This window comes from Nicotiana tomentosiformis, chromosome 4 (assembly GCF_000390325.3).
Source record: "Nicotiana tomentosiformis chromosome 4, ASM39032v3, whole genome shotgun sequence".
Lineage (NCBI taxonomy): Eukaryota > Viridiplantae > Streptophyta > Magnoliopsida > Solanales > Solanaceae > Nicotiana > Nicotiana tomentosiformis.
In genome coordinates this window covers 29,540,930-29,613,018 of record NC_090815.1, presented here as the reverse complement: position 1 = coordinate 29,613,018, position 72,089 = coordinate 29,540,930, and the positions used below count along the sequence as shown (strand labels likewise).

Here is a 72,089-nt window from a genome sequence, read left to right as displayed (position 1 = left end):
TAAGTTTATTAAGCTCTTTCCAGTTCACTTCAGTGGTACATCTTCTGAGGACCCACAGGATTATCTTGAACTCTGCCACGAGGTGCTACGGAACGTGGGTATAGTTGAGACCAATGGAGTTGATTTTTCTGTATTTCAGATGGTGGAGAGATTATACATTGACCCGACCAGTCAGATCTCCTGCACTTACCTGGGAGCAGTTCTCTCAACTATTTCTGGAGAAGTTCCTTCCCATCACACTGAGAGAGGAATTCCGCAAGCAATTAGAGTGTCTACAACAGGGTAGTATGACTGTTACTCAGTATGAGTCCCGTTTTGTGGATTTGGCCCATCATGCTCTCCTTTTACTACCTATGGAGGGATAGAGAGTGAAGAGGTTTATTGAGGGACTCACTCACCCTATCAGACTTCAGATGGCTAAGGAGACCGGAAGTGAGATTTCTTTTCAGGCAGCTGCTAATGTCGCAAGGAGGATCGAGATGGTTCTTACACAGGAGAGAGGGCAGAGGTCTGATAAGTGGCCTCGTTAGTTTGGTGGTTACAGTGGTGCCTCGTTTGGAGGCAGAGGTAATTTTGGTAGGGGTCATCCTCCCAGACCGTTTCATTCAGCACTCCATGCATCTCCCGGTGCTTCAGGGAGTCACAGTCCTATTATGCCTTACTCTGGGCCAACATTCAGTGTACATTTAGCTCCTATCAGTGCACCACCACTCCAGAGTTACTACATCGGTTATTCGGCCCATTTGGGTCAGCTTCAGCTCCAGTAGGCACGACATCAGGATGGGTGTTATGAGTGTGGGAACATTGGTCACATCAGGAGGTATTGCCCTAGACTGGCGAGTAACAGATCTCAGCAAGATTCTCGTGCCATCGTACTGGCACCGGTTGCTTTACCACCTGCTCAGCCAGCTAGAGGTAGGGGTCAGACAGCTAGAGGTGGAGGTCAGGCTATTAGAGGTGGAGGTCAGGCCATTCGAGGTGGAGGTCAGACCGTTAGAGGTAGAGGCCAGCCAGTCAGAGGCTGTCCCAGAGACGCAGTTCATAGTGGTGGGGCCCAGCCCCGATTTTATGCTTTTCCAGCTAGGCCCGAGGCCGAGTCATCTGATGATGTGATCACATATATTATTCCAATTTTTCATAGAGATGCTTCAGTTCTATTTGATCCAGGATCTACTTATTCCTATATGTCCTCCTGTTTTGCTTCATATTTGGTTGTGCCTTGTGATTCTCTAAGTGCTTCTGTATGTGTATCTACACCGGTGGGAGACTCTATTGTAGTAGATCATGTCTATTGTTCGTGTGTTATTACTATTGGTAATCTTGAGACTAGTGTGGATCTTCTACTTCTTGATATGGTAGATTTTGATGTCATCTTGTGTATGGATTGGCTGTCCCCTTATCATGCTATATTGGATTGTCATGCCAAGACAGTGACCCTAGCTATGTTGGGGTTACCTCGGTTAGAGTGGAAAGGAACTCCTGGTTATTCTGCCAGCAGGGTTATTTCTTATATAAAAGCTCGGCGTATGGTAGAGAAAGGGTGTCTAGCCTATTTGGCTTATATTCGTGATCCCAGTGCGGATGCTCCTTCTATGGACTCAGTACCAGTTGTTAGTGAATTTCCAGAAGTATTTTTGCAGATTTGCCGGGGATGCCACCCGACAGAGATATTGACTTATGTATTGATTTGGCTCCGGGCACTCAGCCCATTTCTATTCCACCATATCATATGGCCCCGCCGGAGTTGAAAGAATTGAAAGAGCAGTTACAAGACTTGCTTGATCAGGGATTCATTAGACTCAGTGTCTCACCCTGGGGTGCACCAGTATTATTTGTAAAGAAGAAACATGTCTCTATGCGGATGTGTATAGATTATCGGCAGTTGAATAAAGCCACTATCAAAAACAAATATTCGCTGCCAAGAATTGATGACTTATTTGATCAGCTTCAGGGTGCCAAGGTATTTTCGAAGATCGATTTGAGGTCTGGTTACCATCAGTTGAAGATTAGGGCATCTGATGTCTCTAAAACAGTTTTTTGAACTCGGTATGGGCATTACGAATTCCTAGTGATGTTATTTGGGTTAACAAATGCCCCAGCAACATTTATGGATTTGATGAATTGGGTGTTCAAGCCTTATTTGGATTCTTTTGTGATTGTATTCATTGATGATATCTTGATTTACTTCAGCATTCGAGAGGAACATGAGCAGCATCTTCGAAGTGTGCTTCACACCTTGAAGAATAATCAGTTATATGCCAAGTTTTCAAAATGTGAGTTTTGGTTAGACTCAGTTGCCTTTTTGGGACATGTTGTATCTGCAGAAGGCATAAAGGTGGATCCTAAGAAGATTGAGGCTGTTCAGAATTGGCCTAGACCTACTTCAGTTACAGAGATCCAGAGTTTCCTGGGTTTGGCAGGTCATTATCGTCGGTTCGTGGAATGGTTTTCATCTATAGCAAGCCCATTGACCAGACTAACCCAGAAAGGTATCCAATTTAGATGGTCAGACGAGTGTGAGTTGAGCTTCCAAAAGCTCTAGACTGCTTTGACTATGGCGCCAGTGTTGGTACTACCCACAGGTTCAGGATCTTATATGGTGTATTATGACGCATCTCACATTGGGCTTGGTGCAGTATTAATGCAAGATGGCAAGGTAATTGCATATGTGTCACGGCAGTTGAAAGTTCACGAGAAGAATTATCTTGTTCATGACTTAGAATTGGCAGCCATTGTTCATGCGCTGAAGATTTGGAGGTATTACCTCTACGGTGTCTCGTGTGAGGTATTTACTGATCATCATAGCCTTCAGTATCTGTTCATACAAAAGGATCTTAATTTGAGGCAGAAAAGATGGTTGGAGTTGTTGAAAGACTATGATATCACCATTTTGTATCACCCCGGAAAGGCCAATGTGGTGGCCGATGCTTTGACTAGAAAGGCTGTGAGTATGGGCAGTCTTGCGTATATTCCGGTTGGAGAGAGGCGATTAGCTACAAATGTTCAGACTTTGGCTAATCAGTTCGTGAGGTTAGATGTTTCAGAACCCAGTCGGGTTCTAGCTTGCATAGTCGCTCGGTCTTCTTTATATGAGCACATCAGAGAGAGGCAGTATGATGATCTTCATTTACTTGTCCTTAAGGACACGGTAATGCTAAATAGGTTGTTGTAGGGAGAGATGGAGTTCTGCGAATGTAGGTGGGCTTCGTGAATTAATTCTTGAAGATGCACACAGTTCAACGTACTCTATTCATCCAGGTACCGCCAAAATGTATCAAGATTTGAGGCAACATTATTGGTGGAGGAGAATGAAAAAGGATATAGTTGTTTATGTATCTCAGTGTCTGAATTGTCAGCAAGTTAAGTACGAGCATCAGAGACCTGGTGGTTTGCTTTAGAAGTTAGAAATTCCTGAGTGGAAGTGGGAGCGTATCACTATGGATTTTGTTGTTGGTCTCTCATGGACTCAGAGAAAATTTGATGCAGTTTGGGTCATTGTGGACAGGTTGACCAAGTCAACACATTTCATTCCAGTGGTAGTTACCTATTCTTCAGAGAGGTTGGCTGAAATTTACATTCGTGAGATTGTCTGCCTTCACGGTGTGCCCGTGTCTATTATTTCAGATCGAGGTACGCAGTTTACCTCTCATTTATGGAGGCCTGTGTAAGTTAGGCACGCGGGTGGAGTTGAGTACAACATTTCATCCACAGACAGACGGACAGTCAGAGCGCACTATTCAGATATTGGAAGATATGCTCCGCGCTTGTGTTATAGACTTTGGAGGTTCTTGGGATCATAGCTACTAGTCGAGTATTCAGATGGCTCCATATAAGGTATTATACGGAAGGCGATGCCGATCGCCAGTTGGTTGGTTTGAACCGGGAGAGGCTCGGTTGTTGGGTACCGATTTGGTACAGGATGCCTTGGATAAGGTCAAGATTATACAGGTTTGACTTCGCACAACTCAGTCTAGGCAAAAGAGTTATGCCGACCGTAAAGTTCGTGATATTACATTCATGGTTGGAGAAAGAATATTGCTCTGGGTTTCACCTATGAAAGGTGTAATGAGGTTAGGGAAGAAGGGCAAGTTGAGCCCTAGGTATATCGGACCCTTTGAAATTCTTGAAAGGGTGGGTGAAGTAGCCTACAGGCTTGCATTACCACCTAGTTTATCAGTGGTTCATCCGGTGTTCCATGTGTCTATGCTCCGAAAATATCATAGTGATCTGTCCCATGTGTTAGATTTCAGCTCAGTCCAATTGGACAAAGATTTGACTTACGAGGAGGAGCCGGTGGCTATTCTAGCCCGGCAGGTTCGACAATTGAGGTCTAAGAGTTATCCTTCAGTTCGGGTGCAATGGAGAGGTCAGCCGGTAGAGGCATCTACCTGGGAGTCTGAGTCAGACATGCGGAGTAAATATTCACACTTATTCACCAGCTCAGATACTTTTTCTAACTCCGTTCGAGGACGAACGTTTGTTTTAGAGGTGGAGAATGTGCTGACCCAAAATGTCATCTTTAAATTTAACAAGTAATTTTGTGTTCTAAGACCTCGAAAAGCACCATTTATCATTTCCCGACTTGCGTGCGCAGTACGTACAATTTTCTAAAAAGTTTTTATGTGAAAAATGGATTAAATATGAAATAGAGCTTTTAAAACTCAACTGAGTTGACTGTAGTCAACATTTTGAGCAAACGGACCCGGATCAGTATTTTGACAATTTCGGTAGGTCTTTATTGTGATTTGGGACATGGGCGTATGCCCGGAATCGAATTCCGAGGTCCCTAGCTCAAGATATGGAATTTTGATGAAAAATTAAAATCTTGAAAGCTTAATGATTTTTACGAAATTACTGATATTGAATTTATTGACCTCGGGTCCGTATTTTGGTTCCGGATCCCGGTGTAGGTCCACTATAATATTTATGACTTGTTTGCCGAATTTGGTGAGAATCGGAGTTGATTTGACGTGATTCGGACATCTGGTTGTAAAAATATAAGTTTTAAAGTTTTCTTGTAAATTTCCTTTGATTTGGTGTCTGATTCATAGTTCTTGGTGTTATTTTGGCGATTTGATCATGCGAGCAAGTTCGTATGATGTTTTAAGACTTGGGTGCATGTTTGGTTTGGAGCCCCGAGGGCTCGGGTTAGTTTCGGGTGGTTAACGGATCATTTTCGGACTTAGGAAATCTGGTTTTCTGCAGACTTCAGGCTTCTTGTGTGTTCTTCTTCATGTTTGCGAAGGTACTCTCGCGAGCGCGAAGACCAAATTGGGGATGGCACGTTTTGTGCTTCGCGTTCGTGACAGAGTGACCGCGTTCGCGACTGAAGCCTCGCGTTTGCAAAGGGAAAGAGGCTGGCTAGGATTATTGCCTTCGCGTTCGCGAAGGGCATCTCGCGTTCGCGAAGGCCAAGCTAGGCAAGCTTCGCGTTCGCGAAGTGTAAAATGGGACATCGCAAATTTGTGCTTCGCGAACGCGACGCACTGGCCGCGTTCGCTAAGGGTAAAAGTCCCAAAAATAGAACTTAAGTTCTGGAATATGGGATTCATCCCATTTTCAACCCTTTTCCATTTTTGAGCTCGGGTAAGACGATTTTCACGGGAAAACATTGGGGTAAGTGTTCCTTATCCTATATTGATTATATTTCAGGATTTCATACTCATTTATATCATGAATCCGTAAATTTATGGAAGAAAAATCAGATTTTTATAAAATCTTTCAAAAACGAAAATTTAAGATTTGAAGGTCCATTTGACATCGGAATTGGATAATTTTTATATGGTTGGACTCGTCTCGGAATGGGTGTTCGGATTTCGTAAGTTTTTTCGAGATTTGAGACGTGGATCCCACTGTCGAATATTTAAATGAATTTCGTATTTTTATCCGGAAAAATCAGTAAATTCATATGGAATTAATTTCTATGATTCGTATTGAATATATCGAATTGTTTGTGAATAGATTTGAAGCTTTTGGAGACAAATTTAAAAGGAAAAGCTGTGGTCGAGTAATTGATTGGAATTTGCAAAGCGAGGTAAGTGTCACGGTTAACCTTGACTTGAGGGAATAGAACCCTTAAATTATTTGTTATGTGAAATGCATGTGAACGACGTATAGGCGAGGTAACTAGTGTCTATACGTTGTCAAATTAATTGTTTACCTGCATACTTGAAAAATCATAAATTATTTAAATCATGAATTAATTATTATAATAATTGTTTCTCTCCTATTCTTTATCAAATATTAATTCTTGAATTCCTGCATTAATTGTTACATGCTATTTGAATTATGTGCCTTAATTGTTATTTGATATTTAGCATATTAAATATTAAACTGCATATTTTCTCTCTGATTTCCATAATAATTTGCTATTTGCCTTTGTTTGTTTCATAATTATCTTATAATTTTATATTAATTGTTGTATTTATTGGGAAAATTTCTTCTATAAGAATTGGTAAATGAAAATGTTGGAGGAACGGGTAGCACGCCGCAACATAATTAATTATAATGAATATATTGAAGGATCGGGTTGCACGCCGCAACAGACTTATTAAAAAGTCCATATTGGAGGATCGGGTTGCACGCCGCAACAGACTTATTAAAAAGTCCATATTGGAGGATCGGGTTGTACGCCGTAGCAAACTTATTAAAAGTCCATATTGGAGGATCGGGTTGCACGCCGCAACAGACTTATTTAAAAGTCGACATACATATTTATATATTGGGGGATCGGGTTTCACGCCGCAACAGACTTGATTAAAATGAATATATTGGAGGAGCAGGTTGCACGCCACAACAGAACTGAATGTCAATATATTGTGAGAGCGGGTTGCACACTGCAACAGAACTGAATGTGAATATATTGTGAGAGCGGGTTGCACGCTGCAACAGAATTGAATGCGAATATATTGTGAGAGAGGGTTGCACGCTGCAACAGAATTGATGGAAATGATAATTGGTTATGACTGCTGAGTTGGCTTCAATTATTATAAATGAGTTACCTGATTTGTTTCTATTATTGTTGTTGTTACTAATATTGCGTACAGGTAATGTAAGTGACCCGCCTTAGCCTCGTCACTACTTCGTCAAGGTTAGGCTCAGCACTTACCAGTACATGGGATCGGTTGTACTGATACTACACTTTATACTTCTTGTGCAGATTTCAGAGTTGGTCCCAGCGGCGTGCCATAGACTTGCTCAGATTTCAGCTACTCGGAGGAGACTTGAGGTATAACTATATAGCGTCCGTAATTCTGAAGTCCCCGTCTATTTTACTTTAGCTGTGTGTTTATTTCCAGACAGCTTTATTTTATTCAGACCTTTATTTGTATTATTCTAGAAGCTCGTGCACTTGTGACACCAATTCTGGGATGGTATTTAGAAACCGTTATTTTTATGGATTATTTTACTATATTTCAGACTTTACTTCCGTATTTGTTCTTTCATTTTTAATAAATTTAAAAATTATTTTAAAAATAGATAATATTATTCTAACGTTGGATTGCCTAGCAAGTGAAATGTTAGGCGTCATCACAGTCCGAAGGTGAGAATTTCGGGTTGTGACAACAACAATCCGTCTACGTCTTCCTCCGTAAAAGTGATATCGTCTTCCCGGAGTCTTTTACTATGAGTTATTGATACTTTCGTCTTCTTTGCTACCGAAAAGGTGACCCCATTAATCTCATTCCCCCCGAAAATCAAATTGATAGTTTGGCGTGGGGATTCTTATCCTTCTTTCGAAGGTTCCGCGTTGTATCTGTTATGACCATAATTGTTCTTAGCTCGGTCACTCACGAATTCTCTGAGGTGACCATTCTTCAATAGTGTAGCCACTTCTTTCCGGAGGTGCCGACAGTCCCCTGTTCGGTGACCGTTTATTACATGGTACTTGCACAATAAGTTGAGATCTCTCTGGCTGGAATCCGATCTCATAAGCCTCGGGAATCGTGCATCTTTAATATTTCTTATGGCTGACACCAAATCCACTATACTGACGTTGAAGTTATATTCAAATAACTTGAGGTAAGAAGGATCCTTAGACCCCGACGTCTCCTTATCCTGGAGTGATCTATTGTTTCGGCCATGATCGGTTCCTCTGTCAACGATGAACTTGTTTGCTGCCCGGAAGTTTATGCCATGGCCTTCGGTCCGCTCGTAGGGCAAAAACTAGTCCCTCGAAGTCCGTCTGTTCGTGTCGTAGTCATCCTTTGATTTTTCTCTGCTCTTCTCCCGTCCTTTGGTTGTAGATGTGGAACCGACCTGGTCATCTTTGATCTTTATCTTTGACTCGTACCGGTTGTGGACATCTGTCCAAGTTGTCATTTAGAACTCAAGCAGGCTCTCCTTCAGCTTCTGGGAAGCGTCTGAGCTTCTTGGATTCAATCCTTTGGTGAATGCTTCAGGTGCCCATTCATCCGGGACAATAGGGAGCAACATTCTCTCTTTGTGGAATCGGGTAACGAACTCTCATAGTAATTCGGATTCTCCTTGTATGATCTTGAATTTGTCAGCCTTCCAGGATTGTACTTTTCTGGCACCGGCATGAGCCTTGATGAAAGAATCCATGAGCATCTCAAAGGAATATATAGAATGCTCGGGTAACAATGAATACCACGTTAGGGCTCCCCTCGTGAGAGTTTCTCCAAATTTCTTTGGCAATAAAGATTCAATTTTGTGAGGAGCTAAATCATTTCCTTTTACCGCCGTTTTGTAGGTGGTAATATGCTCCTGTGGGTCTGAAGTCCTGTCATACTTCAGCAGTTCAGGCATTTTGAGCCGCTTCAGAATTAGTTCTGGTGCCACGCTCAACTTGTACGATAATTGAGTATACTTCTTCGAGTCCGGGCCTTTCAATATTGGTGGCGCGCCCGGGAATTTGTCCATGCGGGCATTTACTTCCGTCATAAACTGTAAAAGTTCATTTTTGAATCGGTCGTTCTCGTTGTTGAGACCCAATCAACTCCCCCCAGCCCTGTCGGAGCCAACTTCGCCCCTAAGAGTGTTGTTGTCGACTCTCTGCATGGTTTGGTTTGCGGGAATATCCGGAGAAATTGGATCTAGTCTGTTTGAATGATTTGAAGACCCCGATAGTGCATGCTTCAGTTCTATCAGAACCTGATCCTGTCGTGTGAGATAGCCTAGAATGATTGCATGTTGTTCTCGCAGGATCCTCACCGCATGCACGACATGCTCCTCGTCAGCATCATGGGTAGTTGTCTTTCGAACCTGTCGAGGGTTCTGCCTGCCATGCACCGGCGTGGTGTCATTTCCCTCATTGCAAATGTCACTGATTGAATCCTCAAAATGAGGCTGATCCCCTCGAATTCCAGGGTTGTGCGTGTTGTTAACAGTGTTATCTGCCATTTATTTTAATGATTTTTCTAAGACAAAATAATCAAATTGCGTTAGTAAAAAAATGCAAGCATCAATTTAATTGCACGGCTGTCTAGGACCCACGGTGGGCGCCGAACTATTTATCCGTAAAACAGTACAGTTGTGTACGTATTTTATAAACAAGTGAACTAATTTGATCCTGAAATAATGCAATAATTGAAAAAATATATAATACTTAGCCTTAAAATGTAGATGAAATAGCAAAGATGATAGTTACGGTAACAAAGTTTCCAGGCACAACAATGATGAGATCAAAGAGTAAGAAAATAAGATTGAATTATGCGTTGTGTAGAATACAGTATAAGTTTTGCCAGAGAATTCGTATCCCTTACAATGATAATTGAGCTCACTATTTATAGTTATGTCTAGGGAAGGAGGTCCTAGGATCATATCCTCCTTTAATGTCAATTATGAGGGTCATTGATGAAGATGTAACAGTGAACATAAATACCAAATTCTCGTATCATATTTCACCCTATACAATTGTTTTGACAAAAAAACTGTTAAAGTCGATTTATAACAGATGGGTTGAGTTTCAAAATTGTTCAGGTTTTAAATTAGTGTTTAATGATATTTTCTTAAAATTAATTTTTGCCATGTCACTGAATTTTATCGGAAAGTACAAAATCAGAAATAAATGTTGAGTAATTTTTTAAATACAAAAAAATATTATATGACTTCGATGATAAATTACTCAAAGTTGAGTGATCATTTGAGTCATTAACTTAAAAAAATCCAGACGTTAGCTTCTCAATAGTACATCTTCTTTTCTTTTCTTAGGGTGATATGCTTCATATTCGGATAGTAAGATCTTTGTCAAAGAGTTTGAATTTTTTATCTCATTAAGGTATGGAAGACCAAGCTAACATGATTAAATAGAAGGTAGAATACAACTATCACAAAATGATATTTGATTGTAGAACACCAATAAAGAGAGTCATTTAATTTGCTCATTTATAAAATTGAAGAGGGCAGCAAGGTGAAGGGGATAAAACTTTTAGGTAATTTTCGTATGTTAAGACTTAAGTCTGCAAATGAATTAGAAATACCCAAAGTAAATCCCAAAAAAGAAAAAGAGAAAAAGAAAAAATAGAATACATAGTTTATTCACTAACTTTGAGACCAAATCTCTGTAATACATCTTTCCTCCACGGGCAACCCTTTAGACACATAACATTTGTGTCTAAAACACACTTTAGACATTTGACCACTTTTTTTCAAAAAGGGTGCAACACACTTGCCAGTCAACACGTGACATGTGTCATAAATCAAGAAAAATAATTATTTGAAATTGTAACTACACCCAAATTGACAGTTTCTTTTTAATATTTCATCTTCATCTTCCTCCCCGTGGCTGCCCCCAAAACCACCTCCATGGTTGCTACCATAGTCATAACCAAAATGAAAAAAAGCCAAAAAACCTCTTTCAATCCATCAACGACATTGACCATCGCAAGAAAACGGTCTCATCAGCGGAAAAACAATGGCTAGTAATGACCCCTTGACAAAAACTTTTATTCTTACTCCCCTCTTAGCATATGAGGTTTAAGATTATTTCCTTTCAAAATAGAATGTATTAACATCACCGGTATAGCGGTACTTCGAATACAGTGAACTCGAAATGACAGGTTGAGTTAAAATGAAGAGTCGCAACTATTAATAAATATCTATATTAACAAAATAAACTAACATTTGTAGATCCAAAAATATCAATCAATCAGATCATTTGACATTCGAAGTCGAAGCCAAGCTGAGCGACGACGGTGTGAGGCTTTCCTTCTTCTCAACTCTTTACGAGCTTGTATACGTCCTAAACCGGGCTCATCTATTGCATGACGGATCGAAACTGAAACGTGATGGATTAAGGATCGACCCCAGGTTTCATCAAACCAAAGAACGAAGTCAGAACATATATCTCCAAGATATTCGAGCCCGTGACTCCGGAATCGATCCCAATTCCGAACAAGCTCGAGGAAACATTATCAGACCCAATAACGAAAGGCAAAAGTATCCGCAACCGATCGGATATTCGCCTCGGCACGTATCAACAAGAGACCGACTAATTAGCAAATCATGAGATTTCTTACCTTTTATAAAATTGTACCTAAAACAGGACTCCCCTACTATATAAAGTGGGTCTGATTCTTCGTAATAGACAGGGTAACATGCATCCCAAAAACATTATAATATTATTTTCTTTCTGCAAGCTATTGTTCTTCTATATTTGATATTATTTGGATCATATTCAGTTTGCAGTGAGGTCTATTTCTCAAGGCTACAATTGTTCAAGTCACACGGTTTGAATTTACTTTATTATTGTTCGCTTTACTTATAGTTCGATCTATCACTTTGTGTCAAGTTAGATCACGTATCCTTAAAACTGCGTATAAATTTGATTATTATTTGTTTTTTAGGTTAAATAGTTTGGCGCCCACCGTGGGGCTAAGAATAATAGTAGTTATTTGATACAAATCTCCATAACATATACTGCTTTACGCTTGCTCTTTGAAGTGTCTTTTATTCCACGCTAAAATACAAAAATGTCAAACTCTCAATCAGCACCTCTGCATGTTGACAACTAGTCTGATCACCAAGGTTAAAATAACAAGATAGTGCCCGGTAATGAGATATCTCATGCTGTTCCCGCTAGAATTACGATCGCAGATCCGTTTGAATCTAATTCGCATGCGGCTATCGATGCAAATTTGCCTGCCAATTCCGAGAATAACATCCATGGTGGAGCTCGGTCGACTGCATCGAATACTCAAAATAATGGAGGGGACGGGGTCATTCTACGGATGATCTTCGAAATATTGCAGGCTCAACAGGCGGCAATAGCTCAGTTACAAAACCAAAGCCGCACACCGAGCAGGATCGAGCTCGGCCCATCTCGAGAAATCACTCATATGGAAGAACTGGTCATGGAAAGGTCGAGTGGGAACGAGTCGGGTAATAACCCCGAGATCATAAAAATGCTCGAGGAGCTGACAAAACGAATATAATCAAGGGAAAAGAAAATGGAAGCAAATGACAAAAAGGTGGAGACCTACAATTCTAGGGTCGACCAAATCCCGAGAGCGCCACCGATACTGAAAGGCTTGGATTCCAAGAAGTTTGTACAGAAACCTTTCCCTCCGTGTGCGGCTCCGAAGTCGATCCCCAAAAACATCTGCATGCCTGAGATTCCTAAGTACAATGGAACGACTGACCCAAACGAGCAAGTCACCTCATACACATGCGCCATCAAAGGAAATGACTTAGAGGATGATGAGATCGAGTCCGTCTTACTAGAGAAATTCAGAGAAACCTTGTCAAAGGGAGCTATGATATGGTATCACAACTTACCCCTTAATTCTATTGACTTATTTGCTATGCTTGCAGACTCTTTTATGAAAGCACACGCTGGGGCTATCAAGGTCGAAACCAGTAAATCAGACCTCTTCGAAGTGAGGCAAAAGGATAATGAAATTCTTAGAGAATTTGTATCTCAATTTCAAATAGAACGAATGGACCTGCCACCGGTCGCTGATGATTGGGTTGTTCAAGCTTTTACTCAGGGACTTAATATTCAAAGTTCAGTGGCTTCACAGTAGCTGAAGTAGAACTTAATAGAATATACGGCTATTACATGGGCTGACGTGCATAACCGGTATTAGTTAAAAATTAGAGTCAAAGATGATCCACTCGGGGCCCCTTCGGGGTCTGTTTATCCAGTCAGAACCTTCGACAGAGTCAAGAGAGAAATCAATCGTGAACTGAGGCTAAATAAGGATACGTATCAACCATATAACTAAGATCGTAGAAGCAGCGAGTCTGGGCAAAACCCCATGTGAAATGAAATGAGGAACGACCGAGGTTAAAGCAGCCGGGGACTTATGACCAAAAATGGCCTCGATAAGTCTAAATACGCACTAAGGCTATCAGAATACAACTTTAATGTCGATGTTTCCGCCATTGTATCGGCTATCGGGCACATCAAAGATACCAAATGGCCTTGACCCCTACAGTCCGATCCAACCAAAAAGGATCATAACCAGATATGCAAATATCACGGCACTCATGGTCACAAAACGGAGGATTGTCGACAGCAGAGATAGGAAGTAGCTTGTTTATTCAATAATAGGCACCTTCGGGAGTTCTTGAGCGACTGAGCCAAGAATCATTTCAGGAACATGGATTCTTGACGAGCTAAAAGCACAACACAAAATTATGCTCGCTAGTCGAATATAGTATAGAAAATATCGTATACACAAGGATTGGAGTTAAATAATATTATTTTAGTTTGTAGTTAGATTGCTATCCAAGATGATCAACAGTTGAGAATTATGTGAATTAAAACTAAAATTAACTAAGAATCTAGAGTTAATTGACTAATGACAATCAAATAAAAGTAACAAGAAAGATATCAATGAGAGAAAATAGGGGTTGATTGGATAGGTGCAAGATTATTGTCTGGGATTTAACTCTAGTTAATTCACTCCTAATGTTCAAGTGAGTCTCTCGAATTCACTCAATTATTAGTTCAAACGTTTGGTAGAAACTCCTCTCTCGATTAAGTCTCAACCTCACAATATGAACTAATTTCCGCTCGGTGAAGATATGCATGAATTCATAGTGGATTGGTCTTTAGGAGAACCTATTTCGATTATCCTCCTAACTAAGTCTAAACAATAATTCAACTAGCCTCTTTCGATTACTAAGGAAAATCAATGAATTCAACCAATAAGATAATGCAAGACATTACAAATTATGCCTCTTTCGATTACATAAACATTTGAATATGTATGTAATAATAAAAATACCCAAAACGATTCAATACATAAAACTAGTGTTAATATCCACACAAATTCTCAAAACACCAAATCCATCAATCCCAAAGGAAGAATTACTCCATAGATATGGAGAAATTCATCACAATTAAGTTTAAGTCAAAGGAAAAAACAAAATATCCAAACCCTTGTCTTGAGTGAGGATGAATAGTGAAATCCTTGTGCTCTTGCTTCTCCCTCTTCTCCTTAGATTCCTTAGGTCTATATTATGTTAGAAATCCTCAAAAGACCGTTTTTCTATGTATATATACCAAGTAGGGTCGGCCCCCAACAAATACACCTTCTCTTACGTGCAAAAGGACACTTTTTCGGAGTTTGACGTGCGCGGTCGCGCACCAGGAAGTGTGCCCGTGCACTTTTCACACTGTTTTGCCCCATATGCGCAGTTAGTGCGTAGCCGTGCACTATTCACCCTATTCTGTTGGGTATTTGAAAACACATATAACATGAAAGTGTTAGACCTTTGAATTAGCTTTCCAACAATATATTGTGGAGCCAAAACGGAGTTCCGAGCGAAATGTTATGTGTAGTTTACTAGACACTACGCAATACGCCTGCTCGATTCTTCGTTTCATTCCACTATCATCCGTTGATCCCCGAACACGATCCCAACTTAATTTCTTGGGCTTTTACTCAGATTTCAATGCTTCAAATCACTTGAATTCATTCCATAATATCTACATAGCTCGGAATCACTCCTACAAGGCATAAAAGACACAATTAGTGCAAAATACTAGCGATTAAAGCTCAAACTCAACTAAAGTGCAATAAATTAGAATGTAATAATCGACTAAAATATGAGATTATAGCCTACCATCAACACCCCACACTTAAACCATTGCTCGCCCTCGAGTCATCAAACCACACTTTATATAGACACAACCTTACTAAGCAACTCTCCTAACTCATCACACTAAGAATATTTAAAATAAACTAAGCACAATAGTGTAACATCTTCACCTCAAGATTTGACTCACAAGTACCATGCATTATTCACAACCCGCTCACTTACTCTAGCATAGAGGTCAACAATATTACCTTTCCTTCATGAATCAAGTGCCCTCACCATAGAATTTAATAATTATTAAGAACTCAAGAGAGAAAGAATTCACTCTCTCTCAGAAATAACATTCATATGCCACAAAAGATGAACCATAGGCTTGCCCGTAATGTACTACTCCACTAATTGAGCTCATTCAGTCAAGTATCTAGTAGGACTTTTAACTGGTTGTAATGTAGGTTGTGAGATGGGTAGGATACATTTAGATATAAGAGTGACTACACCTCCCTAAGCACTTTAATATATACACTTTAACATTCAAAACCCCACACTTATGTCAAACCATACTCCACCTTCACATCAACATACATTAACTCCCAAATTATTTAAGCACATTAACATCAAGATTCACCACTATCAAAGAATATTTTTCACAATAATACAACATATTTTTCTTTCTTTTTAAATTCAAGTGGCGCTTACTTTTTCAAAACACTGCACCTTCCTCCTTATTTCAATAGTTCCACTCAAAAGCCAAACCAACCACCCCACACTTCATCTTTTACAAAGTTCATAACAATTTCAAGTGCTCACAAGAGGTACAAGGTTCAAATAGATTATCAATTCAAATAATTGGTTAAGGCTTGTAATGTGGTTGCCAAAGAAAATAGGATTACAGGCTCAAAGGGGTTAACTACGATACATAACAATTAGGTGGGTAATAGAATATAACTGGCTCAACAAAGAAACGGCTAAATCACTTCCAAGGCTGAACAAAACTACTATTTCGCTTTGCAAACACACGGGGCAAGTTCTAGACATCAAATGCAATACACAAAATATACAAACCTCACACACATGACACATAACTCATTCAAGATTGGATTCATCAAGACACTCTAGTCAAAGCAGTTAAGCAAAGTTAAGATCATACAATTTAAGGTACTTATACAAGAGTCAAAAACTGAGTCTAAGCGTCACAACTAAAGAACTCACTATTCTCAAGGTATAACAAAGTCAAGAGGCATTGCTTTTAATTCAAATCATAGAACAAGATTTTCCTACTTCTAAAAACAAAAATCTAACTACACTCGGTTTAAACAAAACCCTTGAAAAAGAACTGCGGTACAAAGAAAAATCAAGGGGGGATTATTACGATAACTACAAAAGAAAATCTTTTTGCATTTTTCTTTCGACTTAATTCCCTCAAGAAAACCGTCGAATGATATCCATCATCGAGAAAATTCAAAAAAATTTCAATTTTTATGGATTTGTTTTCAATATTTTTCTATCAAACTACTATTAACCAAAAGAAACTAACCAAACTAATATACATATAACATACATACAAACATATCCCCTATCTCACACTTTAAGTAATGGCATGTCCTATGACACACAATTAAAAAGCATAAGGTAAAGAAACCTTCCCTGAATTTTCTTCTTTTTCGAGAACTTATGAACTCCACCCCTAATTCTTAATTCATTCCTCGCTTTCACTCCTTGGGATTCCTTATGGAGCTCATTAAGCCCAATTCTTCTAAGGATACATGCAAGACCCTCTCTTTTCTTTCTTTCTTGTCCGCATCTTGAGCGGTGAATTGCTCGTTCATGATGATCCTTAACTTGTTTCTGCATTCTTTCACAGGATTTATCCATACATATTCATGTAAATCCCAAAAAATAAAATCCACATGATCAAGGTTAGAATATGAAAACAAAGAAGAAAGGTCAAGTGAATATTCCTCTGGTATGTCCAAGACTATTTGTTTCTCATCAAGTGAATATTCCTCTGGTATGTCCAAGACTATTTGTTTCTCATTCTCTTCTACCAAATGTTGCAAATGTGGAAAGGTGGATGAGGGTTTGAACTCTTCTTCCATTGCTTCACACTCAACCACAACCTTATTTTCAATCACCTCAATTGAATCAGAGTCATCTTGAACAGTGAAAAGCTCTCTTTGTGGATATTCATCCTCTTGGGTAGGCTCATTCTCACAGGGTATCTCCTCCATATATTCACCATCACAACGCAATGAGCGTCCTGAAAGTCCACTTATTATTTGACTTTCTGGCATTGTTAGTTGTTTATGGATTCATCATCTTGTGTAAATCTCTCTATCGGCTTATTTATGAACTTATACACAAGCTCTTCCAAGCTACCATTCTCCTCTTGAGATGGTTGTCTCACTTCACTTCTATTCCAGTTATAATAAGGGTATTCACCCCAACCAAAGTCAAGATTGTGCCCATATGAATCCTCATACCTGTACGGACTAGAAACAGAGTGAGACTGTTCAAAAGACGAATCATTGAAGGAATACATACCTACTTGACAGTCAACCCATAGATGATTTCCACCACATTTAAAACACATAACAGACCGCTGATAATATTCAGCTGCTAACTCTTTAACCATTTTCTAAGGCTGGTAGCACTCCATCTTCACAACATTTAGAGTTCAATATCTACAGTATCTTCTCCAACTTATTAGGAACTACAAAATAATTCTTGAAAATAAGTTAACTAATAAAGAAAATAAAATAGAAAAGGAAAAAAAACTAAAACATAATTCCTGAATTAGCACTACAAACTATTTCAAACACAATTGATTGCCAATCCACGGCAACGACGCCAAAATTTGACGAGCTAAAAATACAACACAAAATTATGCTCGCTAGTCGAATATAATATAGAAAATATTGTATCCACAAGGATTGGAGTTAAACAATATTATTGTAGTTTGTAGTTAGATTGCTATCCAATATGATCAATATGATCTAAGGAAGAATTATTCTATGGATATGGAGAAATTCATCACAATTAAGTTTAAGTCAAAGGAAAACATAAAACATCCAAACCCTTATCTTGAGTGAGGATGAATGGTGAAATCTGTGTGCTCTTGCTTCTCCCTCTTTTCCTTAGCTTCCTTAGGTTTATATTATGTCAAAAGTCCTCTAAATACCTTTTTCTAGGTATATATACCAAGTAGGGTCGGACCCAAACAAATAAACCTTCTCCTACACGAGAAAGGACACTTTTTCGGAGTTAGACATGCTCGGCCGCGCACTTGGAAGTGTGCCCGCGCACTTGGCCGCGCACTTTTCACACTGTTTTGCCCCATATGCGCGGTCAGTGCACGACCGCGCACTTGCCATCCACGTTTCACCCTATTATGTTGGGAATTTGAAACCACTTAAAACACGAAAGTTGTAACCCTTTGAATTAGATTTCCAACAATATATTGTGGAGCTCAAACGGAGTTGCGAGCGAAATGTTATGTACATTTTACTAGACACTGCACAATATATTCTTTGTTTCGTTCCACTATCATCCGTTTATCCCCGAACACGATCCCGACTTAATTCCTTGGGCTTTTAATCATACTTCAAAGCTCCAAATCACTTGAATTCATTCCATAACATCTACATAGCTCGAAATCACTCCTACAAGGCATAAAACACACAATTAGTACAAAATACTAGCGATTAAAGCTCAAACTCAACTAAAGTGCAGTAAATTAGAATGTAATAATCGACTAAAACATGAGATTATAGCTACCATCAATTCTAACAAACAGGCAGAAGAAGAAGAACCTCAACACATCATTAACATGATCATTGAAGGAGTTGATATCCCACAGGGGCCGATGTTGAAACGCAATGAAATCGGGACTACATACCGGAAGGAACTTTATCTTTCAACAATGAAGGTGCGGAAGGGATCGTGCAACCCCACAATGATGCACTGGTAATATATGTACTCGTAAATAAAATTCGGGTTAAACGTGTGTTAATTGATCCATAGTTCAGCCAACATCATTTGATCAAGGGTCGTGGAACAGCTCAGTTTGCAAGACCAAGTCGTGCCTGCAGTTCGAGTTCTATGTGAGACCACTAAAGGCGAAATAACATTACCAGTAAAACACCGCCGGGACAATCTAGAAAACCAAATTTTATGTGATCAAAGGGGACATGAGATATAACGCTCTATTGGGAAGGCCATGGATCCACAACATGAGGGTGGTGCCTTCAACGCTGCACCAAGCATTGAAATTCCCAACACTCGACCGAGTTAAAATAGTCTACAGGGAACAGCCGGCTGCAAAAGAAATGTTTGCAGTTGAATAGGTGACACCAGCATCTACAGTTTCAACATCGAAGGGCCCAAACCAGGTGGTCAAAATGGGGCAAAATAGCAATCACTGATACCATCTTCGGAAGATTCGGACAAATAAGGGGAAGTCGAGGGTGATGATTATGGGATTCCTAGATCTTTTATAGCCCCCGATGATTTCGATGCCACTAAATTGACGGTCGAGAAACTGGAACAAGTCATATTGCAAGAAAACTTGCCCGATCGAAAGGTATACCTGGGCACGGGGCTAAACTCTGAGCTCAGGGTAAAGCTCATTCAATTTCTTATAACTAACGAAGATTGTTTCGCTTGGTACCACATTGATATGATAGGTATCCCACCGGAGATAACCACTCACAAGATGAGCTTGGACACGAAGTTTCATCCGGTTAAACAAAAGAGGAGACCCCAGTCCGAAATCAATCATGCTTTCATAAGAGATGAGGTATCTAAACTTCTTAAAATAGGGTATATTCGGGAGGTCAAATACTCGGATTGGTTAGCAAACGTAGTGGTAGTCCCTAAAAAGGGAATAAATTAAGAATATGTATAGACTATAAAGATTTGAATAAAGCATGCCCCAAAGACTCTTTTCCTTTGCCCAACATCACCGTATGATCGATGCCACGGCCGGCCATGAGACCCTCAATTTTCTCGACGCCTATTCTGGGTACAACCAAATACGGATGGACCCGGGTGATCAGGAAAAAAACTTCCTTCATCACTAAGTATGGAACATACTGTTATAATGTAATTCTGTTTGGATTAAAAAATGCTGGTGCTACATACCAACGCTTAGTAAATCGGATGTTCAAGAAACAAATAGAAAAATCAATGGAAGTTTACATTGACAACATGTTAGTTAAGTCCCTGTGAGTAGAGGACAATTTAAGACATTTGCAGGAAACATTCAGTATACTAAAGAAACACAACATAAAGCTGAACCTAGAAAAATGTGCATTTGGAGTAGGGTCGGGTAAGTTCCTCGGATTTATGGTATCCAATCGGGGAATCGAGATCAATCTTTACAAGATCAAAGCCATCGAAGATATCATGGTCGTGGACAACGTAAAGGTTGTACAAAGGTTAATTGGGCGAATAGCCACCCTGGGGCGATTTATTTCGAGGTCATTTGACAAAAGCCATCAATTCTGTGCACTGTTGAAGAAGAAGAACTACTTTTCGTGGACCTCGGAATGCCAGCAAGCTTTGTAGGAACTCAAAAGGTATTTATCGAGCCCGCCCCTGCTTCACACACCGAAGGCGGATAAACCACTGTACTTGTACTTGGCGGTCGCGGAGATAGCGATAAGTGGAGTCCTAGTTCGAGAAGAGCAAGGTACGTAATTTCCAATTTACTATATTAGTTTAGGCGAGTCCGAAACTAGGTACCCTCACCTGGAAAATTTGCGCTCGCTTTGTTAATTGCCTCTAGGAAGATAAAACCGTACTTCCAATGCCATCCCATATGTGTCGTAACTACTTACCCATTGAGTAACGTTATGCAAAAGCCTGAACTCTCGGGCCGACTCGCCAAATGGGCCATATAAATAAGTGGATATGATATTGAGTATCGACCTCAGACCGAGATTAAGTCTCAAATTTTGGTAGACTTTGTGGCCGACTTTACATTGGCCCTAATACTCGAGGTCGAAAGAGAGTTGTTGATTAACTCAGGAACTTCATTGGGAATATGGACCCTCTTCTCGGACGGCGCCTCAAACGCAAAAGGATTCGAACTTGGCATCGTATTAAAGCCACCAACATGTAATATAATTAGACAATTTATTAAGACTGTGAAATTGACTAACAACGAGGCCGAATATGAGGCCATGATTGCAGGCCTTGAACTAGCCAAGAGCATGGGGGTAGAAGTGATCAAAGCCAAGTGCGACTCCCTCCTTGTGGTAAACCAAGTCAATGGAACATTCGAGGTCAGAGAGGAACAAATGCAAAGATACTTGGACAAATTACAGGTGACATTACATCAGATCAAAGAATGGACTTTACAACATGTACCTCAGGATCAAAACAGCGAGGCCGATGCCCTCGCTAACTTGGGGTCATCGATCGAAGATGACCAGTTCAACTCGGGAGAAGTCGTATAACTTATGAGATCAGTTGTGGAAGAAGGCCACACCGAGATCAACTCGACGAGCCTAACTTGGGACTGGAGGAATAAGTACGTAGAACATCTCAGATCTGGTAAACTGCCCTCGGATCCAAAAGAGTCGAGGGCCCTGCGTATAAAGGCGGCCCGATTTAGCATGTCCGAAGACGGAACCTTTTTAAGAAGAACATTTGATGGAACACTTGCAATATGTCTAGGGCCGGGCGATACAGAGTATGTTTTGAGGGAAATCAACGAAGGTACCTGTGGAAATCATTCGGGTGCCAAATCGCTGGTTCGAAAAATAGGTTATTATTGGATCGACATGGAAAAAGACGCAAAGTAGTTCGTTCAAAAATGTGATGAATGCCAAAGCCACACTCCGATGATCCATCAACCTGGGGAGCTTCTCCACTCGATTTTATCACCATGGCCGTTCATGAAGTGGGGAATGGACATTGTTGGGCCTCTTCCATGGGCACCCGGTAAGGCTCAATTTATATTATTTATAACTATATACTTTTCTATGTGGGTTGAAGAACAAGCGTACGAGAAGGTAAGGGAGAAGGAAGTCATTGACTTCATTTGGGACCACATCATATGTCGGTTCGGAATGTCATCCGAAATCGTATGTGACAATGGGAAACAATTTATCGGCAACAAAGTGAAAAAGTTTCTCGATGATCATAAGATCAAATGGATCTTGTCGACACCTTATCACTCTAGTGGGAACATACAAGCCGAATCGACCAACAAAACCATACTCCAAAACCTCAAAAAGAGGTTAACCGACGCCAAAGGAAAGTGGAGGGAAATCCTACCCGAAATCCTATGGGCATACCGTACGACCTCAAATTCTAGTACCGGGGCCACCCCCATTCTCTTTGGTTTACGACGCCGAAGCTCTAATACCGGTCGAAGTCGGAGAGCCAAGTATCAGATTCCGATATACAACAAAGGAATCAAATGGCGAGGTAATGAATACGAGCTTAGAACTGTTGGATGAAAGGCACGAAATCGCTCTTGTCCGGTTGGCCGCCCAAAAGCAATGGATCGAGAGATATTACAATAGAAGGGCCAACCGTTGATACTTCAATGTTGGGGACTTAGTGCTAAGAAAAGTCGCACTGAGCACATGAAACCCGAGCTAGGGAAAGTTGGGACCGAACTGGGAAGGACCGTATCATATCATCGAAATCACCGAAAAAGAATCCTAGAATCTCGGAACGATGAACGGTGAACAACTACCAAGCAATTGGAATATAACTCACCTAAAATGATATTACTGCTGAGATACGACCCCATTCATTTTCTTTCGTTTATATTTCAGACTAACATTTGCAGGTGACAGACAATGAGCAGTACAAAGTTTTAGGTCTGAAAGCACGCGTTACACTCTTTTTCCCTTGAACCGGTTTTGTCCCAAATGGGTTTTCCAACAAGGTTTTTAATGAGGCAACAATGGTTCGTAATAACTTAGAATCAAAGACCGATCATGTATCGGTGTCGAAGGTCACATTAACAGTATCCGAAGCTTCTCTCTATGATCAATTTCGAATACTGGGGGGCCTTACCCTCAGATATCGACCTTAGCAAGGAAATTACTTTGTAATGGAAAGGTCTCGATAGGTAGGATTTATTGTAAGGGACAAACGATCAAACGAATTGTGCCCGCATAGATTGATCGATCCTTAGCATAAAGCATGTACGGATGTATGACTGTTTTACACAAGAATAAAAAGAAGTTTCTTCCTTACAATCATCTTATCTTTTAAAAATTTCTTATTTACATTTCTTAAGGAATTCCCTGCTTCCTATCCCCTAAAGGTAATGAGCCCAAGGGGCGCTTTAACCTGATATCGAACAATTACTCTTTCACTCGGGGATTGTCGTCCGAAAACAAACTCGAACGGTCCAAGCTATTAGACCTCGGGGGCATAAGACCTATTAGGCAACCCCGAATTTTAAAGGCCACGACCATCCCCACTCGGGGACTGTTAACTCAGGCAAGCCTGGATAACTCGGAAAAGCAAGCCCACTGGGCGACACCCGAACTAAAAGGCTACGGCCATATTAACACGGCTCGGAGACGTTCGAGACCCGTAATAAAAACAAGGCCTTTGAAAAGAAAATTTTCATAACCGGTTCTAAAGGCTACCCTCGGCAAACTATAATCTCAACTACTTACTTTGGGAGGAAGTTTCCGGTAACACCGAACCCCCAAAATGCCTTAAAATAGAATAATGTAAAGGCAAGGTTTGCTTGAATCTTCGAACATAACCTAATTATTTCGTGCTAAGGCATTTCGATCTTTGTGAATATAAATAATAAAGCAAAGGAAAAAATTCGAAAGACGTGAAAGGGAAAGAAAGCCTTATATATTTATACAAAATTCTTTTTACAAGGGCCAAATAGCTCGATGAAATTTTTTACAAAGGCCGAATGGCCTCAACAAAAATGCAAAAAACAAAAAACAAAAACATCTAAAGGCCTAAGTGTCCTGGTCCTCATCGGGGGAAGGGTTTTTACCCTCGTGATCTTCCCCACCTTCAGACTCGCTTAAACCCTCGGAGTCATTATCATCCTCGGGATAAGCCAACCTTTTAGCCTCAGCTTCGAGCTCTTTGGCGTTCTCAATCTCAGCTGATAGGTCGAAACCGTGGGCATGGATTTCTTCGAGGGCCTTTCTTAGAGATTGCCATTTAGCATGCTTGTTGATGTCTTTTGCTCGAACCTAAGCAGCCTCGGCATGGGCCTTATAAACGGACACCATCTTATTAGCATTGGCCTTAACTACTTTGGCCTCCGACTTGGCCGCTTCGAGCTCCGTGGCCAGATGTTCTCGATCAGAAATAGCTAAATTCAACTGGGACTGGAGCTCCTTCATCTCCTTGGCATGAACCAAGGACTTCTCCTTTATACCTTGGAGTTGGACTTTAGCCGAAGTCAGTTGGGCTTGGGTGGTCTCCTTTTCTGAGGCCAGGCGGTACATGTTCTTTTTCCATTCTTCGGCCTCAGCCTTTACCGCATCTACCTCTTCCCAAAGTTGTCTGATCTTAGCGATCTTCTGCTGGACCTGCGGGTTTGGACTATTAGTTACCGTGACCAATTCGTCGTCACTAAATTCAAAATTTGTTCTTACCTGCTCAGCCAGGTCGAAATGCTCTTTTCGAGCCACCTCTAACTCAGCCCGGAGGCCCTTAGCCTCCCCTTCTCTTTCCTCACTGAGAAGTTTGTTAGCATCTCTTTTCTCAGTGAGCCCTCGGATCTCGGCCTTGTACTAGTTCAGTTCTTCCTGGTATCAGAGGAACATTTCATGGTGGAGTACCGAAGCCTACAAACACAGAAGGTGGAGTTACGATCATCTACAAAATAATCTAAGTACACACTAGAAATTATTAGGAGGTATTTGAGGTTACCCGATTTAATGCCTGTTGGGCTTCATTTAATAAACAAGGCACTTCCACCTCGTTCATCTTGGCCTGATCCTCCTCGGTCACCAAGCACCGAAGGTAACTAGCCACCCCCACGGGGGCAGAAAGAACCCGGACATCCTCCGAAATAGACATAACTATTGACCCCTTCCGGTGAGGATTCAAACTTGGGGTTGGGAACCGGTGGACTAGTTTCGGGATCGAGGCAGGTCAACTTGTCCCCCATGATGGAATCTTCTTCGGCACTAGTATATCACCCAACCCAGTGATGTCCTCCGTAGCGGTAGAGTCTACGCCATAAAAGAAGTTTTGAAAGGAGTCTACCGCCCCTTGTGGCTCTTCGTTGGGTCGTTCTTTCAGCTCTTGAGCTTCGGCGATCATAGACTTAGTAAATAATGGCGAACCAGAGAGGTCTATCACTTCGGGTATGCCTTTCGGAGCACTATCCACTGTTCGGGAAGAACCGGCTACGATCTCGTTATCGGCCTCCCTATCTCGAGGCAAAGCAACCTCGCCTCCTTCTGGGTCTTAAGCTTTGGATAAAGCTCCCTCATCGACCTCCCCGAGTAGGTAATTCAGTTTCAGCTCTCACCGGTTCGGGGGCCCCTCATACCTCAAGCCTTGGCAGCACACGGACCACCAGTTCAGAGCTCTCTTCTTATTCTTCTGGCTCATCCCTGAGCCAGTAGAGTGAGTCCGAAGATTGGCGCCCGAGCACTAGTGCTACCCTTAGGTTTACGCACCAGATTTATTTTTGTTTTCTTCTTTTCCGATCTTGGCGAACTCGAGGCCCTCTTCCTTTTCTTCTCATCACCCTGCCTCGGAGCAAGGGACTTAAGAGGCACATCCTCGTCATCGGATGGAGGCCTCATAGCAACATCCTTGGGAAGACCTGCAAAAGAAAACAGAACTAATAAGAACTCAACGGTAGGAGGAAAAAATCAAATATTATTAAATCGGAAAAGGAAACTTACCATGGGAACGGGTCTCCCACCGACCCTTTAACAGTTCACGCCACGCACGCTCGGAATAGAGTTTCTGTGACACCAGGTCCTCGACCCACCCCTTGAGTCGAGGAACTGCATTGGGCATTCGAGCAACAGTTGCACCACAAAATGTCGATAAGAAGGGAGGAAAAAGAAAAAACAATAAACGAAATCTTTAAGGCAAAGTTATGCTTACGTTTCATGTTCCATTTCTTGGGAAATAGCATGTCCTCGGCCGTGATTAAATCCGAGGTCTTCGCCCGAAAGAATCGTCCCAACCAGCCTCGGTCCCGATCCTCATCTATACTCGAGAAGGGGGTCTTACTGGCTCGGTGGGCAAGCTTTATTAATCCCCCTCGATAGAGTTGGGGACTGTACAGGCACAAAAGATGGTCGAGGGTGAAGGGACACCCTTCGATTTTGTTTACAAAGAAGAGGAGGAGAATTACTATCCTCTAGAAGGCGATGATGACCGAGTCCAAGGGGCCCAACGTGAAGGGATAAGTGTAAGCACTTAAAAAATCCTCCACATGGGTGGTAATCGCTTCCTCAGGCGTGGGCACCACCACATGTTTATCGATCTAGTTGCAATCCCCTTTGACCTTAGAGAGGAGACCGTCGGTGATCGAGCATATATATCTCGAGACCGGTTCGCATCGACCCAGTACCGAGGAAGTCTTTTCAACCTTGAAATTAGCACCAGTCGAACACCCACCAGGAACAAACACTTCAGGGTGAGGTTCCGCCGTTGTTTCCTCGCCGGCCAGCCGTCATGAAGAGGCAGTTTCTTTTTGTGGAGCTGTCTTAGAAAGTCGCCATTTTTCTGAATAGATATGAAGAAGAGGAAGTCAAAAGGTTACGCTAATGTTTTGGAATGAAGACAAGCGAAGATTCTTGCAAATACCTCAAGAAATCAGGTACAAGTGTTAGAGAATGCAAAGACTTTTTAAAGAACAAGAGTAGAAGAGGTTTAAATGTAAAGTTTGAATGGATGAAGGATCGAGTATATATAGTACTCAGATGACGGTTCAAAGTCTGTAGCGGCCGACCAGCGACTGGCGGACATTTAATGCCATTAAGATGTGACTGACGAGACGTTTCGTCTATTTTTGTCATTTTTGAAGCGAAGTATCAAAATCAGAATCAAGGGCTCATATCGTTTCTCATCGTTTACACTCTGAAAAACGAGGGGACTATCTGTATACAGCCTAAACCGGGCTCATCTATTGCATGACGGATCAGAACTGAAACGTGATGGATTGATGATCGACCCCAGGTTTCATCGAAACAAAGAACGAAGTCAGAACATACATCTCCAAGATCTTCGAGCCCGTGACTCTAGAATTGATCCTGATTCCGAACAAGCTCGAGAAAACATTATCGGGCCCAATAACAAAAGGCCGAAGTATCCGCAACTGATCGGATATTACGGCGGGAATCTCGGCACGTATCAACAAGAGACCGACTAATTAGCAAATCACGATATTTCTTACCTTTTATAGAATTGTACTTACAGTAGGACTCCCCTACTATATAAAGGGGGTCTGATTCTTTGTAATGAACAGGGTAACACGCATCCCAAAAATATTATAATATTATTTTCTTTCTGCAAGCTACTGTTCTTCTGTATCTGACATTATTTGGATCCTATTCAGTTTGGAGTGAGGTCTATTTCCTATAACTGTTCAAGTCACACGATATGAATTTACTTTATTATTTTTCGCTTTACTTATAGTTCAATCTATCGCTTTGTGTCAAGTTAGATCACGTATCCTTAAAACCACGTATAAATTCAATTGTTATTTATTTTTATGGTGAACAGAGCCAGAGGAAGTGCATTTATATTTAAACCCAACAAATACATATATTAATAAAAATATCTTGAGATTCAAGTCAAATCAAAAACTCCGTAGCGATCCAAAACGTTATAAGGGAAAGAACACCATATTTTGTGTACAAAGAAGTCATGACATACCATGAGATACAAATCAAAATCATATTAATACAAGCATTAAAATGAAAATAGAAACCATCAATTTGAGAAAATCTATAAGACTACAGAATGCCAACAGGGGATAGATGTACAAATGGAGTACAAAACAGCACAACAAAGCAGAAATGCTACAACACCAATCATCGGTCCAACGACCAATAGCAGCAACTGGCACCTCACAACAATCCAATATTTGCTGCAGCAGCACCAAAAATTTATTTAACCAACAGATAAAGTCATTCAAAAAAACTAAAAATAAAAAGATGATGTCTATCAAAATCGATCAATATCAAAAGAGATCATCTTTATTGCCATCATCAGCAAGAATTTATTGCTTCAAGATGCTAACATCAATTCATTTCTGGGGCACACTTCGGACCATTAAGACAAACATTTTACTGAATGTATAAAGAAATTTTACTTCAAATAGTTTTCAAAGACAGACAACTAAGGTACTAAGCTAAATTATATATGAGCTAGTGAACCAACGGAAGTTATATCATGGCCCATGGGTGAAAAAAATAGCATCATTAGCTTAAGATTGTACCTGTGAGTCGGACTGGAAATGAATTGAAGGTTGCAAGCTTGCATACACATTCATTATTCTACTGCTAGATACAACAACAACAAACCCACTGTAATCCATAAGTGGGGTCTGAGGAGGGAACATCTATGCAAAACCAACGCTCCAGGCGAGAAAAGGCTTCATCAGATGCTCTCCATTTCGAGAGATTGAGATTTTCAAGTTTCAAGAATTTGAGCTGAGGGAACTCATCATCTCTCACTCTCCCTTCATTCCTTTCAAAATCAACTTGTTGCAGTTTAGGTACATAAAGGGTGGGAAGTTGTGCAATGGTCAAAATTCCAGCAAGTTCCAGAGGAAAATTGCACAATGACAACTTCTTAAGACTCAATGGGAAGTTTAATCCAGTCGGAATCATTTTCGGAATACTGAAGAAGAGCACCTTTAGTGTTTCAAGTTGTGTTAAAGAGTCTAAGACAGGGAATCGACGTCTGTTCTTTCCACGACCCCATGATTTGTCAAATATACATCTTAACATTTGAAGATTGGGTGTTTTGCTCACTTTCCTCTCCATATCTTCTGCACTAGAAAAATATGGCGAGGAAAGCGTTGCCAAATTTTCCAATTTTGAGGGGCCTTTGTCAAGGAATTTCATTGCATTTTCGAACATAGCTATATCAATGTGTACATGACTCAACTGATCCAACTTCCAGAAAGTTTCTGGTCCTTCATTCCTTTGACTTGAAATGTTTCTAGATTCCGAAGATTGTTTATAGATGATGGGATAGAATTCTTAGCAGTTCGAACAGCAAAGTACCTTAGATTTCTAAGTTCTGTCGGGAAAGAATCCACAATAACAAACTCCGAATCCAATACCCTAAGAAAATTGAAGCTACCAAATATGTCTGATGCATTTTTCATGACAGAAAATCTATTCTCACTGACCTCCCTGAATAAAATCGACCGAGCATACGAGCATGATGCGCTTCACGACATGCCTAGATCTTTCCAATGGATCTCTTCTTAGTAACAATGACCAAGTTTCTTCTGATAAGATCCTTGAAGTAAGCTTCTGCAATGTCCTCCAAATCCTTGTCGTCATCATCTTCAATGAAATCCTCGGCAATCCATAACCTTGTTAGTTTTGAGACTAAAATTTCCTTATCCTCTAAAAATGCTCCGAAATATAAAAGGCATGATTTCAGCTTATAAGGTAAATTGTAGTAACTTAGTTGTACTAAATCCTTTGTGCCACCCTGGATTTGTGCACCTAATTCCTAAACTTACTTCCATTTGCTTCCAACATTTTTCTTCCTTATCCATCCTTGCGAGGAGACCAGCCACTAAAACAACCACCAACTTTCGTCATTATTAAACAAACGTAGATCATGGGGATCAGTGAAACGTTTAGCGTAAAGAGCAACTTCCCACAGTCTGGTGGTCAGAATGATTCTACTGTCGTTATAATCATCAGGAAAGCATAATCTTAGATCATCCCATGCATCTTTCTCCCACACATCGTCAATAATCAGAAGATATCTTCTTCTCGTTAATGTTTGTTTTAGTCTAGCAGCTAATTCACTTTCACCATCTTTACTAAGATCAATAGGCTCATGAGTAGCATCACTCAAAATGGAAAGTAGCAAGTCTTTACGTGTGTATACCTGAGAAACACGACACTCACCTCGGAAATTGAAATGGGAGACAATTGACTGATCATTCATAAAACTTCTGGCCAAGGTCGTTTTTCCTAATCCAGGCATACCAACTATGGAGATAACTTCTAGCTGGCATGGTCCTCCAACTAATTGGCCTCTTATGGTTTCCTTCACATTGGTAGCAGGGGAAACAATTGTTATTTCCTTCTTCTCGGACTTAGGCAACTCTGTCTTAACAATCTTAATCTCTTTTGTCATCACTGAGAGCCATATTTTAAAATACGAAAGAGGAATATCTCTAACTTCCAAAGAATCTATTGTATCCTCTAACTCATGTGCATTATCAATGACTCGTGCAGCTATATCTTGAATTTCATCTTACTTATTATTGCTTTGTTCTGCTGCACCCTTGAGTAAAGGTTGGAGAAATTCAAGCTCCTCATGGACCAGTTCGAGTTGGTTCTTCACCGAAGCAAGTGAATCAGCAGGGCAACAAATGAGTGCCTTTAGGCTCTCCAGAAGGAAATTGATAGAGCCTAATGAATCATTTTTAGGCAAATGGGATTGTACCCACTCCCGGATATCACGGTTAACCTGTGTCTTGACAAGCTGCACTGTATCAGCTAAAACAATCAGTTCTTGCTTCTGATGTTCCTTGTCTTTGCTGCTGTCATACAATGAATAAATGACTAGTCCAGCATCAACAGCCACATTTTCAAGTCGTGTGAAGAAACGGTTCCTCATCTCATCCTGAATGCTGTTAATTAATAACAACTCATTGAGAATAATTCTCGATGACTTAAGCTGATCCGGAAGGGTTTCAGTTTGGTCCTTAGCCAAAGGAAAAAGTGTTGTCGTGGACATGGGAGGACTGCCTGATAACCTTAAGTTTAGCAGGACATCAGCGTAGATGTCGTGAACCCGTGGCTCAATAGGCTCAATCCTTTTCTGCAGCAAATCAATAAGGGAATTAGCAATTCCAAGAACCACGGATTTATCCTCGTTGGAATCAGGCAAATAGAAGAAGCAAACAGTTGCAGCATTGGTTGCCACAACTTCAGCATGAGAGAGGAAATCTTTCCAGCAGCTTTCGAGTTCTGGGCTATATATTGTTCCCAGAAAACAAACAAACTTCTTGAGTACTGTCAACTCCTTTACTAACACTTTCATTTGATCCTTGACTTGAAAATATATGTCCTCTGAATCATCAGGCACAGCAAGCAGCTCGCCAAGTCGAGCAATCAGCAGATTCCTAAGATTCCGTACAACATTGTTTATGAATTCCACCACAAGTTCGTGGGTCAATCCATATACATTCAAACAATTTGACTATTGCACGTGACACATGTATTATGATTTGAACTTTTCAAATATAATCTTAAAATATTTCGTAAATAAATTTTAGACACAATAAACCACGGCTTTGATACCACTGTGAAATTGCATATAGATGTTCGTAACGCGCAGCGAAAGATAAAAACAATTCTAGACAGATTTTTTTGTGTTTAAAATTTATTTACATGTAAAAGATTGGATCTAAAACTAATGTTCGGCCAAAAATACATATATTTAACCATTGTTGCCTCACATTTTAGTACTTTTAATCATCTTTTGAGTATTAATTATATTACTTTGTGCTTAATACTATATTTTAACTGTGTAAAAATAAAGCGGTGTGAAGAGAAAGATATCTTGAGAAAAAATGGATAAAATGCGGGGAAAAAAAAAGAAAATTAAAAGAATAAAAAAATGGGGACACCCTTTAGGTTTTGTTCCCCGAGTGGAAGACAAGAAAAAGGATATATAATTCAATTGCATTTAGAATGCAATTGATGAAAGTAACGCAGCTAAGGAATTGAACGTGAAAACGTACCGGATTCCGTGCTAAGGCCAGTGCCTCGCGTTGGTCTGGACGCTGCGTGTGCGTATTTTCTTATTTCATCCGGGATAATGTTATTTCAGCCCTACACGACCCCAACTCGTATAAAATGGGTTCTAAACCTAATTTGGAGGGGATCTAACATACTTTGAAGGAGAATTCACGTGGAGGAACACACACCACGCTTGAGGAGGCTTCTAACTAGTTTTTCTTCTCTTCTCTTCTCTTCCTTTAATCTCATAGTTTATTAGTTCTAGAGCTTTGGATGTTACATGAACGTTGTAGTTTTAAACTTGAATTGTTCTTATTATTTTATCATATTGATTTATTTATTCAATCTTGCGCTTAATTATTTGATTGCTTGATCACCAATTAAATACTATCTACGAATCTAGGATTGAACTCGGAAAAAGGAATTTTAGATTACATATAAGATTGAATAGAGCGATATCTTGAACTCGAGCATCGGGAACGGATTTGCGGTTAGGATAGGGATATACCCAATCGCCTTACTTGATTACTATACATGAATTATTAATGCATTCTTGTTAATTCTAATTCCATAGGAATATAGGCGTTAGGTTAGCTTGAATAGACGAGTAGCACTTCGGGAGAAGGCTGCGAGTAATATTAACCATGTCAATCAATAAACTAGAAAAATTAATTAGAAAATTTAAGTGAAAAACTTAACGTGATTGTTACCCAACCCATATCTCTAGATAAGGCTGGCAAGTGGGCCGGTCCAGGCCCGGGACCGCAGGCCAAACGGGCTAAACAGGCCAGGACTGTTTGGGCCTATTTTAGTGGGCCTGAGCCGGTCTCATGGGTCGGTCCTATGCTTTGGGCTCGCCAGGTCCGGGACCATTTGGCCCGCAAGGGACCGGATCGGTCCCTTAGCGGGCCAGACGGTCCCAACGGCTATATTTTTTAAAAAATAAATATAGCCGTTGGCTATTTATAAAATAGCCATTTAACCCCCTCCCTAACCCCCCCAACTTTGTTTTAATCCTAAACTTTTTATAATTACACTTTTTTCCTATTTTCAACTATAAATACCCCATCATTCTTTCATTTTTCTTACAAAATCATCAATCTATCACAATCTCTCTCTAATTTTCTTCTATAATTGCTACTATTGCTTACTTTATTATTACAATTCATGAAACAATTGTGAAGTTGGTGAATTGAAGTCTTCAACGATAATCAATTTTTAACAATTTGTTCGTCAATTCGGTAAACTCGTTTCAACTCTTAAGTTTTAATATTACAGTTTTGTTTATTTTATTTATTTTCTATTACTTTATTAATTAAGATGGCTTCCTTCAAAAAAGCTTTTTGCTAAAAATAAGGAAAATTCTAATAGTGACGAATCTAGTGCTCAATCTGTTCCTCCTCCACTGCCGGGGCTCCTCGAACCAAAATCCATATCCGTCCTACACCTGCTATTCTTGATAGCGATAATAGTTTATTACAATTTACCGAAAGTCAATTTTTCCATAATATTAGAGCTGGTGAACAATTAGACCATGAATTAATGAATGCTCTTTATTCTAATCCAACTATTGATGAAAATGATGACGAGGAAATAGATTTTGATGAAACTCAACCGGATGATGATACACCAACTAGTCCTGCTCCTAATGTTAACCCAACTAGTGATAACCCTGCTAATTTAAATGATTCCCCATCTGATACTCATGTTACTACCCCTACTTTTTCTAGACAACCTAGTAAACGGACGGAAACATCTTCCGTTTGACCATTTTTTACTCAACTAATTCCAGAAAATAAGGCTAAGTATAAAACTTGTGGCACGAAGTTAGTTATTAAATACTTTGGATCGCGCGTGAGGGGGGGGGGGGAGGAGGGACTTTGGCTAGACACATATTGAAATACCCTCAAGATTGTGATGACCCAAAAGGTCATCTTATATTTTAGAACTCGAATCTGCGCTCTTAAGCCTTAAAAATCTCATTTTTACCCTCCTCGATTTGCGTGCGCAGTCCGGGCAGGTTTCCGAAAAGCTTTTATGTTGAAAACAAATAAAAATAAGAATTATTTCCTTAAAAGTTAATTTTAGTTGATTTCGATCAATATTTTTGATAAACGGGCCCGGATCCTTGCTTTGATGGTCCCTGTAGGTCCGTATCGAATTATGGGACCTAAGCGTATGCCCGGAATCGAATTCGGAGGTCCCTAGCTTGAGTTATAAATTTTTGATGAAAATTAAAAGTTTGGAAATTATTTGTTTTTAAGAATTAGTTGATATTTGGCATTGTTAGTATCAGGTCCGTAATTTGGTTCCGGAGTCCGGTACAGGTTCATTATGATATTTATGACATGTCTGTGAAATTTGGTGAGAAGCGGAGTGGATTTGACGTGATTCGGACGCCCAGTTGAGAAAATAAAAATTTTAAAGTATTCTTGAGAATTTCATTTGATTTGGTGCAAAATTTAGAGTTCTAGGTGTTATTTTGGTGATTTGATCGCGCGAGCAGGTCCGTATGATGTTTTTAGACTTGCATGCATGTTTGGTTTGGAGCCCCGAGGGCTCGGGTGCCATTCGGGCGATGTGCGAGTTGAGTTCAAACCTCAACAAGGCTACTGGTGCACCAAATCTGGTGTGCCCGCACCTGCGAGCCTTTAGTCGCAGGTGCGATCGAAAGCCCCGCAGATGCGACCAAGGCTTGGACTTCATTTTTTTGTTGATGCGGACTTTTCTCCGCAGGAGCGGGACCGCCGAAGCGGAACCCTGTCCGCAGGTACGGCTCCAGTTGGCCCAAACCTGTTCCGCAGAAGTGCACACCCCGTCCATACATGCGGATGCGCATGTGCGATCAAAGCACCGCAGGTGCGAAGGTCGTTGGACAGTGAGCATTTAATTCGGACTCCAGCTATTTTTCTTCTCGTTTTCAAAAGGATAGGAGGTCTAGGGCGATTTTTCAAAGACATTTTCTTCACCAAATCATAGGTAAGTGTTCCTTAACTCGTTTCTTTCAATGTTTTGCTTCATTTCACTAGAATTCAACCTAAAAATCTAGAGTTTCATGGTAGAATTAGGGGTTAGGGTAGAAACTAGGAATTTCGGAAATTTGGAAATTTAGACCTCAATTCGGGATCGGATTCAAAAACTAATTAAATATTCGGGCTCGGGGGTGAATGGGTAAAGAGGATTTTGGTCCGAACCTCGGGTTTTGACCAAGCGGGCCCGGGGTCAATTTTTTTCGACTTTTAGAGGAAAATTTTGGAAATTTAATTTATGAAATATAATCGATTTCTTTAGCAATATTTGATATTAATGAGTCATTTTTGAATAGATACGAGTGGTTTAGAGGTGATTTCCAAAGGAAAAGCTGTGATTGAGAATTAAGTGGCCTTCGGAGCGAGGTAAGTGCGGTGTCTAACTTTGGCTTGAGGGAATAGGTATTGTGTAAGTATTTGCTACGTGTTTTGTTGTTGAATACGGCGTATAGTATAGGTGACGAGCATCTATACGTTGTGGTTGAGTCATAGCATGCGAGTAAAAATCCATTTCTTGTAAATTTGTAGCTTTAATCTTGTTATCCATGCTTATTGTTGTTGTTGAAATGTTGAAAGACTTGTATCCGGTTCCACCAAGGACGATAAAATTGTGAATATTGATTCGAGGTTGAGATGTTACATTGTGAAAGTAATCATTTATGAAATATTGATTTCATGTGAAACTTCTCTCTATCCGTTGTTACTGATTCTGTGAATTGTGAGGAAGAGTGTAAAGTACGAAAGGTGATGCCGTGCATAATTTAATTATATTGCGAGGAAGAGTGTAAAGCACAAAGGGTGATGTCGTGCATAATTTAATTATATTGTGAGGAAGAGTGTAAAGCACGAAGGGTGATGTCGTGCATAATTTATTTATATTGTGAGGAAGAGAGTAAAAGTACGAAGGTTGATGTCGTGCAGTCTTATTTGTTATTTGGTGAGGTTGAGAGCAAAAGCACGAAGGGTGATGCCGTGCAGTTTTCCTTGTTATTTTAATTGCTCAATTCGTTTAAGGATTTCCAGTTTAATTATGTCTTTTCATTGTACTCAATCTTTATGTTGTATTCCCCTACTGTATGTTCCCCTCCCATTATTTCTACATTTATTGCTTTACTTATTGTTGTTGCGTCTAGTATGATTATACTATTCAGGTTATATGTGGGTGTCTTGTCCTAGCCTCGTCACTACTTCACCGAGGTTAGGTTCGACACTTATCACTACATGGGGTCGGTTGTACTGATGCTGCACTCTGCACTTTCTGTACAGATTTTGATACCGGCTCATGTTTATCGAGATTTGCTATGGTCCGCTGTCCGGAGACTCAAGGTAGATCTGTCGGCGTTCACAGACCTTGAAGTCCCCGTCTATCCTTTATGTCTTACTGTTTTCTTTCATTCAGACAGATGTATTTCCTTTAGACAGTTGTATTTCCTTCAGACTATTACTTGTTGTAAATTCTAGAATGTTCGTGAATTGTGACTCCAGATCTGGGCGGTAGTAGTTAATACAGATTTATGATATTTCGTACTTGTTATATTTCATTGTAGTTAATTAATGTTAATTACTGAACAGAAATAAGGAATTGGTAAATGATTCTCTAACGTTGGCTTGCCTAGCAAGTGAAATGTTAGGCGCCATCACGGTCCCGTTGGTGGGAAATTTCGGGTCGTGACAGTTGGTATCATAGCACTAGGTTGCTTAGGTCTCACGATTCACGAGCAAGCTAAGTAGAGTTTGGAGGATCGGTACGGAGACGTCTGTGCTTATCTTCCATAGGCTATGAAGTTTAGGAACAAGTTTCACTTCTATTTTTCTCTGTCCTGTGATTTTGCTTTCTCAATGTTGATTGAACTCTTTTACTCTTATTCTCTCGCAGATGGCGAGAACACGTACCGTTTCCTCAGCTGAGCAGCAGCCAGAGTCTCCAGTGACAGCTCCTACGCGGGGCAGAGGTCGAGGCCAAGGCAGGGGCAGGGCTCGGCCTAGGGCTCGAGCAGCAGCCCCAGCAGTGGAGCCTCAGATAGAGCTTGACAAAGAGGTTCCAGCCCAGACTGTTCCTGCCGGACCAGCTCAGGTTCCGGAAGGGTTCATTGCTACCCCAGTACTTCAGGACGCTTTGGTCCGTTTGGTGGGTCTTATGGAGAGTGTGGCCCAGACTGGTGCATTTCCCATGGCACCATCAGACTCTCAGGTTGGAGGAGGAGCCCAGACTCCCACCACTCCCTCTCCGGAGTAGATAGCTCCCCAGTATCAGGCTCCAGCAGCTCAGCCAGTCGGATTAGTTCAGCCGGTTATTGCGACACAGGTCGGAGATGGGCCAGCTATGTCTTCTGAGGCTTTATGGAGATTGGACAGGTTTATCAAGCTCTTTCCTGTTCACTTCAGCGGTGCTCCTTCAGAGGATCCCCAGGAGTATCTTGACAGCTGTCACGAGGTTTTACGGAGCATGGGTATAGTGGAGACCAATGAGGTCAATTTTGCTGCATTTCAGATGACGGGTTCCGCCAAGAAATGGTGGAAAGATTACTTGTTGACCAGACCAGTTGGGTCGCCTGCTCTTACTTGGGACCAATTCTCTCAGCTCTTCATAGGGAAATTTCTGCCTATCACATTGAGAGAGGAGCATCGCCGTTAGTTTGAGCATCTCCAGCATGGCAGTATGACTGTTACTCAGTATGAGGCCCGTTTTGTGGATTTGGCCCATCATGCTATTCTTCTGCTTCCCACCGAGAGAGAGAGGGTGAGGAGGTTTATTGATGGACTTGATCAGCCTATCAGATTGCAGATGGCTAAGGAGACTGGGAGTGAGATTTCTTTTCAGGCGGCTGCTAATGTCGCTAGACGAGTCGAATTGGTTCTCACTCAGGGAGGTCAGGGGTTTGACAAGAGACCTCGTCATTCCGGTGAGTTCAGCGGTGCCTCATCTAGGGGCAGGAGTACTTTTGGTAGAGGCCATCCTCCCAGGCCATTTCATTCAGCGCTCTAGGATTCCCACGGTGCCTCAGGTGGTCGTGGCCCTCAGATGCATTATTCCGACTAGCTAGCCTACAATGCACCACCAACTCCTATTAATGCACCTCTACTCCAGAGTTATCAGGGTGGTTATTCAGGTCGACAGGGTCAGTTTTAGGGTCAGCAGTCACAGCAGCCGAAGTTATGTTATACTTGTGGTGATCTGAGGCATATTGCTAGATTTTGCCCTCGGGCAACGGGTAGCTCACATCATCAGAGTTCTCATGCCATGGTTCCGGCACCAGTTGCTGCACCACCTGCTCAGCCAGCCAGAGGCAGGGGTCAGGCAGCCAGAGGTAGAGGCCAGACAGTTAGAGGTGGAGGTCAGGCCGTTAGAGGTGGAGACCAGCCAGCTAGAGGCCATCCCAGGGACGTAGTTCAGGGTGGTGGGCCCCAACCCCGGTGTTATGCTTTCCTAGCCAGGATTGAGGCTGAGTCATCTGACGTTGTTATCACAGGTACTATTTCAGTTTGCAGTAGAGATTCTTCAGTTCTATTTGATTCGGGATCTACTTACTCCTATGTGTCATCCTATTTTGCTTCCTATTTGGTTATGCCCCGTAATTCTTTGAGTGCTCCTGTGTATGTGTCCACACTAGTGGGAGATGCTATTGTTATAGATTGTGTTTACCGTTCGTGTGTGGTCACCATTGGGAGTCTTGAGACTCGTGTAGATCTCCTGCTTCTCGGCATGGTTGATTTTGGTGTCATACTAGGTATGGATTGGCTGTCACCTTATCATGCTATATTAGATTGTCACACCAAGACAGTGACCTTAGCCTTGCAGGGGTTGCCTCGATTAGAGTGGAGAGGAAATCTTGGCCATTTTGCCAGCAGGGTTATCTCTTATGTGAAGTCTCGGTATATGGTCGAGAAGGGGTGTCTAGCTTATTTGGCTTATGTCCGCGATTCTAGTGCGGAGGTTCCTTCCATAGATTTGGTGCCGGTTGTTCGTGAGTTTCCCGAGGTGTTTCCTACAGACCTGCCGGAGGTGCCACCCGACATGGATATTGATTTCTGCATTGATTTGGCTCCGGGCACTCAGTCTATTTCCATTCCGCCATATCTCATGGCCCTACCAGAGTTGAAAGAATTAAAGGAGCAGTTGCAAGTTTTGCTTAATAAGGGCTTCATTAGACCTAGTGTCTCGCCTGGGGTGTACCTGTGCTGTTTGTGAAGAAGAAAGATGGATCGATTAGGATGTGTATAGATTATCGGTAGTTGAACAAAGAAACCATCAAGAACAAATATCCATTGCTGAGGATTGATGATTTATTTGATCAGCTTCAGGGTGCCAAGGTATTTTCAAAGATTGATTTGTGATCTGGCTACCATCAGTTAGGGATTAGGGCATCCGATGTTCCTAAGACAACTTTTAGGACTCGGTATGGGCATTATGAGTATCTAGTGATGTCATGGATTTGATGAACCGGGTGTTCAAACCGTACCTGGATTCCTTTGTGGTTGTGTTTATTGATGATATCTTGGTCTACTCCCACAGTTGAAAGGAGAATGAGCAGCACCTTCGGATCATTCTTCAGACTTTGAAAGATAGCCAGTTATATGCTAAGTTCTCAAAATGCGAGTTTTGGTTGTGTTCCGTTGCTTTCTTAGGTCATGTTGTATCAGCAGAGGGTATTCAGGTGGATCCTAAGAAGATTGAGGCAGTTCAGGACTGGCCTAGACCCATATCAGCTACAGAGATCCGTAGTTTTCTGGGTTTGGCGGGCTATTACCGTCAATTTGTGGAGGGGTTTTCATCCATAGCAGCCCCGTTGACCAGATTGACCCAGAAGGGTGCGCCGTTCAGGTGGTCAGACGAGTGTGAAGCGAGCTTTCAGAAGCTCAAGACTGCTTTGACTACAGCACTGGTATTGGTGTTACCCACAGGTGGATCTTATACAGTATATTGTGACGCATCTCGTATTGGTCTGGGTGCGGTATTGATGCAGGGTGGCAAGGTTATTACATATGCTTCGCGGCAGCTGAAGGTTCACGAGAAGAATTACCATGTTCATGATCTAGAGCTGACAGCCATTGTTCACGCACTGGAGATTTGGAGGCACTATCTTTACGGCATGCCATGTGAGGTATTCACTGATCATCGGAGCTTGCAGTATTTGTTCAAGCAGAAGGAACTCAATTTGAGGCAGAGGAGGTGGCTGGAGCTATTGAAAGACTATGATATCACCATATTATATCATCCCGGGAAGGCCAACATGGTGGTCGAAGCTTTGAGTAGGAAGTCAGTCAGTATGGGTAGCCTTGCATATATTCTAGTTGGGGAGAGACCGCTTGTATTGGATGTTCAGGCCTTGGCCAACCAGTTCGTGAGGTTAGATGTTTCTGAGCCCAACTGTGTTCTAGCTTGTACAATTGCTCGGTCTTCTTTGTTTGAGTGCATCAGAGATTGGCAGGATGACGATCCTCATTTACTTGTCCTTAGAGACACAGTGTGGCACAGGGGTGCCAAGCAGGTTACTGTTGGAGATGACAGAGTTTTGAGGATGCATGGTCGTATTTGTGTGCCTAATATGTATGGACTTCGTGAGTTGATCCTTGAGGAGTCCCATAGTTCCCGGTATTCTATTCATCCGGGTGCCGCCAAGATGTATTAGGACTTGAGGTAGCATTATTGGTGGAGGCGAATGAAGAAAGACATAGTTGCCTATGTAGCTCGGTGCCTAAATTGCCAGCAGGTAAAGTGTGAGCATCAGAGACCTGGTGGTTTACTTCAGAGGTTAGATATTCCTGAGTGGAAGCGGGAGCGTATCACTATGGACTTTGTTGTTGGACACCCACAGACTCAGAGGAAATTCGATGCAGTTTGGGTCATTATGGACAGGCTGACTAAGTCAGTGCATTTCATTCCCGTGGCAGTTACCTATTCCTCGGAGCGGTTGGCAGACATTTATATTCGTGAGATCGTCCATCTTCACGGTGTGCCCGTGTCCATCATTTCTGATCAAGGTACGCAGTTTACCTCGTACTTTTGGAGGGCAGTTCAGCGTGATTTGGGTACGCGGGTTGAGTTGATCACAACATTTCATCCTCAGACGGACGGGCAGTCCAAGCGTACTATTTAGATCTTGGAGGATATGCTCCGTGCCTGTGTTATTTACTTTGGAGGTTATTGGGATCAGTTTTTGCCATTAGCGGAGTTTGCCTACAATAAAATCTACCGGTCGAGCATTCAGATGGCTCCCTATGAGGCATTATATGGTAGACGGTGTAGGTCGCCAGTTGGGTGGTTTGAGTCGGGGGAGGCTCGGTTATTGGGTACAGATTTAGTACAGGATGCCTTAAATAAGGTCAAGATTATTCAGGATCGACTTCGCACATCTCAGTTCAGGCAGAAAAGTTATGCCAACCGTAGAGTTTGTGATGTTGCACTCATGGTCGGAGAGAGAGTGTTACTTCGGGTATCACCCATGAAGGGTGTAATGAGGTTCTGAAAGAAGGGCAGGTTGAGCCCTAGGTATATCGGACCTTTTGAGATTCTGGAGAGAGTGGGAGAAGTGGCTTATAGGCCTGCGTTGCCACCTAGTTTATCAGTTGTTCATCCGGTATTCCATGTGTCCATGCTTCGAAAGTATCACGGCGATCCGTCCCATGTGTTTAGATTTCAGCTATGTCCAGTTGGACAAGGATTTGGCTTACGAGGAGGAGCCGGTGGCAATTCTAGCCCGGCAAGTTCACCAGTTGAGATCAAAGAGTTACCCTTCAGTTCGAGTGCAGTGGAGCGGTCAGCTTATTGAGGCAGCTACATGGGAGTTCGAGTCCGGTATGCGGAGTAGATATCCCCACCTTTTTACCATCCCAGATACTTTTCTATGTCCGTTCGAGGAAGAACGATTGTTTTAGAGGTGGAGAATTGTCACGCCCCAAACTCAGGGAGCGCGACCGGCGCTCAACCGAGAGAACCCGACTGAGCAAGCCTATTAGACTTACTTTTATCCAAACTCATCCATGAATAAAGAGGAGATGTACTCCATTAATCAATCACTGGAAAGATTTTATTAACAACTTCCTTTTCATTCCCATTAGCAGCTTCATTCATAATTTCCAAAACATTACGAGTTTATAGAATTAATGAAAAATATAATTTCCAAGTACCAACATTTCTAGTTCAATTCCCAACATCAACCATAACCCACAACCTGTCTACGGAGCCTCTAAATACAATAGAAGAGTAATATGGAAATGCCGGCAACAAGGCCCCGGCTATACCTCAAATCACTGTACATGAGAAACAAAAGATACATGACCCCGAAATGAAATGCGGCTTACCAAATCAGCTGAAAAGAGTGTACTGCTATCACTGATCAATGCCGCCTGCTGAAGAACCACCTGCATCCATTAAAGATACAGCGCCCCCAGCAAAAGGGACGTTAGTACTGTCGAATAGCACTAGTATGTATGGCTAAAAATCCTCTTTCAAAATAGAATGCCCATATAAGAAAACGCAACAAATAGGAACAACAAGTCACAATCAACAATATCCAAACGTCCAGTTAAAACATAATAATTTTCAAAATACAAACTTCATATATAATTTTGGTTGGGAGATCATTATCCCCGATATACCACCGTCTTTGTTAGCACGGAGTCCGATCACGCCCGATCGGCAAGTCCATCCTCTCACGAACAATGTGGTTTGACATGTGATGCGAAAGAAAGTTGTTACCAAGAGTAGTACCACCATATGCGCAATATGGCGTCTGATCTCCACCCGATCAGCTAGGCCGCCTTCCCACATATGCCGTGAAGGTTGTCTTTTTCAATCCACAAAGGTTCTAGTTTCATCCCAATTAAAGGGAATAATATCACAATCCGCCCCTATACCGGCACGCGTAGTTTCAGGTGTGGGCCTTATGACCCACCCTTCCTCGGTATTACTAATGATGCTTCCAAAAATAGTTTTGATTTGATTTGCAAACAGAAATATCATAAATACAATTGTACTCACCTCAACATCTTTCACATTGTGTGAATTCTCATTAGTATTTCCAGTCATTCACAAAGACAATATTTCCTTGGCTCATTAGGCCATTCACAAGATTCTTTATTCCTGGCACAATGTCCGTATTTCATATTCCATACTTTCACCTCTTTCAATTTCAAAGATCACCATCAAGTATCAACATATAGGATGTTTTAAAAATCATATACTTCAGATCCATTTGAAATGGAAACTTCAAACACAAATGGTTTCTTCCCAAAGAATGAAGCATACCAACCAACAATAGAAATACACATGAAAAATCATAAACAGTCAATACACCATTTACTCTTGAAATACTCTACCCCAGAAATGACAATGTACAATTTTAACACATGAGTATATAGAACTCGAATCACACTGGATATATTTATAAATCAAAGCATTTGTTAAAGCAACCACTAATGGGCATGAATTTAGTACAAAAGCTTTTAGACAATTCTATCTTTCATTGAAACACGACTCAAAGCCATAATCTTTTAATACGTAAACCACACTTTGAAACTTACAGAAAGATTATGGAATTCAGTTCCAAGAGAGAAAGTTAAGCCAACATACCTCAATTGCGCTTCTTTAGACTCTACAATTTTCCGAAACCCTTAGCAACCTCAATCTATTTTAGCAATATACAAATTGAACCCAAAATTAGAAAAACGTTCATGGTTCTAGTTCATTTTTTATTTTTCCCACACTCTTTATCACATGCATGCAGATAAACAACCCTCACACCCATGGACCATCTTATTAATACCCCATTATAGCTATGTTTGAAATTAAGAGCTGGGGTGATGAAGTCTTACCTTTTTGGATGAAGAATTTGGTACTCTACTTGAATATTTCCAAGCTTTGAGTGATGGTTGAAGATTAATTGGTGAGAATTAGGCCCTCCCTCTAGAACCCTCTCTCTCTCACACTAGAAATATGAGAAATGAGCTTCAAAATGGGCTAAATAGGTGTTTTAACGGAATGGGGGTCGGATTTTAAATTAAGAAAATGGGTGCCCGACACAGGTCTGCGGTCGCATATGCGACCGTATAATGGTTATGCGGTCCACAAAGTGACCGCAGAAATGTCCCTCAGGGGCCTGAACTTATGGCCCAGGTATGCGACAAGTATGCGGTCCGCATACTCATTCTGCGGTCGCATAATGCACCGCAGAACTCCTTCCGCAAAAACTCAAGAGGGATTATGCGATTGATATGCGGTCCGCATATCGATTATGCGGTCGCATAATCGACCGCAAAACTGACCTCAAGTTGGCCAAACTTACTGCTTCACTCTGCGGCCATTATGCGGTCTACAGAGTGATTATGCGGCCGTATAGTGGGCCGCAGAAATGCGTTCCTCTGCGAAATATTTTCCTCTCAGTCCATAGGATACTGTTCAATCCAAAAAGTCCGAACCGCTGCTCCCAAGCTCGCCGCGAAGAATTTATACTAATATAACATAGGGATCTATCTTGGCACCACGAAACCCCGAGTTTTTGGTTTAAATTTTTACGGGTCCTTACATCCTCCCCCACTTAAGATAATTCGTAATCGAATGAGCATCAAGGTTTGCTTAACATAGTTTCAGTTGTACCACATAACATCAGCCCTAGATTTGCCTAACTTCCTAACTTTCGGAAAATTTCGCCAGAGTTTCCTTTGTATTTAGGCCTATTAACGTGTCAGAGTAACATCAAAATAATTCCTAACAACACATCCACAACTTGACAAAATATCACCATGTATAACAACGTCACTAATCTCATCATTACAGGCATTATACTATCAAGAGTGGTATCTGGACATGAACTGCACATATTTAAATCATAACACACAGAAGTACCTTTCAAATCACAATCATTTAACTATACACTTAAGTGGGAACATTTTATTTCCTTAACACTTTTGCCCCTCCATGTGGTTTCCTCGACTTACATACTTCGCCATAACACATTAACGGAGACTATCTCAACTCCCGGACTTTTCTAACAAGGATAGAAAATAGTTGCTCCTCACAATCCTATTATCCCTTATCTTCACCTTATTAGACATAGACAAATGAAACATCGGGTACATGGAGAACAATAATAGGGAAACATCATACTCATAGTTTAGCCTATTTCCTTTCAAAATTCCATAAGGCCTAATGTGACTTCACATACTTTACCTTTATTAACAATTCACATAGCACCCTCATGCAGAAAATATTGAGAATAACCCATTCACTTTCTTCAATTCTAAATCTCCATGCCGAACACCCAAACTAAACCTTTGGCAACCTCCAACAATTTCTCTAAGATGTGCTAGCTTGACTATGACCATAAAATTTCCTATCCCATATATTTTATCACGGGATGATGCTTCTTGTTTGACATGCCTGAACCTACAATACTCGATAGATTTGCTACAAACAGGAACAACGAGGTTCGAGATTCGCTGGAAATATTCAAGAATCCATCAACGTGCTGAGCACGGCATTTCAAGAGGTTATATCCTAAGAGATATGAAGGTCACTACCAATAGCGCTGACATGGAGATTCATTGTGGTGACACCATCGGTTCAACAAACGAGTCATAGAGTTGCCTAGTAGGCATAGATAATGTAGGGATCAGGTTCATGATTAGGAGATTTAAATAAATGAGTCATTTTAGACATGTGACATATGGGAGGCATAGTCTGGAGGAGAAAGACATTAGCGTTAGTTATTCCTGGAATAATATGAGCCAGGAAAAGGACAACAACAATTGTTTCATTCCATACGTGCCTTGTTTGGCAATAGTAGGCCTCAAAGAGAGATAGCACTTATGTGACACCAGTCGGCTCTTGGAATGTAGGGAAAATCAGTTTAACTCGAAATGAGAATATTCTAGCACCCTGAATATGATATGGGTTTCAAGATACACAAAGTTGCATTACACTCTTAACAGTAACTAGCACAAGGAATCTATGCCACAAGCTTACGAGGATGAAAAGAAGTTGAACACTTGTGAGATTATTATCATTCCCACAGCTTAACCTTTGCCAATATTTGATCTTATGTGAGAGGACTAGAGATACGACGAGTTTGTCTTTCAATTCAATATCCACATCATAAGGCTGCTCAACTTTCAATCTCACACAAGTGGAATCATATAACTAGGACATCTTAATGTTGGATGAAATCATGTATTAGTTAGAGAGAATGAACACTTTGCCGTGAGCTAGACATGTTTTTGCCATAACAACTCTCAAGTTGCCATTTCAGGCCAATTCACGGGCAACCACAATACTGGGAACAAAGTGAGTTTCTCACCGAGGCATGATCTAGATGGACATGAAAGTCATAATAAGATGGGTAAACAACAAGACCTCCCTGTGACGAATTTGTGATAAATCTCAAGTTGCTCAGAAACTTTATGCGGATAAGTGGCCCCTTTCAATTGGCATGTACGCACATGATAGGTGCTAAGATATACTCTCATATTACTAGACAATGAATAGGATTCATGACACTATTCATAAAGGAGTAGAATAATTGTTCCAACCATAGAAGTCACATATACCGGAGAGGAAAACAGTGACTCAAGAAGGATCTCAACACTGGGATGCTTTCCATTGGATATGATACCTCATAGGTAAATATTATGGCGATGCATGTATAGGCACATATGAGCAGATGTTATCCATTTGAATCAAAAGGTTCTATACGAAATTCATCAGGTATTGTCCCTTGTTGAGAATTTAGGGAAGCAGTGGGAAGTATTAACCTAGGGCTATAACGCAATTCAAGGAACCCATTATAGAACTCAATTTCTCAAGAGGTTGTAAATATAAGGAATTGTGATAAAGAGGCTTCACGAATATTGTGCCTCGTTCTAAGAGTAGATACAGAGAACGACTCATAAAGTTGTTTCGGTTCTATCCCAACTTCCATAGTAACATAAGAGGTGACATATGACAAAGTGGAACCGGGATCAATCAGAACATACACATCATGAGATCGGATAGTCAATATACCTGTAACCGCATCCGGAGAAGCCTCAAACTTTTGACGTCTCCACAGAGCAGAAAACCTGTTGGGCCCTCCCGAGCTCTGAATACCACCCCTAGCTGTTCCACGCCCTGCAGGCGTTATAGTGCCTCTAGCTGGGGGAGGCGTTGTGGATGTAGTAGCTACAGAACTGGCTGGCTGTGCCATACCCTTGCCCATGCTCTGGAGAGACAAATAACAATCTCTTTGAAAGTGGCCCGTCATACCACACTTGTAGCATACCTTTGTACCATAGTGACACACTCTTGGATGGCATCTCCCACACTTCACACAACGGGGATGAGGTCAGCTGAACTGACTCGTCTCACTGACCTGATATTTACCCTTTTTTCATACATCATAGGCATACCCCTTATCCTTTTTCCAAGCTTCCAATACGGGATTAACAATTCCAGCACCGGATTATTGTGTGGGCCTTTGGAATTGCCCAAATATACCACCTCTAATGTGCTGCTGAGCATACTCACAACACGATGCCAAATGTTCCTTCCCGCATGACGGACATAACTTGATGGGTGTACCCAACCTAGGGTATTTGTTCTTTTTGTGCCCCCTCTTTCCACAGCCATAGCATATTTCAAGGGTCATCCAACATGTTCTCAAGTGCCGCTTCTTGCAAATCACACAATCTGGTTCATTAGCACCAACAACCCTCTTTCATTTCTTAGATTCTCTCTCCACATGATCCGATTGTGCGGTGACAGTGGTAGGAATAAGTACACTTCCCTTAGCAACAAGTTCTTCCAACACATCCACGGCTTGACGCATTCTCCCAACAAACTCTTGTGTAATCTCCCTCAGATTCAATGGAGCGGTCATTCCCCCCTCGTTGTTTTTAACTCGTGGATCACTCATCTGAAAAATATCATGAGACATAACGAGGAAATTAGCTTCCTATCTTGAGCTCTATCGCACGATCTGGAGTATCAAAGAAGTGTGAAATTCCTAAATGTCCAAGCAGCCTCCTCATTATAGATGTGGTCGACAACACACCGATAAGAAGGAATCTACTAGACACGGCTCCGAGACATCCTAGGACACTTTAAAACCTTAGGCTCTGATACCATGTTTGTCATGCCCCAAACTCAGGGAGCGCGACCGGCGCTCAACCGAGAGAACCCGGCCGAGCAAGCCTATTAGACTTACTTCTACCCAAACTCATCCATGAATAAAAAGGAGATGTACTCCATTAATCAACCACTGAAAAGATTTTATTAACAACTTCCTTTTCATTCCCATTAGCAGCTTCATTCATAATTTTCAAAACATTACGAGTTTATAGAATTAATGAAAAACATAATTTCCAAGTACCAACATTTCTAGTTCAATTCCCAACATCAACCATAACCCACAACCTGTCTACGAAGCCTCTAAATAAAATAGAAGAGTAATATGGAAATGCCGGCAACAAGGCCCCGGCTATACCTCAAAACACTGTACATGAGAAACAAAAGATACATGACCCCGAAATGAAGTGGGGCTCACCAAATCAGCTGAAAAGAGTGTATTGCTATCACTGATCAATGCCGCCTGCTAAAGAACCACCTGCATCTATTAAAGATGCAGCGCCCTCGGAAAAAGGGACGTTAGTACTATCGAATAGCACTAGTATGTATGGATAAAAATCCTATTTCAAAATAGAATGCCCATATAAGAAAAGGCAGCACATAGGAACAGCAAGTCACAATCAACAATATACAAACATCCAGTTAAAACATAATAATTTTCAAAATACAAACTTCATATATAATTTTGGTTGGGAGATCATTAGCACCGATATACCACCGTCTTTGTTAGAATGGAGTCCGATCACGCCCGATCGGCTAGTCCATCTCTCCACGAACAATGTGGTTTGACATGTGATACGAAAGAAAGTCGTTACCAAGAATAGTACCACTATATGTGCAATATGGCATCTTATCTCCACCCGATCAGCTAGGCCGCCTTCCCACATATGTCGTGTGGGTTGACTTTTCCAATCCACAAAGGTTCCAGTTTCATCCCAATTAAGGGGAATAATATCACAATCCACCCCTACACCGGCACGTGTAGTTTCAGGTGTGGGCCTTATGACCCACCCTTCCTCGGTATTGCTAATGATGCTCCCAAAAATAGTTTTGATTTGATTTGCAAATAGAAATATCATAAATACAATTGTACTCACCTCAACATCTTTCACATTGTGTGAATTCTCATTAGTATTTCCAGTCATTCACAAAGACAATATTTCCTTGTCTCATTAGGCCATTCATAAGATTCTTTATTCTTGGCACAATAGCCGTATTTCATATTCCACACTTTCATTTCTTTCAATTTCAAAGATCACCATCAAGTATCAACATATAGGATATTTTAAAAATCATATACTTCAAATCTATTTGAAATGGAAACTTCAAACACAAATGATTTCTTCCCAAAGAATGAAGCATACCAACCAACAATAGAAACACACATGAAAAATCATAAATAGTCAATACACCATTTACTCTTGCAATACTCTCCCCGAGAAATGACAATGTACAATTTCAACACATGAGTATATAAAACTCGAATCACACTGGATATATTTATAAATCAAAGCATTAGTTAAAGCAACCACTAATGGGCATGAATTTAGTACAAAAGCTTTTAGACAATTCTATCTTTCATTGAAACACGACTCAAAGCCATAACCTTTTAATACGTAACCCACACTTTGAAACTTACAGAAACATTATGGAATTCAATTCCAAGAGAAAAAGTTTAGCCAACATACCTGAATTGCGCTTCTTTAGACTCTACAATTTTTCGGAACCCTTAGCAACCTCAATCTATTTTAGCAATATACAAGTTGAACCCAAAATTAGGAAAACATTCATGGTTCTAGTTCACTTTTTATTTTTCCCACATTCTTTATCACATGCATGCAGATAAACAACCCTCACACCCATGTACCATCTTATTAATACCCCATTATAGCTATGTTTGAAATTAAGAGCTAGGGTGATGAAGTCTTACTTTTTTGGATGAAGAATTTGGTACTCTACTTGAATATTTCCAAGCTTTGAGTGATGGTTGAAGATTAATTAGTGAGAATTAGGCTCTCCCTCTAGAACCCTCTCTCTCTCACACTCGAAATATGAGAAATAAGCTTCAAAATGGGCTAAATGGGTGCTTTAACGGAATGGGGGTCGGGTTTTAAATTAAAATAATTGATGCCCGACACAGGTCTGCAACCGCATAATGGTTATGCGGTCCGCAAAGTGACCGCAGAAATGGCCCTCAGGGGCCTGAACCCCAAGTTTTTGGTATAAATTTTTATGGGTCCTTACAATAATGTAATGACCCAAAATGTCATCTTATGTTTTAGAACTCGAATCTGCGCTCTTAAGACTTAAAAATCTCATTTTTACCCTCCTCGATTTGTGTGCGCAGTCCGGGCAGGTTTCCAGAAAGCTTTTATGTTGAAAACTAATGAAAATAAGAATTTTTGCCTTAAAATTTGATTTTAGATGACTTCGGTCAATATTTTTGGTAAACGGGTCCGGATTCGTGCTTTGACGATCTCGATAGGTCCATAAAAAATTATGGGACCTGGGCGTATGCCCGGAATCGAATTCGGAGGTTCCTAGCTTGAGTTATGAATTTTTGATGAAAATAAAAAGTTTGGAAATTATTTATTTTTAAGAATTTGTTGATATTTGGCATTGTTAGTATCGGGTCCGTATTTTGGTTCCGGAGCCCGGTACAGGTTCATTATGATATTTATGAAATGTCTGTGAAATTTGGTGAGAAACTGAGTGTATTTGACGTGATTCAGGCGTCCCGTTGAGAAAATAGAAATTTTAAAGTGTTTTTGAGAATTTCATTTGATTTGGTGCTAAATTTATAGTTCTAGGTGTTATTTTGGCAATTTGATCACGCGAGCAGGTCCGTATGATATTTTTAGACTTGCGTGCATGTTTGGTTTGGAGCACCGAGGGCTCGGGTTCCATTCGGGCGATACGCGAGTTGAGTTCAAACCTCAAAAAGGCTGTTGGTGCACCAAATCTGGTGTGCCCGCACCTGTCAGCCTTTGGTCGTAGGTGCGAGCTCGCAGGTGCGAGCGAAAGCCCCGCAGATGCGACCCAGGCCTGGACTTCATTTTTTCGCAGATGCAGACTTTTCTCCGCAGGAGCGGGACCGCAGAAGCGGAACCCTGTCCGCAGGTGCGGCCCCAGTTGGCCCAGCCCTTTTCCATGCGGATGCGCAGCTGCGACCAAAGTACCACACGTGCGAAGGTCGCTGGGCAGTGAGCATTTAATTCGGACTCCAGCCATTTTTCTTCTCGTTTTCAAAAGGATAGAAGGCCTAGGGTGATTTTTCAAAGACATTTTCTTCCCCAAATAATATGTAAGTGTTCCTTAACTCGTTTCTTTCAATCTTTTACTTCATTTCACAAGAATTCAACCTAAAAATCTAGAGTTTCATGGTAGAATTAGGGGTTAGGGTAGAAACTTGTGATTTCTGGAATTTGGGGATTTAGACCTCAATTCGGGGTCGGATTCCAAAACTAATTACATATTCGGGCTCGGGGGTGAATGGGTAAGAGGATTTTGGTCCGAACCTCTGGTTTTGACCAAGAGGGCCTGGGGTCGATTTTTTTTTTTGACTTTTGGAGGAAAGTTTTGGAAATTTAATTTATGAAATATAACCGATTTCTTTAGCAATATTTGATATTAATGAGTCATTTTTGAATAGATACGAGTGGTTTAGAGGTGAATTCCAAAGGAAAAGCTGTGATTGAGAATTAAGTGGCCTTCGGAGCAAGGTAAGTGTGGTGTCTAACTTTGGCTTGAGGGAATAGGTATTGTGTGAGTATTTTCTACGTGTTTTGTTGTTGAATACGACGTATAGTTGAGGTGACGAGCATCTATGCGTTGTGGTCGAGTCATAGCGTGCGAGTAAAAATCCATTTCTTGCAAATTTGTAGTCTTAAATCTTGTTATCCATGCTTATTGTTGTTGTTGAAATGTTGGAAGACTTGTATCCGGTTCCACCAAGGATGATAAAATTATGAATATTGATTTGAGGTTGAGATGTTAAATTGTGAAAGTAATCATTTATGAAATATTGATTTCTTGTGAAACTTCTCTCTATCCGTTGTTATTGATTTTGTGAATTGTGAGGAAGAGTATAAAGCACGAAGGGTGATGTCGTACATAATTTATTTATATTGCGAGGAAGAGTGTAAAGCAAGAAGGGTGATGCCATGCATAATTTAATTATATTATGAGGAAGAGTGTAAAGCACGAAGGGTGCACGAAGGGTGATACCGCGCATAATTTATTTATATTGTGAGGAAGAGAGAAAAAGCACGAAGGGTGATGCCGTACAGTCTTATCTGTTATTTGGCGAGGTTGAGAGTAAAAGCACGAAGGGTGATGCCGTGCAGTTTTCCTTGCTGTTTTTATTGCTCAATTCGTTTAAGGATTTCCGGTTTAATTATGTCTTTTCATTGTACTCACTCTTTATGTTGTATTCCCCCACTGTATGTTCCTCTCCCATTATTTCTGCATTTATTGCTTTACATATTGTTGTTTCCTCTAGTATGATTATACTGTTCAGGTTATATGTGGGTGTCTTGTCCTAGCCTCGTCACTACTTCGCCGAGGTTAGTTTTGACACTTACAAGTACATGGGGTCGGCTGTACTGATGCTGCACTCTGTACTTTCTGTACAGATTTTGATACCGGCTCAGGTTGATCGAGATTTGCTACTGGTCCGCTGTCCGGAGAATCAAGGTAGATCTGTCGGCGTTCATAGACCTTGAAGTCCCCGTCTATCCTTTATGTCTTACTATTTTCTTTCATTCAAACAGTTGTATTTCCTTCAGACTATTACTTGTTGTAAATTCTAGAATGTTCGTGAATTGTGACTCCAGATCCGGGCGGTAGTAGTTAATACAGATTTATGATATTCCGCACTTGTTATATTTCATTGTAGTTAATTAATATTAATTACTGAATGGAAATAAGGAATTGGTAAAAGATTCTCTAACGTTGGCTTGCCTAGTAAGTAAAATATTAGGAGCCATCACGGTCCCGTCGGTGGGAAATTTCAGGTCGTGACAAAGATAGAGTGAAATATCTTCGTCTAAAAGCTTTGGCCGAGGGGGAAATCTACCTACTCTTAGTCAGGTTGACCCTAGTACCGGTTCAAATCAATTTCAATCGGGAATTAACATTGTTACAGGTGGTATTTTATATTATGATCCAAAAAAAGATCGGGAACAATTAGAAAAAATGGTAATTGTTATGTATTTACCCTATAATTTTCCTTCTGACCCTAACTTTGTGCATTATATTAGAAAATATTTTAATCCTACTTATAAAGGTTTTCCTCGCACAAGCTTAAAGAGCGATATTTATAGATATAAACATGAATATGAACAATATTTGCACTATTTATTTACTCATATAAATTGTCATGTTGCTATTATAACTGATATTGGTAGAAGTGGTAACGACTGTAATTATCTTACATGAATAGGTCCTCCTTTTTGGTATGAAACTGTTTATAATGGTTTAGCACTTGAAGATGAGGAATTGTCTCAACTTCCGGAAGCAATAGCCACAATTAGAATAAATGCTCAAACTATTTTTAATACTTATCAAGTTGTATTAAATCATGCTAGACCAAATGTTCCAACTCCTTCTTCTTCTGTTTCTCAATCATCTAAAAGAACTACGGGAGTAAGAGCACTTAGTGCTTGGGCGGGATTTAGGGGTTCTCAAGGTTCTAGTAGTAGTAATGTTTCACAACTAAATGAGCTTGAAGTTTATTTATCGTAGGGAATTGAGGAAGTGAATCCCGACGGCTCCTTTAATCTTTTGGAAAGGTAAAAGGACAAAAAAAATACTTTCCAGTTCTTTCAAGGATGGCCCGAGATATTTTAACTATTCAAGCTTCAACAGTGGCATCAAAGAGCGCTTTCAGTCAAGCAAGACTTCAACTCGGTGATTATAAAGCGTCTATGAGGGAGAGCTTGGAAAAATCAGTACTTTTCAGAGATTGAATCCGGTCGGAAAGAAGAAATTTTAGACTTGCTGAATCACAACCAGATGAAGACGAAGCTTACGAAGAAATGCTAGCTGAACTTGCGGAGGATGTTGATACGCCCGGAAGTGGCGATGACCAAGCTACTTTTCCGCCACCACCAACGGAAATTCCTCCGGACCTTGATAGATTTATGAAGTTTATAAGAGATACCATGTAACTTGTATGAACAAAAATTAGTATGTATTATGTAACTTATATTTTGGCACATCTTGATTAGTTTCTTTTCTTCTCAATGGTGGTATTAGCACCGTGTTGTGCTCATTCCATAGGGGGATGAAGACTAAGAAAGATATTGCCATATTTTTTAATGCTATAATAAAATTACAAGGCATTGCTTTGAATATCTCTTTACAATATTTTTGTATTTAGACTTTAAATTTGAATTAAAAAATATTTAAAAATTTAGGTCACAATTCTATGATAAATTTTACAAGGCATTGCCTTAGATATTATTTTTAACATCCTTTTGTCTCTAATTTCTATTTTATTATTTTTAAAAAATACGTTGGGCCCACTTAGCCCATTTAGCCCTCGAGCCGGGACTGTTTAGCCCGGGACCAAACGGTCTCGGTCCCGGGCCGGTCCCTACAAAAGGACCGTTTAGCCCGGGATCATTTGGCCCGTTTAATTTGGGAACGGCCTGGGACTGGGACCGGGACCGTTTGGACCGGACCACTTAGCCCGTTTAAGCCCGGGACCGGCCCACTTGCCACCCTTATCTCTAGAATATCGTCTCTCATTTAATTCGTGTTTAATTTTGCCAACATGTTCATTTAATCTCTTAGTTGATTACTCTAGATTAGTTTTATTAAATATTCATACTTTAGAAAAGTGCTTGAATAAATTAATTGTCTTAGTTTAATTTAGTGAATATTTAATCACAAGTCCCTGTGGGTACGATATCTGGACTTATAATCCTATATTACTTGTCGACCACATATACTTGCATGTGCGTTTGGGAGCAACAAGTTTTTGGCGCTGTTGCCGGAGATTTTAAAATTGATTGTTTTGCTAGATTAGACTTTTTACTTTTTTTCTATTCAAGTTTTTAATTTTAGTTTAGTGTAGATAGTATTATATTATTTTTTACATGGCATCTTGGAATGAGAATTATTTGAATATTGGTTATTCTTATTTTGGTGATCCCTGTTCATATTGTGGAGGACCACACTTGTGGAAAAATTGTGAATCTCAATCTTATGAGTGGAATTTTTGTAATGTGTGTGGTTGTCAAAGTGGCCATTGGAATGGTTGTCCTAATTCTTTTTATCCTTTGGCGAGCCCTTATTATGATATTTCTGATAATGTTTATGAGTTTGATAAGAGCAATGAAGTGGGGGATGTAGTGCGTGTTGCTCGTATTATGGACATGATGAGGCAAGTAGCCGAGCAACAAGATTAAAATCAAAAGGCTATACAAAGAATTAGTGCAGCAATCATGAGAATGAAGTCGAGACGGACGAAGTGGCTATAGAGAACGAGTTCCCACCAGAAGATAATTTTGAAGAAGCAGATATAGTGAGTCAATCTTGGCTAGAGGAACAAACTCAACTGATAAAATCTCATGAGTTTCTTCGTGATGGTCTTTCAAATATGACAGAACAACTTATAGAAGGAAGAACTGAGCTCGGGAAAAAGATAGACCAATTTGGCTCAGATATCCATGACCTGCAGGCTAAATTGAATAAAAAGGTTGAGGCGTCTGATGCCCTACAACCAATTGTTGTGGATACTGGTCAACTTGTGGAGCGGAAAGAGGAATTCTAACTATTCGACCAAAATATTATTGATGATGCTGAGGTTGAGGAAGTGTGCAAAAGTGAGGATGTCAAAAGTGAAGCATTTTAGAGTTGGAGCGCATCAGACCTCATTCTAACTATTTTTCAACATTGTGCTTGGTTGGTGACACGAGAATTGATCCATTCGAGCATATGGAGAAGTCAATGGATAGGGAACAAAGTGCATATATTCTGAAATTTGCAATGCCAAGGAGACGAAACGGCACCCCTCACTTAAAGGCCAAGAAGTGCAAGATGTGATACCTATTGCTTGGTTACTTTATTTCTACACCACCTCCCCAGGAACGTGACCGAAATATTGATGCAAAATTAGGGGCGCAATTCATATCCTCAAAGTGGAAGGAAAAGTGGTGAAAGTGATGGCGTCGTGCCACGACTATAAATAAGGCGCTTGTTGGGAGGCAACCCAATTCTACTGTTTCTTTTTATTTTTATTTATTTTTTTAATTATTATCGTGGTAGTGTTATTTTTGTGTTTTGTAGGAGTACGAGCATGGAGTCAAAGCCAGTAGGCGCATGCAAAAATGAGCAGGGGGTTGGAAATAAGTGTGGGGTGCCAGCACAAAGGACCATACCTAGGAGAAATCTAAATATCCCGTGAGCTGCTTTGCTTCGGCCTTTGGCCTATCAAGGAGTCTCTTTTACCCTCTATTTATTCATTGGATGCATTGAGTACATTACATAATTTTAAGTATGGGGTGAGGAGATTGTCTGGGTGATATTCTGTGCTATCCTAGTTTAGTTGTAGTAGTCTTTCTTAGTGTACTAGTTTTTGTGTAAAGAAAACAAAATAGAAAAAAATGAAATTTGAGAAAAAAAACTACAGAAAATTTAGATTTTTCCCGACGATGGATTTTGTGAACAAATTTCTTGAGGGATTAAAGTCCAATGTAAAAACAATTCAAAAATATTTTGTTTTTGTTTTCAGTTAATTTTAGTTAGATAATAATCCCCCTTGATTTTTCTTTGTGCATCGGTTCTTTTTCAGGGGATGTAATTTGAACCGGGTAAACGCTTTTATTTTTAGGATTAGATTTTTTTCTTTTTGAGGAGTAATAAAAGAGGAAGAAGAAAACCTTTGTGCCTTGTTTGATACTAGCATATTAAACGTGAGCTTGAGTAATACTTTTTCTCTGAGTGCTTGAGTAATGAATAAAATAACAGACTTTCCGACACCTAAGCTCAGGGTTGTGACTCTGTATATACCTTATTCTTATTTTGTCGTTCGCTATGATCCTGTCTGTCTTAGAGTAGAATTGATGCATCTTGATTGGTACTTGTGCCATGTGGGATGAGGATTTCTTACATATATATTTTATGTTTTGGATCTTAGTCTAGAACTTGCCCTGCTTGTTATTGAAGCGAAATAAAAGTGTTGCTTTGTTTAGAAGATGATAATAGGTTTTCTTTGTTATGTCTTGTGAATTTTAGCCTTTTCAGATATTGTACCACTAGTTAGCCCTTTGAGCCTGTAGCCTTTTGTTTGGAAGCCGTATTTTTGCCTTGATTCATTTGTTGAATCCTTAGTTTTTGCACCCTGCTTCCTGCAGCACTATTGCTTAGACTGTGATATTAATTGACAAATTTGGAGAAAGGAATGATTAAGTGAAAAATGGTGATCAATGATAGCTGAATATGAATGAAAAGGCCCTCTTGAAAAGAATGTGATATGAAAAAAAGATAAAAGAAAAATTGCTTTAAAAAAACATTCTTGATATGAGGGAAATACTTGTGAAACAATAGATGAAGAGATGGCTGAAAAATAAAGTGAAGAGTAGAAAATAATGGGTGATGAAGTCTAAAAGTGCAAAGTGCTTAGGGAAATGTAAGTCACTATTATATAGTTTTCCTACCCATCCCCTAGCCAATATGACAACCCGATAAAGTCCTATTTTATTCGATTCGAGCATACTTATTAGTAGAGATGTACATAATGGGCAAGCCTATGGTTCTTTGTGCATACATGTGAATTCGTTTGTGAGTGCTAGAGTTTTTCTTTGATGCTAAGTCCTTAAATTATATTCATTATTTGATTTGAGTGTATGGACTATTTATTCTTGTGAGGGCACTGGTTTTATGATAGATAGGTGATGTTATTAGCTTTATTTGATAGAATAGGTGAGCGACCTTAAATTTGATAAGTTAGAGTCCATCTCTGAGGTTAGGAGGTTAGAAGTTTGATGTTTGTTTGTCACTTGTATATATTGCACGATGATTAGGAAGTGTATATCGGATAGTTTGAGTTGCTATAGGGCCTAATTGTTAGTATCAACCGAAATGGTGGTATTGCTAGCTTGATTTATTGAGAGTGGTTTTAATGCTTACTCGAGGACGAGCAAGAGTCTAAGTGTGGGGTATTGATGTTCGGCCAAAAATACATATATTTAACCATTGTTGACTCACATTCTAGTACTTTTAATCATCTTTTGAGTATTAATTATATTACTTTGTATTAAATACTATATTTTAAATGTGTAAAAATAAAGCAGTGTGAATATGAAGAGATCCGGACAAAAAATAGATAAAATACGAGGAAAAAAAGAAAGACAATTAAAAGAATAAAACAAGGGGGACACCCTTTGGGTTTTGTCCCCCAAGTGGAATACAAAGAAAAATAATATATAATTCAATTGAATTTAGAATGCAATTGATGAAAGTAATGCAGCGAAGGAATTGAATGTGAAAACGTGGTCTGGACGCTGCATGTGCGGATTTTCCTATTTCATCCGGGACAATGTTATTTCAGCCTTACATGGCTGCAACTCGTATAAAAGGAATTCTAAACTTAATTTGGAGGGGATCTAACATAGTTTGAAGGAGAATTCACGTGGAGGAACACACACCACGCTTGGAGGAGGCTTCTAACTAGTTTTTCTTCTCTTCTCTTCCTTTAATCTCATAGTTTATTAGGTCTAGAGTTTTGGGTGCTACATGAACGTTGTAGTTTGAAGCTTGAATTGTTCTTATTATTTTATCATATTGGTTTATTTATTCAATAGTGCGCTTAATTATTTGATTAATTGATCACCAATTAAATACTATTGATAGTAGGCTATATTTATGCAATTTAGACAATATTTACACTCTAATTTAGCCACACTTTATTGATATTTGAATGCTAAAAGATAACAAAATACTCTAATTAAGAATTTGATGCTTTGCAGGAGCTACTCCTAGCTAGGAGGGAGCTAACGAGTGTTTTGGAGTCAACATGGAGTGTGGAAGGCCAATCGAAGGTTAGCCCGGTCGAAAAGAAGCGAGAAAAGCAAGCGAGATGACTCCTCCAGGTGCGCGGCCGCGAAGTGGGCCGCGAATTGGCCCGCAAACTCAAGGTAGTGGGGAAGTGGAAATCCGCAGCCGGATCCGCGGACAAATCTGCGGCCGCGGATAGGCGTACGAAAGCCAAACACGCAGGGTTAATTATGTAATTTCTTAGGCGACTAACATAAACCTATATGAAGCCTAAACTTGCCCAGAAGTCAGGGATAGATGGTTTTAGAAGATTTTAGAGGGAAGAACAAGGGAGAGAAGACGGATAATTTCCTAAGAGTTTTCATTTTCTTCTTCATACTTCTATTTATTGATTATGAATTATTTTAGTGATTTGTTTTTCATTAGTATGAGTAGCTAAATCTGTTGTCTAGGGTTGATGGAACCAATTATTGGATGAAGTCTTGACTCTATTTTGTTATAATTGAGTCGTGTTTGTTCTATGATTGTCAACTACGTATTGTATTGTGGGGTTAGAAATAACGAAGCTTTGGTGGGATAATTCTGAGTTGAATAAATTGTCAACTAGAGTAGTTCAAGAGAATGCTTTTAGTAAATTATCGTAATTGATCGAGAGATAATTACTATAGCCCGGAACTCATAATCCTCATAGAGTATTACGACGAGATTATAGCTAAAGAGTTAAGAATTAATCCGGCAATTGGGGAAATCAATAACCCTAGATTCTTTTACCCTTGAATTCAATTTTAGTCTTGATTATTGCTAATTTTATTGTCATTTTTCATTAGCTAAATAAATTCCACTGATTATTCATAAAACACTTGCATCCGAAAGTTGTCTGAGCTTATCATTAGCATTATTTAAAGTTGTAGTAAATAGGTTAGTTCCATGTGGGATTCGACTCCGGACTTGAACCGGGTTATATTTGCAGCAACCGCTTAGTCTTTTTTCCAAGGCATAGTTGGGCATGATCAAATTTTGGCGTTGTTGCCGGGGAACTAACGATGTTATTTATTACAACTTAGAATAATTGCTAGGATTCTTAGTTTAGATCAATTTCTTACGGTGTTTAAACTTTTCCATTGAAATTCTCATGTTTGAATTCTCCTGTGACTCAGGTGTATGTCTAGAAGCTCTTCGAGGACTGGTGAACTTTGTGAAGGACTCTCAGACCCCGAGAAAGCATTCATGGCATTAAATCGAACCAACAAGAAGAACAAACAGTTACAAGAAAAACACGCACTCGAAATTGAAATGGACAGCGTGGACGATGTCAACGGAAACAATCGGAATAATTGGGTTGACCCAAACAATGGAGTGGTGGAACCTCTTGTGCCCGAAGTTGCTCTTTATGATTGGGCACAACCAACTGTTGATAAACTGGCATGTGCCATTGTTGTACCTGAGATACAAGCGGAGACATTCCAGATCACCAACAACATGCTGCATCTGTTGCAAAATAAGGGACTGTTCTCCGGGTCATACATTGAAGACCCACAACAACATCTAAAGAATTTCCTATCAATATGTGTGACCCAAAGACAGTCGAATGTGACTCCTGAAGCCATCAAGCTATTACTGTTTCCATTCTCTGTAACTGGAGAGGCTCAAACTTGGCTGAATTCGCTCCCAGTAAACTCCATTGACACTTGGGAAGAATTAGTCAAACAGTTCTTAAACAAGTTTTATCCTCCCAACAAGAATGCAAGGCAGATTGATGAGATATTGCAGTTCAGGCAGAAACCAACTGAGACCTTGCAAGAAACCTAGGAGAGGTTCAAGGGCATGCTAGTGAAGTATCCACACCATGGCATTCCAAATCAGATGCTGGGACATAGATTCTACATGGGTTTAGCAGACAGTTTGAAGGCCAATGTGGATGTTTCAGCTGGGGGTGCATTTTTAAGCAAGACATTCATAGAGTGCAAGATTCTTCTTGACAAGATGGCTCAAAATTCAGGCTGGATGACTAGAGGTACGACACTTACACCAATAGTGCATTCTGTTGCTCTTGACCCAAACAATTCCCATGCAGAGAACATAGCCACTCTCATGACTCAGATGAGCATACTGGCAAAGAAAATTGATGAGATAGGTACAAAGCAAGTGCATATTGTTAATACAACAAATGGAGGATTGTGCACTCCTTACATAAACCAGTCATATGTGTGCTCATGGAGTGGAGAGAATGACAACCAGGGCTTCAGAGAAGACATGAATTATGTCAATAATTTTGGAGGTCAGAGGCAAGGCGGGCAATAATGGGGACCAGCACCAAACCCAGCAGTACAGACCCAACCTACCACAACACAACCCCAATTCTGGAGGCGCACGACCACAAGGTCAAATTGTGCCTTATCAAAGGCAGCATGGCTATAATCAGCAGCACCAGCAACAGTTGGCCTACCAACCACCTCATCAACAATAGGACATCAACATGGTAGAAATCAGGGGCATGCTGCAATAACTCATTTGAACAAATGGTAAGATGCAAGAAAATTTAGCAGCACATGATTCAGTAATCAAAGGCATTGAAACTCAACTGGGACAACTGTCTATGGCCTTGAACAATCGCCCCCAAGGAACATTGCCTGCAGATACAAATATTAACCTAAAGGAGAAAAATCCAAATCAGTTAATGGCAGTGAGTCTCAGGAATGGAAAAGATTTAGACAGAGAGCAAGCAGTTACTCAATCTAGGAGAGAAACTATGCCAACTACTCCAGTTACATTAGAGGTAAATGGGTCAATAGAGCTCATCGAGGTGGTAGTTGAATAGGCACAGGTTGACAAGGGTAAGGCGAAAGAAGGTGAACAAGTCTCAGAACAGGTGGCACCTCTTGTGCCAGAAGCTTCCAACAAAGAAAAGACATCAAGTAGTGGACTGAGGTTGAATCCTGCACCATTCCCTTAGAGATTGGCAAAACAAAAGAAAGATGATAAATACAGGAAATTCATGGAAATGTTTCGACAGATTTAATTGAATATTCCTCTAATGGATGCTTTGATGGAAATTCCAGGGTATGCAAAACTGATGAAGGACCTGCTGTCACGGAAATTTTACTTCCAAGACTTGTCCACTGTAACTCCGACACAGACCTGCAGCGCGGTAGTGACAAGACCTATGGCCCAAAAGGTGTCTGATCTAGGTAGCTTCACTATCCCATGCACTATTAGGAGTTATGCTTTTTGTTAAATCATTGTGTGACTTGGGAGCCAGCATAAACTTGATGCCCTTGGAAATCTATACAAAACTGGGTATTGGCAGAGCTAGACCAACCTCAATGTTGTTGCAACTGGCTGATTGCACAGTCAAAAGACCGACAGGAATTCTTGATGATGTGCTTGTGCAAGTGGGGAAATTTGTATTTCCTGCAGACTTTGTTATTCTTGACTATTAGGTGGATGAAGAGATACCCATCATTTTGGGAAGGCCATTCTTAGACACTAGGAGAGCATTAATTGATTGTGAGACTGGAGAGTTGAAAATGAGGTTGAACAATGAAGAAATAATATTCAACGTTCAACAATCCATGAAGAGACCTAGTGAATTTTCAAACTGCTCACTAGTGGAGGTCGTGGATGTGATACTGCAAGAAGAGGATGAGACCTTTAATGTCAAGGATCCACTAGAAGCCTGCTTGATGAATTTGGAAGATATGGACGGTGAAGGGTTGGCAGAGTGGGTCATGTCTCTCGAAGGTCAGGGATTCTGGAAAAGGGAACCTTAGTTCGAGCCCCTACGCTTAGAAGAGAGAGAAACACCACCTGCAAAACCATCAATAGAGGAGCCACCACAGCTGGACTTGAAACCGATTCCAGCCCACCTCATGTACGCTTTCTTGGGGCCTAATTCTACTTTGCCTGTTATTATATTATCTGGTTTGCTAGCTGTGCAGGTAGAGCAACTATTGCAGGTATTGCAAGAATGTAAGACTGCCATTGGTTGGACCATGGCAGACATAAAGGGTATCAACCCAGCCTTTTGTATGCATAAGCTTCTTCTGGAAGAGGGGCACGAACCTTCTAGGGAACATCAACGACGGCTGAACCCGAATATGAAGGAAGTAGTAAAGAAGGAAGTGATCAAGTGGCTGGATACGGGTATCATCTTCCCCATCTCTGACAATAACTGGGTCAGTCTTGTCCAATGTGTGCCAAAAAAGGGAGGAATTACGGTCGTACAAAATGAGAATAACGAGTTGATCTCGACTCCTACAATCACGGGGTGACGGATTTGCATGGACTATCGAAAATTGAACACAGCCACTCGAAAGGACCATTTCCCATTACCTTTCATTGACCAAATGTTGGACAGGTTAGCTGGGCGGTCCCACTTCTATTTTTTGGATGGATACTCAGGGTATAACCAGATCATAATAGCCCCGGAAGATAGAGAGAAAACATCCTTCACTTGTCCATATGGCATATTCGCCTTTTGGGGAATGCCCTTTGGACTTTGCAATGTACTGGCTACATTCCAGCAGTGCATGTTAGCCATTTTCACTGACATGGTGGAGGATATTATGGAGGTGTTTATGGATGATTTCTCCATGGTGGGGAATTCGTTCGAAGATTGTTTTCACAATTTAAGAAGAGTGCTCAAAAGTTGTATGGAGACAAATCTGGTGCTGAATTGGGAAAAGTGCCATTTTATGGTACAAGAAGGAATAGTGTCGGGGCATCGAGTGTCCAACAAGGGCATTGAAGTTGACCATGCCAAGATTGATGTGATTGAGAAGCTGCCACCACCTACTTCGGTAAAGGCAGTGAGAAGTTTCCTCGTTCACGTCGGGTTCTATAGGCGATTCATTAAAGATTTTTCCAAAATTGCTAACCCCTTATGTAAGTTGCTTGAAAAGGATCAACCCTTTTTGTTTTCTATTGATTGCAGGTTGGTTTTTGAGGAGCTGAAGAGGAGATTGGTGACTGCACCCATCATAGTTGCACCAAACTGGGAGCAACCATTCCCAGTGATTATGCTATAGGAGCAATCTTGGGGCAACACAAAGACAAGATGATGCACCTGATTTACTATGCAAGCAGGACGCTCAGTAGTGCACAACTTAATTACACTGTAACGGAAAAGGAAATACTGGTTGTAGTGTTTTCCTTCGACAAATTCAGGTCGTACTTAACTGGTTCAAAAGTTATTGTTTATACTGGCCATGCAACAATTAGGTACTTGATAGAAAAGAAGGAGTCAAAGCCACGCTTGATTCACTGGGTTCTTTTGCTACAAGAATTCGATCTGGAAATCTGTGACAGAAAGGGGAAGGACAATCAAGTTGCAAACAACCTCTCAAGATTGGAAGGAGAAAAAAGGAGAATGGAGGTTGAAGACATAACAGAGACATTCCCGGATGAACAGTCACTTGTTGTGACAATGGAGGAGACACCAGGGTATGCTGATATTGCTAACTATTTAGCAAGCGGTATTGTACCTTATGAACTCTCCTCAATTCAAAAGAAAAAGTTCTTCCGCGATTGTCGAGCCTATTATTGGGACAAACTTATATTGTTTAAAATATGTGTAGATAACATGATCCGGAGGTGTATCCCCAAGAAAGATCAACCGTCTGTTTTGCAGGCTTGCCATGCTTCACTTTGGAGGAATCCGGACAGCAGCAAAAGTGTTGGAATCGGGATTGTATTGGCCTACCCTGTTCAAGGATGCCCATGCTTGGGTCAAAAGTTGCGATGAATGCCAAAGGACAGGCAACATATCTCGCCGTCACGAGATTCCGATGACTACAATTAAAGAGGTGGATGTTTTTGACATGTAGGGGATCGACTTTATGGGGCCGTTCGTCAGCTCGTATGGTAACAAATATATATTGGTAGCGGTTGACTATGTCTCCAAGTGGGTCAAAGCGGTGTCTCTCCCAACCAATTATGCAAAAGGGGTAACAAGTTTCCTAAAGAAAAACATCTTCTTCACACGTTTTGGCACACCGAGAGCTATAATCAGTGATGGTGGAACCCATTTTTGCAATAGAGCATTCACACGCCTGTTGGAAAAGTATGGAGTTAGCCACAAAGTAGCCACACCGTACCACCCACAGATGAGCGGGCAAGTTGAAGTGTCCAATAGAGAAATTAAAAGTGTCCTAACAAAGACAGTGAATACAACATGGACTGATTGGGCGAAGAAGCTGGATGATGCATTATGGGCGTACCGCACAGCATTCAAAACTCCTATTGGTATGTCACCGTACAAGTTGGTGTTTGGAAAGGCATGCCACCTTCCGGTAGAGCTCGAACATAAAGCACTTTGGGCACTGCGGCAGTTGAATTTGGATATAGAGACCGCAGGCACCAGCAGAGTCACTGTGTTACATGATCTCAAGGAATTTAGGTTCCATGCATTTGAGAATGTTAGATTATACAAAGAAAAGATGAAAATGATCCATGATAAGCACATCTTAGATCGGAACTTCAAGCCTTGAGATCTAGTGTTGTTATACAACTCAAGATTGAGATTGTTTCCGGGTAAGTTGAAGTCCCGATGGTCAGGACCCTTCAGAGTGGTGCAAATATTCTCAAGTGGAGCTGTAGAGATTGAATCCGAAAATGGGACAAACTAGTTCACGGTAAATGGGCAAAGGTTGAAACATTACCTTGGAATGGTCGAACAGAAAGGGGATAGAGTGGTGATAACTTTGGAAGAGCCCCAGTACGCGAACGAGGAGTGATAATGAAAGCATGCGTCATGCCGTGATGTTAAATCAGGCGCTTCCTGGGAGGCAACCCATGGTTTGTTGTTAATCGGCGTGACACGACGTTAACTTAGGCTCTTTTTGGGAGGCAACCCATTATTTTTCTTACATTGGTTGTTGTAATTGATTTTTGAACAACTTCGACCGATCTACTAGTGTTCAGGGCAAATATTATGTGCATCGAAAGGATTCAGGAGTTGAAATTAACCCGAGAATAGGTAAAAATGCGGCAAAGACAAAAATTAGTTGGAGACGGAGATCCGCGGCCGCGAATTGGACCGCAGATATGGCCGCGGATTTTGGCCTGTGTTCTGTCCCCCGTCCATGGCCGCGGATTGGACCGTATATTGGGGCGCGGATTTGTGGCTCCCCGCTGCCCAACATCCGCGATCGCGGACGCGACTGCCGATCTAGGCGCAGATATGGGGCATGTCCAGGTAAGTTTCTTTTTTATTTTTAGTCAAATTCTTTTCTTATATCCCCCTTATTTTCCCTAACTTAAACAACCATCTCTCCCACTCCCCCCCCCCCCCACTTCCCCCACTTCTCTTCTTTCCTTCCTAACTTCAAGAACCCAAACCCATCCCTTCCCTCATATTTTACTTTCAACACAAGACTCTTTTCATTCCTTCTCTTCTCCACTCAACCAATATCCAACCTATGTTCTTCTCAAGATCTCCAAGTAAGTACACGATTCTATTCCTCTTTCTTAGTATTCCTTTTTTTTCTTTTTCCTTTTTGTAATTTGTTTTTCAATCTTTTCCCTTGCTATTTTATGTATAGGGTAGTAAAATCATAGGTGCTTTTGTCTAGGATTTGGATTGTGGTTTATATGTGGTATATGGAGGCTATTTGAATTGGTTGATTTGGGGGAAGCCATTATTTGGTTTGTGAGGAATGGTATTCTAATTGGGTCTTTGGGTGACTTGGGGGGATATATGCACACTACCTATTTGTTGATTTGCCTTAATGAGTGTTGAATATAAATTGTGACCAATTGTGCGAGTGAAGTCTGAGTAACCACCATTGGGTCACATATTCCGCTCTCCACTGATAGTAGTATTTATTGTGTAGGTAACATACAACCTTCAAGGAAGAGACGCGCTACCGGAGCCTCATCAAGTGGTCATGGAGGCTCATCTCGGGATGGGCGCCAGCCAGTGCAGCCTCGTTTGATCGCACCAAGTTCGTCTCCAGAGCTGCCCAGGAACGGTTCAGTTTGAAGGCTACCAAGAAGCCTGTACCGGAAAGGGGTATTGATAGAGCATCTCTCCAGGATGACTGCCCTAATATGAATCGGGAGATGATCAGGCATGGGTTGGACAGCTTCTTCAAAGAAGCGGAGGAAGGTAACTTGATGCTTGTCTTAGACTTTTATGCCAATTTCCCTGAACATGAGGATAGAATTTACACTGTGAAGAACATGAGGGTGAATGCCTCCTTAGAAGCCATCAGGAGAGTATATCGCTTGCCGATTTTCGATGGGGAGGAGGATTTCTATGATACCTATAAAAGAGAACCCATCACATAGCATAGGTTTTTTCGAACTATCTGTGTACCTGACAAAGATGTCATGTGGGTGGTGCCGAGTAAGTTCTTGCATTATGCCTCGCTCACTTTTGAAGGCAAGTGCTGGTTGCACATCATCAACAGTCGCTTTCTTCCATCCAACAACACCACTGAGGTTAATGGACCGAGAGCTGCTTTGATCTGGTGCTTCGTGAATGGCCACAATTTTGATGTGGCCAAGGTTATACAGTCTAAAATGTTCGTCCGTTCAACATTGAAGAGGTATGGATTCTTTTTCCCCTCTCTGGTTACAATATTGTGTCGGGCAGCAAGGGTGCCTGAGAACCCAAATGTGGATGGCAAGGTCAGGAGAGAAGCTAAGTTCTGAGCATAGAAAGTGACCATCGGGAGAGACCCTGTGGCACCTGGGGCGACTCATAGTGATGATTTTGATACACCGGAGGAGGGCGATGAAGGGCAGGAGGAGATTGGGCCTTCCTCACCCCCACAAGAACAAGTTGTCATAGCTGAGGGACCATCCCAGGGCAGACGGAGCATGCGAATGGCATCCCTAGAACAAGACATGGCAGGACTGTGCACTTCCATCACGGAGTTGGGGACTAGAGTTGATGCTTTGGCCACCCAAAATGCGAAGTCAGAAAAGAAAATCATAGGCTGGCTGCGTGCACTGGGGAGAGCATTTCATCTCGACCCTGGCACTGTCTCCGATCAAGACTGATCCACCAGGGAAGTTCCTTTACCTAACATTACTTTACTTTGTATGACATGGGGACATGCCATCTTTTTAAGTGTTGGGTGGGGGATACTTTGTTGTATGTTGTATGTAGATAGTTTCGTAGTTTATTTGTATAAATCAACTTCGACTTGGCCCGACGATGGATATCATTCGACGGTTTTCTTGAGGGACTAAAGTCGAAAGAAAAAAAAATCCCTCCCAAAAAAGATTTTCTTTTGTAGTAGTGTCTCAATTCCCCCTTGGTTTTTCTTTAGACCACGATTCTTTTACAAGGGTTTTATTTGAACCGGGTGCAGTTAGTTTTTTATTTTTCGTTAGGAACTTATGTGTTATGGGAAGAATTAGAATATGATCCCTTAATTTCGTAATGCCTTGAATATAGCGGTTACTTTAGTGTGACGCTTAGGCTAATTTGTTGACTCTTGTAAGAAGGCCTTAAAATGTATGTTCTTAATTTGGCTTAAGTACCCTGATCTGAGTGTTTGATGATCTAATCTGGAATGAGTCATGTGCCATGTGTGTGTGAGGCTTGTTATATTCTGTGCACGATATTTAACTCCTAGAACTTGCCCCGTGTGTCTGCAAAGCGAAATGGTAGTCTTGTTTAGTCTGGGAAGTGATATAGGCATTTCTTTGTTGAACCATAGATATACATACTCCACCCACCTATCTGCTATGTACCATAGTTAACCCCGTTGAGCCTATAATCCTGTTTCTTTGGTAACCACATTACAAGCCCTATCCCTTGTTTGAATTGACCATATTTTTGAACCCTTTACCTCTCGTAAGCACTTGAAATACTATGAATTTACAAAGGATAAAGTGTGGGATGTTGATGGAACTTTTGAGTGGAACTAGGGAAATAAGGAGAAAAGTATATCTTGTTGGAAAAGCCACTTGTGAAAAAAAAAGAACATTGTTAATAGTGTATCATGTTGATCGGTAATAATTCTTTGGTGGCTTTTAAGGTGATTGTGCTCAAAGAAGAAGTGTGGGGTGGTATATGTAGTGTTAAAGATGAAAATATTGGTTTAACTTAGGGGTGGACTTGATTGTAAAATAAATGTATTACAGTGCTTAGGGAGGTGTAGTCACTATTATATATCCAAATATATCCTACCCAACATGCAACCTACATTACATCCAAATAAAGTCCTACTTGATCCTAGACTGAGTGAGCTCAATTAGTAGAGTTGTACACTACAGGCAAGTCTATGGTGCGTTTTCTATGGCACGAGAATGTCATTTCTGAGGGTGAGTGAATGCTGCTCCTTTTAAAGTTCCTCAGTGTGTGTGAATTTTACTGATTGTGAAATGAGTCTCTTTTGTTGTGAGTAGGCACTTGATTCATGAAGGAGAGGTAAGTCTGGACCTATGAATTAGAGTAAGTAAGCTGGTTAGGAACATTGCATGGCTAGAGGGAGTCAACTCTTGAGGTGTAGATGTTGCACTAATGTCCTCAATTTATGTGAAATAGTCTTGGCGTGACGAGTAGGGAAGTCGCTCAGTGAAGTTAGGCCTCTTAGAGTGTGGTTCGATGGCTCGGGGACGAGCAATGGCTTAAGTGTGGAGTATTGATAGCAGGCTATATTTATGCAACTTAGACACTATTTACACTCTAATTTAGCCGCACTTTATTGATATTTGAATGCTAAAAGATAACAAAATGCTCTAATTAAGAATTTGATGCTTTGCAGGAGCTACTCCAAGCTAGGAGGGAGATAACTAGTGTTTTGGAGTAAACATGGAGTGTGGAAGGCCAATCGAAGGTTAGCCCGGTCGAAAAGGAGCGAGAAAAGGAAGCGAGACGACCCCTCCAGGTGCGCGGCCGCGAAGTGGGACGCAAATTAGCCCGCGAACTCAAGGCAGTGAGGCAGTGGAAATCCACGGTCGAATCTGCGACCGCGGACGGGCGGACGAAAGTCAAACATGCAGGGTTAATTATGTAATTTCCTAGGCGACTAACATAAACCTATATGAAGCCTAAACTCGCCCAGAAGTCAGAGATAGCTGATTTTAGAAGATTTTAGAGGGAAGAACAAGGGAGAGAAGACGGATAATTTCCTAAGAGTTTTCATCTTCTTCTTCATACTTCAATTTATTCATTTTGAATTATTTTAGTGATTTGTTTTCTATTAGTATGAGTAGCTAAATCTATTATCTAGGGTTGATGGAACCAATTGTTTGATGAAGTCTTGACTCTATTTTGTTATAATTGAGCCATGTTTGTTCTATGATTGTCAACTACGTATTGTATTGTGGTTAATTGAAAGGGACCTTGATTAATCGTATCTAGTTACCTTTTGTTTCTTGAGAAAGAACACTTGGTTAGATTGTTGTTGAACAGCATCACTTTTGGGTAAGTTAAGAGATTAATTACTTGAATTTAAAAGTGGGGTTAGAAATAACGAAGCTTTGGTGGGATAATTCTGAGTTGCATAAATTGTTCACTAGAGTAGTTCGAGAGAATGCTTCTAGTAAATTATCGTAATTGATCGAGAGATAATTACGGTAGCCCAGAACTCATAATCCTCATAGAGTATTACATCAAGATTATAGCTAAATAGTTAAGAATTAATCCGGCAATTGGGGAAATCAATAGCCCTAGATCCTTTTACCCTTAAATTCAATTTTAGTCTTGATTATTGCTAATTATATTGTCATTTTTCCTTAGCTAAATAAATTCCACTAATTATTCATAAAACTCTTGCATCCGGAAGTTGTCTAATCTTATCATTAGCATTATTTAAAGTTGTAGTAAATAGGCTAGTTCCCTGTGGGATTCGACTCCGGACTTGAACCGGGTTATATTTGCAGCGACCGCTTAGTCCTTTTTACAAGGCATAGTTGGGTGTGATCAACTATCTATGAATCTAGGATTGCACTCGGGAGAGGGAATTTTAGATTGCCTATAAGATTGAGTAGAGTGAGATCTTGAACTCGAGCATCGGGAACGGATTTTCGGTTAGGATAGGGATATACCTAATCACCTTGCTTGGTTACTATACAAGAACTATTAATGCGTTCTTGTTAATTCTAATTCCATAGGAATATAGGCATTAGGTTAGCTTGAATAGACGAGTAGTACTTCGGGAGAAGGCTACGAGTAATATTAACCCTGTCAATCAATAAACTAGATAAATTAATTAGACAATTTAAGTGAAAAACTCAACGTGATTGTTAGCCAACCCATAGCTCTAGAATATCGTCTCACATTGAATTCATGTCTAATTTCGCCAACTTGCTCATTTAATCTCTTAGTTGATTACTCTAAATTAGTTTTAGTAAATATTCATACTTTAGAAAAGTGCTTGAACAGATTAATTGTCTTAGTTTAATTTAGTTAATCACAAGTCCCTGTGGGTACGATATCTGGACTTACAATCCTATATTACTTGTCGACCACGTATACTTGCATGTGCGTTTGGGAGCAACAAAGACGTACCTGGTGAAGAGAGTCTCGTTTAAAAAATTCTTCGATAGTACGAACACTCTATGCGTATCCACACCGAGACCGGTCCTTGCTATCAACTCTTTGATCAATAAAACCCGCGAACAAATTGAATGAAAATTTGTACTGAAATGTTTCTCAAAAACTTCAGCCCAAAGTTGCACGACAAGAACTGTTCCTGTCAAGAACGTTTGTCTCTTGATTTTGTGGCTTCTTAAACCTATTATTTTTCACCGTGAATTTCATGCCAATTGGAATATTTATAACCTATGAAAATCCTTTTCCACTATGTCAAAGGAAAGGTTATAGGCGGTGACCTTTTTGGTACAATTCTAAACCGAAAGTAAGTTTGCTATTATTGAAAAATTGAATCCAATTCTAAATAGGATTGTGGCTGCCGACATGTTCGTGTGGACTTTCCAATACAGTTCAAACTTGGATTCTTGTCTAAACCGAAAGTAAGTTTGCTATTATTAAAAATATGAATCACATTCTAAATGGAATTGTGGCCGCCGATATGTCCTTGTGGACTTTGACGTGAATCCGAA

General features: G+C 40.7%; 3 protein-coding genes and 1 long non-coding RNA gene across 4 annotated transcripts; 1 reads left to right on the top strand and 3 right to left on the bottom strand.

Moving 5' to 3' along the window:
• Positions 1–24,203: 24,203 nt before the first annotated feature.
• LOC138909435 (uncharacterized) lies at positions 24,204–25,995 on the bottom strand. The gene is made up of 3 exons (XM_070200635.1): positions 25,878–25,995; positions 25,647–25,795; positions 24,204–24,749 (listed from the first exon to the last, which is right to left on the bottom strand). The coding sequence occupies exons 1-3, from the start codon at positions 25,993–25,995 to the stop codon at positions 24,204–24,206; spliced, it is 813 nt and encodes a 270-aa protein (XP_070056736.1).
• Positions 25,996–27,774: 1,779 nt separating this feature from the next.
• LOC138908924 (uncharacterized) lies at positions 27,775–29,390 on the bottom strand. Its single transcript, XR_011415338.1, has 2 exons — positions 28,430–29,390; positions 27,775–28,078 (listed from the first exon to the last, which is right to left on the bottom strand). It is a non-coding gene; the product is annotated as an uncharacterized lncRNA (long non-coding RNA).
• A 1,051-nt stretch (positions 29,391–30,441) lies between these two features.
• On the bottom strand, positions 30,442–47,154 carry LOC138909434 (putative late blight resistance protein homolog R1A-4). Its single transcript, XM_070200634.1, has 2 exons — positions 46,934–47,154; positions 30,442–31,315 (listed from the first exon to the last, which is right to left on the bottom strand). Exons 1-2 carry the CDS (start codon positions 47,152–47,154, stop codon positions 30,442–30,444), a joined length of 1,095 nt encoding a protein of 364 aa, XP_070056735.1.
• A 17,749-nt stretch (positions 47,155–64,903) lies between these two features.
• On the top strand, positions 64,904–65,554 carry LOC138909433 (uncharacterized). The gene has a single exon (XM_070200633.1). The coding sequence runs from the start codon at positions 64,904–64,906 to the stop codon at positions 65,552–65,554; it is 651 nt and encodes a 216-aa protein (XP_070056734.1).
• The last annotated feature ends 6,535 nt before the right edge of the window (positions 65,555–72,089 follow it).

Excerpts from the sequence above, each read along its gene's own strand:
- LOC138909435 (XM_070200635.1), bottom strand. The coding sequence starts at position 25,995 with ATGCCCAATGCAGTTCCTCGACTCAAGGGGTGGGTCGAGGACCTGGTG. Across the intron at positions 25,796-25,877 it reads GTGGGAGACCCGTTCCCATG|GTCTTCCCAAGGATGTTGCT; the intron begins GTAAGTTTCCTT and ends TTTCTTTTGCAG. Across the intron at positions 24,750-25,646 it reads AGAAAACAAAAATAAATCTG|TACAAGGCCGAGATCCGAGG; the intron begins GTGCGTAAACCT and ends GAACTGAACTAG.
- LOC138909434 (XM_070200634.1), bottom strand. The coding sequence starts at position 47,154 with ATGGGCAAGGGTATGGCACAGCCAGCCAGTTCTGTAGCTACTACATCC. Across the intron at positions 31,316-46,933 it reads ACTATCCGATCTCATGATGT|GAATCTGCTGATTGCTCGAC; the intron begins GTATGTTCTGAT and ends ACGGAATCTTAG.
- LOC138909433 (XM_070200633.1), top strand. The coding sequence starts at position 64,904 with ATGGGGCCGTTCGTCAGCTCGTATGGTAACAAATATATATTGGTAGCG.